The 72,089-nt window shown below is 46.2% G+C and overlaps 3 protein-coding genes across 3 annotated transcripts; 1 reads left to right on the top strand and 2 right to left on the bottom strand.

The window, feature by feature from the left end:
• Window positions 1-22,450: 22,450 nt before the first annotated feature.
• Window positions 22,451-31,357, top strand: LOC105185765 (beta-galactosidase). Its single transcript, XM_025305031.1, is given in 7 exon segments — window positions 22,451-22,471; window positions 25,950-26,116; window positions 27,811-27,961; window positions 28,356-28,419; window positions 28,636-28,730; window positions 29,191-29,421; window positions 31,184-31,357. Coding segments are annotated over 7 exon segments (903 nt in total).
• Window positions 31,358-32,332: 975 nt separating this feature from the next.
• Window positions 32,333-48,623, bottom strand: LOC105185775 (organic cation transporter protein). Its single transcript, XM_025305030.1, has 13 exons — window positions 48,532-48,623; window positions 47,886-48,327; window positions 46,823-47,260; window positions 46,429-46,587; window positions 41,688-41,854; window positions 36,534-36,876; window positions 36,061-36,164; window positions 35,697-35,851; window positions 35,187-35,497; window positions 34,725-35,037; window positions 34,400-34,581; window positions 32,709-32,845; window positions 32,333-32,608 (listed from the first exon to the last, which is right to left on the bottom strand). Exons 1-13 carry the CDS (start codon window positions 48,621-48,623, stop codon window positions 32,554-32,556), a joined length of 2,898 nt encoding a protein of 965 aa, XP_025160815.1. The 3' UTR covers window positions 32,333-32,553.
• A 1,431-nt stretch (window positions 48,624-50,054) lies between these two features.
• LOC105185783 (uncharacterized) lies at window positions 50,055-53,298 on the bottom strand. The gene is made up of 3 exons (XM_025305029.1): window positions 51,613-53,298; window positions 51,334-51,532; window positions 50,055-50,656 (listed from the first exon to the last, which is right to left on the bottom strand). The coding sequence occupies exons 1-3, from the start codon at window positions 53,296-53,298 to the stop codon at window positions 50,055-50,057; spliced, it is 2,487 nt and encodes an 828-aa protein (XP_025160814.1).
• Between the last annotated feature and the right edge of the window lie 18,791 nt (window positions 53,299-72,089).

Raw genomic sequence — 72,089 nt, 5'->3', positions numbered from 1 at the left:
ACAGAGCAATTCGGTAACTATATTTAAATCACATATAACATAACAATGTCAGAGAATCCTTCAACAAGCAAAATAGTTGATGTAGAATCGCTAGAAGAAAGATCTTTTGAAAATGAAGATTTTAAAGGTGAATTCACTAATGCTCTCGTATATGCGAATTCTATTTACGAGAATAATGAATTATTATCGAAAAATCCTCCAGCGAAAGTATATACAATATAATATATTTTTACTCCTATTTCCATTGCAATTATTATATAAAAATTTTCTCATACACTATATATTTTATAGATAAAATTTACGGTTTTTTTGCAATTTAAATTATTAATAGTATATTTAACAAACACTAATATATTTAAGAAACGCAGTATTATTACTTATTAATGTTTTCTGTTTCATTTTTATGCTTACAGAATAAAAAAAACCATACAGCAGGGATCGAACTTCAACCGTCAGCTCGGTAGTCCGTTACCTTCGCTGCTGCACTACACCGCTTCATAGAATACTCTTCTTACTAACTCGTACATGTACATTTGTTGGCTCTTTTCTTTAGACCGTTTTTTCTTAAAAACGAAGAAGTATTGCGCCGTATGCTATTACCATGAGTTATTAGTAGTCAAGTACTATTAACTCCGTAAGTTTCGTTCCAAACCGTTTCCCGGTCGATGCGTCCTGCCCTTGTGAGACTGATGAAGCATTCGAACTTCGTTGCTTCTACTCGCTGCATAGCTAGTTCTCATGTGAGTTATTTACAAATTCTGGCAAGAAAAATGTCCATCGCTAACGTGAACGCTGATCTTAAGAAGACGTTGAACAGCCTCTCTACAGAAGTAAGAAACGAGCGCAACATGCTTCTATGCACAATTTACGCTCTTAATAATTCGGACACTAAGAGGATGCAAGTTGGGTTGTGCACCATGTACGACGTGGAAAGTGAGACGTGGGAACATTCGAGCCAGCGAAGGTAATGGGAAACACGTCCTCAGGAATTCTCCTTGATTTAAATATGTGGGAGAAATTTAAAGACATTATACCCTCTGCAAATTCTTATTTGTGCGGGGAAAATAAGAATATGTCAACCCCTATCATCATTAACAACATTGAAACCATCAGCTTTACCTCTGCGTACGGTCGGGCTATAATGGTGAGCCAATGAGGGAAAATGGAGGACAAAAGCGGGTCTGTGAAGAAGGCATCGGAGGACTCTACACATTTGAAGCAGCCGCCGTTGAAGGAGCGTAAACTATACACGGTGAATATTGTAATGCAGAAGACTTCTTTCGATGATCTAGAATCTATCGCGAAATGTATCGACGCTAGATACGAACACTTACAATCGGTTGCAGTTCCTGTAAATAATTGTAAGTGTATTTTAATATCCGAAATAGAGCTTAATCACACGAAGAAAGGCATAAACGAAGATTTCGTGAAACAGACACTCGCTGTTAAATATCGAGAAATCGAAGAAAACGTACGACGTCAAATAAAAAATTTACCATTTTTAGACTGGTACTTTAATATTGTATTCAATGAATTAACCACGATTCATTTAAATGAAATTATACGCAAAATTGTAACGAATGTAGAATACTACGAATGTTTGTAAAACTACGAATGTAATTTCAAAAATAAAATGTGAATTTATTTTATAAAAATGTTGTATATTCCTTTCTCTCCATCTCTTTTCTCTTTCCTGCGATCTCCAATTCGTTGTAACAAAACCCATTGTTAATTTTTCGAGTTCGAAAGCGATGGGGACGCACAGGTAAAATTATTCGGGTAGATATAGACTGGAGGCATCGTCTTCCAACAATATTTTTATCTTCGAAATTATCCTTATCTGCTCGAATATGTGCACACACGCTCATGCGCCTCAAGAGCAGGGGCTCCAGAGATTCGAGTCCGTAGGACCTAGAATTTTCGAAATTTTCCACGCGTGACGTCAATACTCTACGTAAGTATACAATATAGCTAGATTCCATCAGAGTATAGCAATAGCGTAGCGTATAAGACACTTGACTCAAGAGCCAACGGACCCTGATTTTCGAATCCGAGGAGGACCTACAGGATTTTTCCAGAGACACACATGTGGGGATGACCACACACACACACACACACGCACATCTCACCCGATTATACGATTACGTCGTAAAGACAGTTTCTACCAGAGAGCAGCAGTAGTACGGTGGTAAGGCGGTTTAACTCAAGAGCCAAAAGGACCTCAGTTCGAATCCGAGTAGGACCACAGAGATTTTCAAAACTTGTGACGTCGATACTTTCCATATGTAGACGATATAGCTAGTTTCCATCAGGGTATTAGCGATAGCGCGATGATAAGACGGTTTGACTCGAGAGCCAGAAGTCTCCCGGTTTGAATCCAGCAGGACCTACTTTACAGGATTTTTCCAAATACTTGTGATGTAGATACTTTCCATATGTAGGCTTTTATAACTAGTTTCCATCAGGGTATAGTAGTAGCGTAGTGGTAAGATGCGTGAACTCAAGAACCAGAGGTCCCAGGTTCAAATCAAACAGGGCCTTACATAGTTTTTCCAAAACCTGTGACATCGATACTTTCCGTATGTAGGCTATATAACTAGTTTCCATCAGGGTATAGCAGTAGCGTAGTGGTAAGAGACGCGTGGCTCAAAAACTAGAGGTCCCAGGTTCAAATCCAGCAGAGCTCACAGAGTTTTTCCGCAAATGCAATATGCAAATTAAGTAGCTGATCAAGAGCCAGAATTGCTAACTCCCTAATAATGTCGGCCATAATTTGCTTATTTCAAAAGTCGATTAGTTTTTGCCTGTGGGAAGGTATGGCCCGTCAAAACATTCCCCTTCACTCGACCCACCGGCGCAGGTAGGCGTGGTTTAGTGGCGAGGAAAGGGAATATTTTGACGGGCCATACCTTCCTACATATTACTGTCATTCCCACCGGGAGTATCAAAGGGACGTTTCTTGCTTCTATTGTAAAGAGAAGGGCCATCACTAGTACGAATGTCCAGCCTTGCAGAGGAGGAACGGCAGAACGCAGACAGCAGTTAGACCACCATCGAATACTACTACAAGCAACGTACGTGATGTCGGGACCAGCCCACAGGGATGCAGTTGCCGTCGTCGAGGAAGAGGGAGGCCGGTTAGTCATCAGCAACCCATTTGTTAAGGTTGACAAGCTTGGCGGTAAGCAGTGCAAATTATTAGCGCTAATCGATACAGGAAGCCCCGTGTCGTTCATAAAATTAGAGGCGTATTTGCGTTTCATAAAGTCGTCGAATTTAGAATTAAAACCGTCGAGTCGATCACTTAGAAATTTAAGCAATCAAATCATAGATATTGCCGGAGTCGCAAAGACAAGAATAGTAATTCAATCGTTGTCGGATACAGAATTTAAAATTGATTTATCCGTGTTATCGGATGATACATTTGAAGATGATATTATAATAGGTCGCGAATCGAAGTCGAAAGAAAATTTGACTTTGGTATATCGACCAGAGGCCGAAGTAGAAAACCGTGTAACGTAATTTACATTGTTGCCTTTGTGTATTGAGGAAACAATAAAATAAAAATCGCTAGAAGAAATTCTTGACGAGCACGCGGTAGATTTCGGATATAATTCGAAAGAAACGTTGAAATCGATGCTAACAGATGTAGAAAAACAAGATATTACGCCGGTAGATGATGGTTACTCAGTGCGAGTACATTTGAAGGATCCGTCTGTTTACGCTTACGCGCCGCGACGCTTAGCATATTCCGAACGCTTACAAATTCGAAAAATCGTCGATGACCTACAAAGAAGTATAATACAATCAAGCGTGTCGCCGTATTGTGCTAGAATCGTTCCAGTAAGAAAACGTTCCGGTAAACTAAGATTATGTGTAGATCTTAGGCCGTTAAACCAAAGAATTGAGAAGCAAAAATATCCGTTTCCGCTCGTGGAAGACTGTCTAACAAGACTTGCGAACAAATCAGTTTTCACATTATTAGATTTGCGGGACAGTTTTCACCAGATCAAGGTACACAAGGAAGACACGAAGTATTTTGCTTTCTCAACGCCGGATGGGCAATATGAATACCGATATTTACCTTTCGGGTATAGCGAAGCGCCTGCAGAATTTCAGAAACGGTTAATTCAAATCTTGAATGCGCTGATACGTGAGGATAAAATATTATTATATATCGACGATACCCTTATTCCGTCCGAAACTGTCGAGGGAAACCTAGAAACAATAAGAGAGGTCTTAATTTTTCTGCGAAAACATCGATTTGAGCTAAATTATAAAAAATGTAAGTTTTTACGTCGCGAAATAGAATTTTGGGGATATGTAATTTTAACGAACGGAATTACTCTCAGTCCTCGATACACTGAAGCCGTAAGAAATTTTAAATATCCACGCACAGTAACGCAGATGCAGCAATTCTTGGGTTTGATTATTTTCGTCGATTCATTAAAACTTATTCGTTGATAGCAAAACCATTGCAAGAATTATGCCTCGGTTGTCTCGTCCGGATGGATAATGTAGTCGTGCTCCCTCGCACGCTTGCACCAACAGTTTAAATTTCGCTCTCAAGCGACCCGCGTTTTAGGAGGTGCGCCCTGTTCCGCTCGAGCCTCGCTCGCTGCGCTGCGCGCGCAGCCCCGTCATAAGACGGATGAGCAGACGGTTCTTCAGAACCGGGGCGGCGAACCAGGTATGTTCGCTCTCTCGCGAGGAGTACAGAGAGAACATAACCGATTGCTCATCCGCGAATTTTTTCTTTCTTTCTTTTACTAGCCGTGGAGGAGGAAGGTTCGATGTTTGAACAACGGGTGGTATTCTCCGATTCCCACCAGGAGTGAGAGCACAGTGCTCGAAGGGGAGAGATCGAGGTCGACATGCATGGCAGGGGAACCGCTCATCCTTTCGGCAACGAGATCGGAGATTCGGTTAGGCCTTAAGGGGGACCAACGGCAGAACTTGCTCGCCAAATATGAGCCCCTTGGTTCCGAACGGTCTTGCCTGCATCCTCCAAGACTCAATAAGGAGCTTCAGACAGCTCTCTCCAAACGCCCGAGTGTCCTGAAGCGGGATGAATGCCAAATTAAATCGCAGGCACAGGTTTCGGCTTGTCTGAATACTCTTGGATCAGGGATCACAGAACTATTACGGTGGCATCAGGCTCAGCCTACGGATGGCAAGGTAAAATCTATACTAAAAACATTTGCGGAAGCCATGCATTTGCTTGCGGACCACCATCACCAGTGGTCGCTTGCCAGACAAGCTTTTGTGAAACCATGTCTAACGTTCATGGGGAAATCGGCGGCAGACACTTCATCGGTTGACGATTGGCTTTTTGGAGAAAGCTTTGCCGAAGAGCTAAAATCGGCATAAGCCTGCGAAAAGATGGGCCGCGAACTATCGAGGCAACCGGCAGCGCCGACACCCTTCCAGCGTTTACCTCAAACCCGCCAATCCTCACAACGACCTCTTCCTCAACGGTCGGGAAACTTCCGGGCCCCGGAGCGGGTATTGGCGGCGACGCAGTGTCAACCGGGGTCCAGGCAGAGAATGAGCCGTCGTCAAGGATTTCGCCCCCGATCCCAGTCTTGATTACGCAGATAGAAACCATAAGACCAAGGGGCCGCTTAACATTATTTTATGCAAATTGGGAAAACTTACGGAAAATCAATTAGTACTTGAGGCAATCAAGGGCTATTGTATCCTATTTACCTCAGTACCCCCCTCCCCCGCAACCTTGTTGGAAGGAACAGACCTTTTCTTCATCAAAAGTAAAGGCCTACGATTAGGAGATACACCGTCTACTATCCAAAGAAACTATAAGCTCGGTGTCTCCTTCGGAACACCATTTTCTATCCTACTTCTTCCTCGCTCCGAAGTCTTCGGGCGGAATGCGATTCGTTTTAAACCTGAAGGAGTTGAATTGTTATCTTTCTCCTCCTGATTTCCAGCTTGAGGACTGGCGCATGGTGGTTCAACTCTTAACACCAAACGTATAGATGACCATGGTCGACCTAGATGAAGCCTATTTTCTCGTCCCGGTAGCTCATGAGTATCGTCACTACCTGAAGTTCTAATGGCGAGGGGTCACATACGAATTTACGGTATTACCATTTGGCCTTTCGACAACACCATACATCTTTTCCAAAATTACCCGCGCGGTGGTCGCCAGATTACGGAGAAAAGAATACCTTTTCAGTGAGTCGCTCGGATTTCGGATCAATACGGCAAAGTCTCAGCTTACGCCGACTCAAGGATGTACCTATCTAGGATTTGTTTTCGATTCGGTACATCAATCCAGCGCAATCCCCCCCATACATAGAGATAAACTTCTCCACATGATTTCTATATTTGCAGGGAAATCCGATTGTCGCATCCGCGAGCTTGAAAGGATCATTGGTTCTCTTATCTCTGTTTGTCCGGCAGTAGAATATGGCATATTATACACAAAGAATTTGGAACGCACGAAGCTTCTCGCCCTAGAGCAGTCCTCCCACAATCATTAAGCTCGGTTGGAACTTCCGCCACAGCTCGAGGATGACTTTCGAGGGTGGATGACAATTGTCTCGGATCCCGGCCAAGCAAAAACGCTCAGAACAGGATCAGTAACTCGGGAGAATTTTTCAGATGCTTCACTCTCGGGATGGGGCGCAGCTTGTGGGAAACGCAAGACTCACGGATGGTGGTCGGCAGACGAAGGGGAAAAAAAAAAAAGGCATCACATTAATTACCTAAAGCTAAGCGGCTTTATTTGGTTTGCAATGCTTTGCAGCAGATCTCAGAGATAGTTATATAATACTTCGCATTGATAATGCATCGGCTATAGCTTGTGAATCGCTTCGGATCTGTCAGGTACCCACAGGTAGATGGTGTAGCAAAACAGATCTTTAGATGGTATGAAGAACGCAATAAGGTTATATTTGCGTCATATAGAGCGTTAATACGATCGCGGACTTCGAGTTGAGGAAAATTAGTATAGATACTAAATGGTCCGTAAACCAGGAGGCGTTCGCATACCTGTCGTTCACACTGGGTCGGCCGGAGATTGACCTTTTCACATTAATCATTAATGCGAAATGTGCCGCCTATGTTTCGTGGATCCCGGATCCGGGTTCTATAGCAATTGATGCCTTCTCGTTAGATTGGTCGGAAGTATATTTTTACGCTTTCCCCCCATTCATCCTTTTACCGCGAGTTCACCGAAAAATTATTATATAAATGATAAGGCGAGGGAGGTCCTCTTGGTGCCCTGGTGGCCCTCACAAGCGTGGTTGCCCCTATTTCGAAGCCTCCTGATCGGAAAGTTTATAATTTTTCCTCCGTCTCACAATTTATTATCATCCCCTTTCAGGGATTGTCACCCGGAGTGGAGGACTCTTTCCCTGACGGCAGGGCTATTATCAGGCAGAGATTTATAGAACGTGGAGTTCCATTGGAAGCCCTTGAAGCTATAATAGCATCCCTAGCAAACACCACTGTTGCACAATATACAAGACCGCAGCACCGATGGTGGATCTTCGGTGGCACTTTAGCAGTTCTGGTATATTCGCCAAGTTCTGCGCAAGTCCTCACCTTTCTCGCTCAACAACTTGTGGAGTCACACTCATTCTCTTCCATTAATACAATGCGTTGGGCAGTCTCACTGGTCTCACGTAACGAAATTGGGAACCATCCATTCATCCATCGATTCTGTCAGGGTGTTGAGACCCTTAAACCACCTCGTCCAAGATGCGATACGTCCAAGATAAGATAAGAGTATGTTTGAGATCCCGCACCAGGAATTTCACATCTTACGCAGTTATACCCTCATGAATCGCTATCGTTAGGAAATATTACTAAGAAACTGGCTCTACTACTGGCGTTGGGGACGGGCCAAAGATCTCAAACATTAGCAGCTATGAAACTTTCGCAAACTGAGCTTCAAGATAAGCTCCTTATTAAAATAGCGGAGAAGCTAAAAACATCAGCTCCGGGACACTCACAAACTTGCTTTTCCTTTTCGCCATTTGAAGGCAATGACAACCTATGTATATATAGCCTTACACGACATTACTTAAACCGCACTGAAAAATTACGGTCACCGGAGGGCGACTCTTTCTTTATATCGTTTGTCCGTCTTCATAGGGCAGTGGGATCATAAACAATTAGTCGATGGTTGCGATCCAGCCTAGAAGATTGCGGAGCAAAATCAGATTTCTTTGCTTCGCATAGCACCCGTCATGCATCGACTTCGCGAGCAGCGCAAAAGGGTATCTCGGTCGACATCATAAAGCGGTCCGCAGGGTGATCGGGGCAGTCTCGCGTCTTTGCGACATTTTATAACACACCGATTATCGACCCCGAAGCATTTAGCACAGCCGTCCTTAGACCCTAAGATTAAAGATACCGCAGAGAGGTTTGGACAGAAAGTTGAATCTGGGGGATCGTCGACTGTTCTAGAGTGACTAAGTAAGGTATAGAGTTATTCATGCGTATTATATTCTCAAACTTTGTTCAGCAACCTTCCAAGGGCAGGTTGGGGATATCGAGGCCTTATCTACGTTGCCTTTGTTCTCTCTCTTTTCGGGTCGTAATCCCGAGATGGGTTTGATATTATTTGTTCTCTTTCCCTTCTAAAAAAGCATGTATTTTCTACAACAGAGGACCTCACGTGTTCATCTCTTCCTCCTTCAGTTAGTTGGAGGTGGCAAATCGCCATCTGAACAACTACATTATCCATCCGAACGAGACAACCGAGGCATAATTATAAAATCAAACGAACTTACAGTGAAGTTCGATTTGAATTATGCTCGGTGTCTCTCCGGATGGATACTCCCCACCCACAACAAAAGTTGTATTCCCTCCCTTTCGCGGAAAATTGTTCAGCGATTTGCGTTCGACTTCTAAACTAATGACGGGGCTGCGCGCGCAGAGCAGCGAGCGAGGCTCGAGCGGAACAGGGCGCGCCTCCTAAAACGCGGGTCGCTTGAGAGCGAAATTTAAACTGTTGGTGCAAGCGTGCGAGGGAGCACGACTACATTATCCATCCGGAGAGACACCGAGCATAATTCAAATCGAACTCCACTGTAAGTTCGTTTGATTTTATAATTATTAAAGAAGGATTCTACTTTTGATTTCAATGCAAATTGTATGGAAGCATTCGAATCGTTAAAAAAGAGAACTTACCGTTTTTCCGATTCTTCGCTTATATGATCCAACTGCAGATACTGAGTTGCATACAGATGCATGCGCTTTGGGTCTTGGTGCAATTCTTTTGCAGCGACAAAAGGGTGTTGGTCGCCTATCGTGTACTTTAGTCAGTCTACAAATGAAGCGGAAAAGAAATATCACAGTTTTGAACTGGAAATGTTTGCCATCGTAAGAACCGTTGAAAGATTTCATTTATAATTATACGGTATACAGTTTAAAATAGTTACAGATTGCAATGTGTTGGTGTATGCAATCAAGAAAACAAATTTGAATCCGAGAATCGCGAGATAGACACTTGTTTTAAAAAATTACCTGTTCGATGTTGCTCATCGTCCTGGTAAGCATATGACACACGTCGATGCTCTAAGTCGAAATGTCGCTTATGTTAATGAACTGCCGATAGAGAGACAACTGGAATATCGTCAGCTCTCCGATTCTAAAATTTTAGAAATTAGCCAACAGTTAGAATTTACTTGGTGCGCAACTAAGTTTCCGGGTTTCACACATGGATGGCGCTAACGACACATGTAGTCGACATACATGTCTGAAGTTGTGTTTTTTTATAGCTTGGACATCTGTTAACAATAACCAGTCGTAATACCAACACATATCGCAACGCAAAAATATTTTTTCTAACAACGAAGATGTCGAGTTTTGTGCCAAATAAACAGCATTTGCGGAAAGCTTTGCTTTTCTGCTTTAACTTGAAAAAAAGTGTAGCTGAAGCACGTCGTTTGCTTGAGGAGGCCTACGGCGAACATGCACCATCGAAAACTACCTGTGAAGATTAAATGCTTCAGAAGTGGCGATTTCGACACTGAGGACAAGGAGCGCTCCGGAAGACCAAAAACAATTGAGGACGCCGATCTGCAAGCGTTATTGGATGAAGATGATACGCAAACACAAGATCAACTTGCGGAGGCATTAAACATGACTCGCCAAGGTATTTCCAAATGTTTACATGCCATGAGAATAATTCAAAAGGAAGGAAAAGTGTGCCGCATGAGTTGACTGAGAGACAGATGGAAAATCGAAGAGCCACTTCCGAAATTTTGCTTTTGCGGCATGAAAAAAAGAGTTTCCTGCATCGAATTGTTACTGACGATGAGAAGTGGATATATTTCGAGAATCCCAAACGCAAAAAATCGTGACTTTCACCTGGCGAAGCATCAACATCGACGGCACGGTCAAATCGCTTCGGAAAGAAGACAATGCTCTGCGTTTGGTGGGACCAGAAAGGAATCGTGTACTATGAGCTGCTGAAACCGGCCGAAACTGTGAATGGGCATCGCTACCGACAACAACTGATCAATTTGAACCATGCATTGCTCGAAAAACGGCCAAAATGGAACACGAGACATGGGAATGCAAGAGATGGGGAACGAGTGATATTGCAGCACGACAACGCTCCGTGCCATTGCACTTCCATCGTCCAGGACACCATCGAAACGCTGAAATGGGATCTGCTACCGCACCCGCCGTATTCGCCAGACCTGGCCCCTTCCGATTATCACTGGTTCCGGTCAGTGGCGCATGGCTTGGCTGGGCAACACTTGGCCAATTTCGAAAAGTGCAAAATTGATTGGATGAATGGTTTCGGTCCAAAAACGCGTCGTTTTATCGTCGCGGTATTAATGTATTGCCAGAGAGATGGCAAAAATGTATAGCTAGCGAGGGACAATACTTTGAATAAACCATTTTTTGTATTTCTCTTAAAATTTTCTATTTTTCATTAATCAAAAAACCCGGAAACTTAATTGCGCACTTAGTATATATATATGATAAGTATTAATAAGCGTTTATTGTCGAAATGTTAAAAGAAATAAAAATAATCTAGTTATAGGTTAGAAAATATAAGAGATATAGATATACAGTAAGTATCAATGTAAGCCGTTTATTATTAAGTATACCATCGAATTAGGGAAATTAGAGATGCCGATCATTGCTGAGCCAAAAAAAACTGTCGTCGTACCTCCCGTGTTAACTTCGGGACGAAGTTAGTGTTAGAATGGTCGAGTTGTAAGATGTAGACATGTAACTGCACTGTATGTAGAGCTGATAATTGGCTGTAAGCGTTAGAATCGTGATACTGCGCATGTCGATCTTCGTAAGAGAACGAGCTTGTCGAAAAGAGGAGAATTAAAAGGACTCATTCTCTGTCGAGCGTCGAAAGGGTTAAGTCTTGTCGACAAGCGAAATATAGTCTTGTCGAGAAAAGCTGATAAAGCTAGTCGAATTAACAAATCCGTTGAGGTCGTGATTAGGTATAAGTTTAATCGTGTTCATATTTAAATACATTTTATTGGTGAGAAGCTGTGCTGTATAATATATTTCCTTTCTGGTCTCCTTTCGTCGTACGATACATCCTGCTACGTCTTATCTATAAGAGAATCCTGATATCGATCCTTGCACATATCTCTAGTTCAACTAGGTCTATCTCACTCCTCTTTTCCCGTCTCTGTCTCGCGACGTACATCTCTATAGCCTCTTTCGGCGGCGCGTCTTTCTCCTCCATAGCGAATATTAGCTATTTTGCTCGCTCCCACCCACCATCGCACGCGCGCTTTCGGTCTTACGCAAATGTCGTAAGCCTCGTTATCGTTGCATCTTAGCGACGTATACCAGGTATGTCGGTAATTACTTTCCGGTTTTTGTAACAGATGTCACTAGCCATAAGTATGCAATGTTATGATTTGATACATATGTCATTTTATTCTACTGACATTAACCTCAAAACTACACAAGTTACGTTCCGCCAAAATAACAACGTTATAGATTAATAATTTTTTGAAAATGTCGAGTTTTGTGCCTGAAAATGTGCATTTGCGGCACGCATTACTTTTCTTGTTTAATCAAAAGAAAAAAGCCGCTGAAAGTCATCGTTTGCTGGTAGAGACTTACGGTGAGCATGCTCCAACCATAAGAACATGTGAAACGTGGTTTCGACAATTCAAATGTGGTGATTTCAACGTTCAAGACAAAAAACGTCCTGGTAGGCCGAAAACGTTTGAAGATGCGGAATTGCAGGAGTTATTGGATGAAGACCCAACACAAACTCAAAAACAATTGGCAGAAAAGTTGAATGTGAGCCGAGTAGCAATTTGTGAACGATTACAAGCGATGGGAAATATCCAAAAGATGGGAAGATGGGTGCCACATGAATTGAATGACAGGCAATTGGAAAATCGAAAAATCGTCAGTGAAATGCTGCTTCAAAGGTATGAAAGGAAGTCATTTCTGTATCGAATAGTAACGGGTGATGAAAAATGGATTTATTTCGAAAATCCCAAGCGAAAAAAATCATGGTTATCACCTGGCGAAGGCGACCCATCGACTGCAAAGCCAAATCGCTTTGGTCGCAAGACCATGCTCTGTGTCTGGTGGGACCAAGTTGGTGTCGTATATTATGAACTGTTGAAACCTGGAGAAACAGTTAATACTGATCGCTACCAACAACAAATGATCAATTTGAACTGTGCATTGATCGAAAAACGTCCACAATACGCTCAAAGACATGATAAGGTGATTTTGCAGCATGACAATGCGCTGTCTCATACAGCAAAACCAGTCAAAGAAGTGTTGAAATCACTTGGATGGGAAGTTTTATCGCACCCGTCGTACTCTCCAGACCTGGCTCCATCCGACTACCACCTTTTCGCATCGATGGGGCTCGCGCTTGCAGAGCAGTACTTCGCCGATTTCGAAGAAGTTAAAAAATGGCTCGATGAATGGTTTAGCAAAGGAGAAACAGTTCTTTTGGAATGGCATCCATAAATTGCCTGAGAGATGGGCAAAATGTATAGAATCAAATGGCCAATACTCTGAATAAATATATTTTAACTATCCATTGTAAATAACGTGTTTTCTTTAGCGAAAAACCGGAAAGGAATTACCGACACACCTGGTAAATACTTGTGCACGTGCTATGCGCGATCTTTCTCGCCGGGATAACGAATCCCGATCTTACTCTCCTCTCTCTTTCTCTCTTCCCCCCCCCCACCGTCCTGCCTCGCCCGTTTCCTCCTGCCCTCCTGCCGGTGCGTAGGCCACGCTCTTTTGGCGCCCTTTGGTCCCCGTCTCAATCTATTTCTCCACCATCGCTGCACACCAGCTCTCATCGCTGCGGCGGAGTCGTTCGAACTTCATCCCCGTGTGTTTCGCCGTCGAGCGCGCGCGCGTCCGCGTTCACCGAGAAAGCGGCATGGGGTTGTTGTTTTTCGTTCAACTTGCTTCTCGTACTTCGCACCCCCTCCCTCGCCCCTTGGGCCCCCGTCCTTGTTGGCTCAAGCGAGCAAGTGCCGCTGTCACGGCGCCTTCGGTTGCTGACGAATCGCCAAGTCTACTTTATACTCACCCGGTTCTATGCGCTCGCTCTTTTCAGCCCGCCGCGCCGCGGCCCGAGGAGAAGAAGACGCGCCTCGAATCTGACGTTATCTGTCGGCTGGGATGAACGATAGGCATACGATCAACATGTGGGAGGATCGCGTGCGCGCGAAATCTGCCGGGGAACTCTGACCGACGAAAAGTGATGATTGATGCTCATTAATCCGTATTAATGCGGCGCTCGTGTCGATCCTTCCGAGGATCAACCGAGCGGCGGCGATCTTTCGTTCGTCTCGCCTTCGCGGCGGCCGCTGGCGAAGTGAAAAGCGCAGCGCTTTTTCGCGCTGCGCTCGACCGTTACTCTTCGAGGAGTGATGTTGTTTACGAGTCCTCCGGCCTCGTTATTAATGCGCCTACTGCTACAACGTGTCATCAGAGCGCGCCATAAAGGAGCGGATAATGCATCAATAAATGGCACGGGCCGTGTAATAATTTAATAATGATCTGTGCATATACGCAGAATTGTAGCGAGTTTCTAGCGGTGCAAGGGAAACATTATTTAATATTATCGTTATACATAACGTGTGCCGATATTTAAAGTGGAAGCGCCGTTACCGTGCGAAGGGGCGCGCGCGATTCTTGATCGATTCTTATCTACGCCCGCGGACGAGCGGAGCGTTAACGTGTATGACGTCAGTGCCGGCGATATGGATGGAGCCTGGTATATAGCGGTTCTGCGCGAATAAAAACAACGGAAAAATTCGCACCAGCCTCGCGCGAATCAATGTTAAGCCAGCCTCGTGCGAATCAATGTTAAGCCAGCCTCGCGCAGATGGTTGCGGCGAGACGAGCGAGCGAGCGAGCGACGCTAGAAAAGCAGCGTAACAAACGTGCGACAAAGCTACTAATTACGTTAAAAATAGCTATCCCGTATGCAGTTGGTATTATAATTGTGCGTTATACGTTCGATTCGTCCGGCCCTTCGAGGTACTCAAGTCACGCACGAGCATTGCACTGTCATTAAAGCAGCCTTCACACATGTTGTACTTGAAACTGCAATTAAAAGGCGCTAAAACTAGTTTCTTCGACAGATACTTCTGCGATAGGACTCGGGGGTTTATTAGTTCTTTGAGGTGAATCGGTTATACCAAATGCGCTAAAAGAGAGTGGGCTATCACTCAAAATTTTTCGGATGGTTGGAGTATCGATATCAGATGTAGGCGCAGGAAATGTTTCAGGAGTATTAGAGGTAGTTTGTTGGTTGTGTGGCACGAATGGTGTAGATGTATGTTGGAGTTGTTCCGATGGTTCTAACTCGCGAGGACGACAAAGTGGTGTGTTCCCAACAGCTCCGCGGAAAGTTTTTTCCACCTCGTCTTTATTAGATTTAGACTGCGTATTCATACCCTTTTCCAACAGTCACTCTTATCATCCCGGAGGAGCCCCCAAAATTTCGTATGTTACGTCCTAGAGGAGGAGTGCAACTTCTCCGTTCGCCGGAAAGGCGAGCCTCGATCGTACACGCGTGCCAGGGAACGGGTCAGGAACCCGACGGGTCCTTTTACTCGGTCTCCGATGTACGACGAGCGGTCCGTTTTTCGGTCAGGGACGCGAATCCCTTTAGCGGGGATAGGACCATGAGCGACAGTTGAGGAAAATAGAGTAGGCAGGTGATTTTAAAATCAATTAGGTGAGAAAAATAAGTCGAACAAACAAATTTATTAAGCTAACAAACAGTACGGTAAATTTTAATGATAACGAATTACAATTACGAGGTTGCGACGTGATTTTCGCTCGCCGTCGGCAAACGGCCGTCGGTCCACGCGCCTCGGTCGTCCGCGCTCGCACCAAAGAGTTGGGCGCCAGGTGCAGCGGGCTGCACCGTTCACCAACACGAAACGGTACACCACCCAAGGCCGAGACACGCGGATTCGACGGGACCGGTAGCTCCGCAGTATTTTATTGTCGGTAGACGGGAGGGTTCGATCGGGAGTCCGGGATTTAGTCGGGAAGACACAAGAATCGAGACGCGCTTCGCTTATCTCAGTCTTTATTCTTTCGGGGATCGGCACGATCCGACCCCTCGATACGGTACACTCCGCGAGACGCTCTCGCGAATTCGAAATTTGTTCCACGCCGCTAACTAATACGAGACTCAATACGTGGGTGACACCGATACTATAAGGCAAGTGGACGGTCTTACAAATGCGGGGACCTCCCGGCGGCGTGAACTCTCCGTCTCCTTCCTTGGGGCGCCCCTTCCGAAATTCTGCCACCAGCGGTAATCCTCCGGCACAGGGAAATCCACCAACTCCGTCGTTCCCCTGATTCCAGCACTTCACCCCGGCACACGGTATCCTTTCTCACTTCGCTCAAGCTTGTCACCCGTCTCGTCCACGATAATTCTCTTGCTCTCGTTTTCGGTAACCGACTCTCTGAGTAAAACGGTAAGAGGAAGCAAAAGAAACGGGAGTGTCCTCTTTTATTTCGTTGGTGTTTGTCGCGCTACCCGTCTTTCCCCGTTCCTCGTCGTATCTCCCGATACGGGAATCCTTCCACGGATCTTTGTTTTCGATCCGCGGGACGGGTGCTTGGTCTCACTCTTGCTCGTTCTCTCTCTCTCTCTCTCTCTCGCACTCCCGCTGTCTTTTTGTCTAGACCGGCTTTGTCTAGCCGGCGTTCACGCTTCGAGCACGGGAACGCCGGCCGTTTGGCGCGATATCCCGGCGGGCCTGTGGACAACGGAATCGGCAGCGAGAATCTTTCACTACGATACGGAATCGATAATAGTATTCGTAAAGAAGTGCATTCACCTGGGGTGGCGGTCTGGCCGAGGGGTGTCGTCCTCTTCCTTCCTCCACGGGTCCCTCCGGTCTTGATGGGCGGCGCAGGAGGTCCAGGGGCACAGAGCTCGGGGACGCGGGACCGTTCCACCCGCACGCTCCTATCGCTAACACTAATTAATGCGGGGGAGTGCAAGGCGGCGCCCCCCCCCGTAATTCTCGCGCGATGTACCGCCCCCCTCCCCCGCACCCTCGCATAAGGGCCGAAGGTTCGGCCTGGGACGGGCGCCTTTCCGGCTGCCACGTCACAAGGTATATATATATATATACAGGGTGTTTGATAGCTGATCATGCAGACGAAAGTTGGAGATAGATTGGGTGTAGCCGAGAAGAAAAGTCATGTACCATAATGTCAAATTGCCAATACTTATCGAGTTATTAATTAAAACATGTGAGCCAACGAGCGCGTAGAGAGCGGAGGGCGACCGCAGTAAGCACGTAGATATTTGATACAGGCGGAGTCAGCGAGTGACGGTAGGCGAGCGCGCGCGGCGAGGGGCAACGTAAACAACAAGAGGCGAACGCGCGCGACGAAGAGCGAGCGAGCGCGAACGACGAGGAGTGAGCGAGCGTAAGCGACAAGAGGCGAGCGAGCGCGACGAAGAGCGAGCGAGCGCGAACGACGAGAAGCGAGCGAGCTATAAGGAAAAAGCTATAAAGAAAAAGCTCTCGCTCGCTCCTCGTCGCGCGCGATCGCCTCTTGTCGCTTACGTTGCCCCTCCCCGCGCGCGCTCGCCTACCGTCACTCGCTGACTCCGCCTGTATCAAATGTCTACGTGCTTACTGCGGCCGCCCTCCGCTCCCTACGCGCTCGTTGGCTCACATGTTTTAATTAATAACTCGGTAACTATTGCCAATTTGACATTATGGTACATGACTTTTCTTCTCGGCTACACCCAATCTATCTCCATCTTTCGTCTGCATGATCAGCTATCAAACACCCTGTATATATATATATATACAGGGTGCACGATTTATCTGAAGACATTGAAATATCTCGAGAACTATGCATTGGATAAAAAAAAGTGGTTAATGAAAGTTGTTAGCCTCGAAGGGGGACATCCAATAATACCAAACTCGACCTCCCACCCCACCCCCTGGGGGTGGGGGTTGGGGTAACTTTGAAATCTTAAATGGAAACCCCCATTTTTTATCGCAGATACAGATTCTACGCCATAAAATACGTAAATTTTGTCCCAAACTTTTTTTCTGATTCGTGATAGATGGCGCTGTAATCGCAAAAAATTATATTTTCCGCAATTCTCCAGAAATGATCATTGGATTGAGAAATAAAAAATACCTGTTCAATATTTTTAAAGAACATAATAAAAGTTATTCCCCCCCCATCCTCTCGGGGTAGGGTGGGTGATAACGTTCAAATCTCAAATGGGGACTCACATTTTTCATTGCAGAATTAGATTGTACGTGAAATTTTTATTGAAACAATTTTTTTCATTCGTGACAGATAGCGTTGAATTTTTCCGAGAAACTACTTTTAGCGTTACACAGGAACAACGACGAGGACGTAGTAGTTTTATGTTCCCTTCGGGTGCTTCTTTAATGTGAGTCCCCTTGCCTCTCACAGATCGGGGTGCTTTTTTAATGTGAGTCCCCTTGCCTCTCACTGTTCAATTAATTAGAGTAAGTGTTCGAAATTTTTACCTTCAACTTCAATACACTTATTGATCCTTTTTTCAAATGACTGTACACAGGATAGAAGCATATCTGTGGGAATTTCAGCGCAAACGTTTCTTATGCGTCCTACCATGTTTTCACAAGTTGTTGGCACTTGTTGATAAACCTTATCTTTTAGGTAACCCCACAGAAAGAAATCCGGCGATGTCAAATCAGGCGACCTAGCAGGCCAATTAATCGAGCCACCTCTGCCAATCCACCGTAACCATTGTAATCACGGTCTAATACTTTCCGTGCTGCTATTGAGTTATGCGCTGGGCAACCGTCATGTAGATTTGAACATTACCACCCACCCTACCCCGAGAGGATGGGGGGGAATAACTTTTATTATGTTCTTTAAAAATATTGAACAGGTATTTTTTATTTCTCAATCCAATGATCATTTCTGGAGAATTGCGGAAAATATAATTTTTTGCGATCGCAGCGCCATCTATCACGAATCAAAAAAAAAGTTTCGAACAAAATTTACGTATTTTGTGGCGTAGAATCCGTATCTGCAATAAAAATGGGGGTTTCCATTTAAGATTTCAAAGTTGCCCCCAATCCCCACCCCCAGGGGGTGGGGTAAGAGGTCGAGTTTGGTATCATTGGATGTCCCCCTTCGAGACTAACAACTTTCATTAACCACTTTTTTTATCCAATGCATAATTCTCGAGATATTTTAATGTCTTCAGATAAATCGTGCACCCTGTATATAAGCGAGCTTTTTCTTTATAGCTTTTTCCTTATAGCTCGCTCGCTCCTCGTCGTTCGCGCTCGCTCGCTCTTCATCGCGCTCGCTCGCCTCTTGTCGCTTGCGCTCACTCGCTCCTCGTCGTTCGCGCTCGCTCGCTCCTCGTCGCGCGCGCTCGCCTCTTGTTGTTTACGTTGCTCCTCGCCGCGCGCGCTCGCCTACCGTTACTCGCAAACACCCTGTATATATATATATGTGTGTGTGTATGTGCGTGTGTGTGTTTTGGGGGGAATGGGGAAAGGAAGGAAGACGAACGTAAAGGATCAGTCGGGTGAAAGGGAACGAGAGTGGTCAGGTGAATTTTGAGGAGTGAGTTGTTCGGAGAAAGAAACGGGGGAATAGGATATCGAAAGGATTGAAGGCGTAGACGCGCGTGTAGGAGAAGAAGGCGGAGTACCAAGGGGAAAATGAGGGAGAAGGTAAGGGGGTAGGAGCGTAAGGCCTGGGTAGTAGTCGGTTCTTAGCGCCACGTTAATTATCGCGCGGATATAGTGGTCCTGAGATGCTAGTTGGTCGGGATCTCTGGAGTCAAAAACCGACTCGAGTGTTTGGAAAATGCTCTTGATAGTTATTCCAACGTTGTGATAATGACCCACTAAAACCGAGTTTCCATAATAACGGGAATTAATAAAATGGTTATAGGAAGGGTAGATAATAAAGAAAGTAAAACTTACTGCTGGTCCCAAGCAGAGAGAGAGAGAGAGTGAGAGCAACCAAAGGAAAATGTTGCTGATCTGTGTAGGTGTACAACGTTGGCTCTGAGCTTTCGGATTTCCAATTCGGCACCGGTTATGTTACACACAACTATGTGTTTTTTTTCTTAGGCAGTAGACAATAATTAAAACTGAGTGTAAACTTTCAAAATCAAACGACAAAAAAGAGAAGTATCAGAATGCCGAACTTATCGTTCTAATTCGTGTGCTGGTCAAGCGAATAATGTGCTAGCCTTTTCGTTTTTTTTAAAACGTCACCTCGGTTGAGAGGATGGGGTTGTGGAAATTGTGAACTTTGTTGTTAACATTTTCGGAGGTGGGAGTTTAAAATTGAGTCAGGGTCTAAGGGTCTATGTCCATCTATTAGATCTTTGTTGTTAACATTTTCGGAGGTGGAAGTTTAGAATGAGTCAGGGTCTAAGTGTCTATGTCCATCTATTAGATCTTTGTTGTTAACATTTTCGGAGGTGGGAGTTTAGAATTGAGTCAGGGTCTAAAGTTTATTAGAACTTTTCCAGAGGCGGGATTTTGGAGTTGCGTTACATTGTTATAAAGAATGGAGTATCTAGAGCGATAAAAGATTTCGTCATCCCGTTAAGTTTAGTGAGAATTATTGGGTAATATGACAGGACGTGGAAAAGTTGTGAGTTCGTGAGGATGTGACTCAATGGATTTTCCTGACAAACAACTAGAGGACTTTGGTCCAGGGGGAGATAAAGAAAAAAGAGAAATCGGTGTGTGATGATCGGTGATGTCATCGTGTTCGAAGGGTCGCGAAACATGTTTCTTGAATCTATCGTTTAAAGTGTCAATTCGCTCTATTTATAAAAGATCTAGAATACGCGGAGACCGCAAGATGTAACAATTAGGAAAAAATCCAAATTTTTCAGTTCTTTTACAATAAAAAAATTAATATCCCGAAATGAAATATTTTGACGTAATTGTCCATGGTTCATCTGAGAGTCAGAAGAACATATATTATTGCTTTAAAATTTCAAATCGATACGAAGCTCAGTTTCGGAGAAATCATTGCAAAAAGTTAAACAATAAAATTTCGAGAAAAACGCGTTCAAAATTTAAGTGGACGTATACTTATATGAATAATTGTTAATAAAAAAAATTGTTCTACTCTTCATATGTTATATAAATATATCTCAAATTTTCATTCTTGCACATTATTTATTCAGTTCATCACAAAATATTATCAAAAACAAGCACGATTTTTCAGAGTAATCTGACTCTCCAGTTCCCTTAATTAGCAGAAACCGGAAAGTTCAGTCTTAGGCTTCAAGAATATGCGTGATATCATCGCGTTGGTCGACCTGTCATCTGCTACAGCTGATGTTTATCAAATGCAGATATGTGTATATGTGTGGATGAAGAAGTAAGCGTTCCCAAGTTTAGGAGAGAAATAATTCCGGAGGTGCTTTCTGGATTTCATGTAATTATGAAACTGTACACGCAAGAGTATTTTGGACTTTCGTAGCGGCCACAAGTGTCTTACAGCTCATCAGTTTTTTATGGAGATACCTACAGGATGCACGATTTATCTGAAGGCATTGAAATATCTCGAGAACTATGCATTGGATAAAAAAAAGTGGTTAATGAAAGTTGTTAGTCTCGAAGAGGGACATCCAATGATACCAAACTCGACCTCCCACCTCATCCCCTGGGGGTGGGGGTTGGGGTAACTTTGAAATCTTAAATGGAAACCCCCATTTTTTATTGCAGATACGGATTCTACGCCACAAAATACGTAAATTTTGTCCGAAACTTTTTTTTTTATTCGTGATAGATGGCGCTGTAATCGCAAAAAATTATATTTTCCGCAATTCTCCAGAAATGATCATTGGATTGAGAAATTAAAAATACCTGTTCAATATTTTTAAAGAACATAATAAACGTTATCCCTCCCCCATCCTCTCGGGGTAGGGTGGGTGATAACGTTCAAATCTCAAATGGGAACCCGAATCGAAGAGGGAACCGCTCGACGCGCCACTGTAGGTGTATAGCGAACTACGGCTTATTATAAAAGGCAGTGCAATGCGGTCAGAGCTCACTTTTCTTTCAGAATTAGAACTGAAAGCATCTCTAACAATTTCATTTTACTTGACTAGTTTTTATTACCTGCATATCTACCCTTCATTCTTTGAACAGAATTGCAAGTGGAAAATGAATTCTGCAACCGTAGAAGAAAAAATTGAAATGATTCTGATTTATGATGAATATAGGAGGAATGTTGACGATGCTGTTGTCTTGTATGCTGAACGTTTTCCAGACAATGTTCGCTCACGTTCTTTTTTTTTACAAAGTTGTGACTTCCTTTATCTCGTATGGCAGCGTACAAACTAAAAAAAGAAAACGAAGAACAACTGTTACAGGAGAAGTTAATGAAATAGCTGTGCTAGCAGCTGTTCACCACAACCCACAGGTAAGTACTCGGCAATTACATCGCGATTTCGGAATTTCCGGAGATAGTATTCGCAGAATATTGCATCGTCATAAGTATCACATTTCACTGCATCAAGAACTTCATGGCGATGATTTTCATAATCGTGTGGTGTTTTGTGAATGGGCACTTCAACAAATGCAAACGAACCCCAATTTCATTGCTAATGTACTATTTTCAGATGAATCTACATTCACAAACCATGGTGGCGTTAATCGACATAACATGCATTACTGGAGTGTAGAAAATCCCCACTGGTTACGACAAGTTGAACATCAACGTCCTTGGTCGGTTAACGTTTGGTGTGGAATCATAGGGAACAGACTCATTGGTCCTTATTTTATTGAAGGTAATTTGAATGGAATCAAATATCGAAATTTCCTGGAACAGGAACTACCACCACTACTTGATGATGCCTTGAACGTTCGACAAAGTATGTGGTTTCAGCATGACGGTTGCCCAGCGCATAACTCAATAGCAGCACGGGAAGTATTAGACCGTGATTACAATGGTCGGTGGATTGGCAGAGGTAGCCCGATTAAAATTGGCCTGCTAGGTCGCCTGATTTGACATCGCCGGATTTCATTCTGTGGGGTTACCTAAAAGATAAGGTTTGTCAACAAGTGCCAACAACTCGTGAAAACATGGTAGAACGCATAAGAAACGTTTGCGCTGAAACTCCCGCAGATATGCTTCTATCCTGTGTACAGTCATTTGAAAAAAGGATCAATAAGTGTATTGAAGTTGAAGGTAAAAATTTCGAACACTTACTCTAATTAATTGAACAGTGAGAGGCAAGGGGACTCACATTAAAAAAGCACCCCGATCTGTGAGAGGCAAGGCGACTCACATTAAAAAAGCACCCGAAGGGAACATAAAACTACTACGTCCTCGTCGTTGTTCCTGTGTAACGCTAAAAGTAGTTTCTTGGAAAAATTCAACGCTATCTATCACGAATGAAAAAAATTGTTTCAATAAAAATTTCACGTACAATCTAATTCTGCAATGAAAAATGTGGGTCCCCATTTGAGATTTGAACGTTATCACCCACCCTACCCCGACAGGATGGGGGGGGAATAACTTTTATTATGTTTTTTAAAAATCTTTAACAGGTATTTTTTATTTCTCAATCCAATGATCATTTCTGGAGAATTGCGGAAAATATAATTTTTTGCGATTACAGCGCCATCTATCACGAATAAAAAAAAAAGTTTCGGACAAAATTTATGTATTTTGTGGCGTAGAATCCGTATCTGCAATAAAAAATGGGGGTTTCCATTTAAGATTTCAAAGTTACCCCAACCCCCACCCCCAGGGGGTGGGGTGGGAGGTCGAGTTTGGTATTATTGGATGTCCCCCTTCGAGGCTAACAACTTTCATTAACCACTTTTTTTTATCCAATGCATAGTTCTCGAGATATTTCAATGTCTTCAGATAAATCGTGCACCCTGTATAAGACGCGCAAGAAAGTTGCGTTTGCGGCAGAACATTGGTCGTTTATTGAAAATTTTTGAAATTTTTAGAAAAACAGAGAATGAGACGACAGGAGAGGGGAAATACTGCATCAGTCACGCGCTGGAGAATTACGCGTTTTCGACATCCCGCAAATATATCAATTTACTTCTTCAGGGAGAGGAGCAAGTTCAATCAGATGTTGCTAACAGAGATCCTGCAAATTTTCTTGCAACTCGTACAATTAAGAAGAGAAGAATTGACTCGACGTTTCTATTTCGATAACGCATTTTACCGTGTTACATCGGTATATTGGACCAGAATATTATGATTTAACCAAACTCACGCGCGTGGCAAACAAATATTTCTCGAATTCGGTGAAAAAATTTTGCAGCGAGCGAGTTGTGCAGACGCAACGTCATATTATTGTATCTGTGCAAAGTTTTGTCTTATCATTCTACTAGACAACATCCGCTTTTAGCTACAAGCAAAGTTAATTTTTCACCGCGTGATACTTTTCGTAGGCACATAGACGAAGGCGTATCAGTCATTTTGATAAATGACCAATCTGTGCTCTGCGAAAATGCAACTCATTGCCCATACTACGCATTAGCTCGGGTCTTGTTAATGAAACGCGATGAGCGTGTCAGACTTGTCGCGGCTTAATGTATTGTAATTATAGAGAGGAAATAGAAAATATTTCTTGCGTATATACGAGGGCGGTCCGATAAGTACTTAGCCTCACCGCCCGATGGCGCCACTATCGCAAGAGAAATTTACTATGGTGTAGTACATTCTCGTAGACGGCTACTGTCGAAATTTCAGCCGAATCGGACTCGTAGTTTTGTTTTGACCGCGTGTGGAAGCGAGCGTGTCCGCGGATTTTAGAAAAATGGAAAAAGAGCAATATCAGTCGGTGATTCGATTCTTGTTTTTGGAAAGGAAATCGCGCAGCGAAATCAAAGAGCGCTTGGATGCTGTGTACGGTGACTCTTCTCCTTCGATGGCGACCGTCCAAAATTGGTTTAACGAGTTTCAACGTGGTCGCACGTTGGTTTTTGATGAGCCACGCCCAGGTGTCCCGAAAACGGCTACCACGGAGGATAACATGACAAAAATCCACGATCTCGTATTGGTAGACCGCCGATTGAAGGTGCGCGAGATAGCTGAGACAGTAGGCATCTCAAAAGACCGCGTGGGTCATATCCTGCATGAAATTTTGGGCATGAGAAAGCTGTCGGCGCGATGGGTGCCGCGTTTGCTCACTCCGGACAACAAGCGCAACCGTAAGACCACTTCAGAGCAGTGTTTGACGCTGTTTAAGCGCAATCCGAAGGAGTTTCTGCGTCATTTCGTGACCGTCGACGAAACATGGATCCACTGGTACACACCAGAGACCAAGAAACAGTCGAAACAGTGGACTTCACCCGGCGAACGTTCTCCGAAGAAGGCGAAGACTATCCTATCGACCGGAAAGGTGATGGCCACCGTTTTCTGGGATTCATAAGGTGTGATCTACATTGACTACCTGGAGAAGGGCAAAACGGTCACAGGGCTGTACTATGCCGAATTATTGGACCGATTCGACGCCGAATTGCAGAAAAAACGGCCCCATTTGGCGAAGAAAAAAGTGCTCTTCCACCATGACAACGCACCGGCTCACACCTCCGCCCTCGCCACGGTCAAATTGGTCGAATTGGGCTACGAACTGCTGCCCCATCTACCGTATTCTCTAGATTTGGCCCCGTGCGACTTCTTTTTGTTTCCAAACTTGAAAAAGTCACTCGCCGGGCAGAAATTTGAGTCGAATGAGGAGGTCATCGCCGCCACGGAGGCCTACTTTGCAGACCTCGAGAAAACGTATTTTTCAGACGGGTTAAAGAAGTTGGAGCATCGCTAGGTCAAGTGTATCGAGCTAAAAGGAGACTATGTTGAGAAATAAATCGCCACTTTTCCAAAATTCTCGTTTTTCTTTTGTAGGCTAAGTACTTATCAGACTACCCTCGTATGTGAATCATTTATTTTCTCTAAGCATAAAAACAACTACATTTCACCTCGCGCGTATCTGAGTCCCACGCGAGAAGTGAACATTTCCGACAGGTTGCTCGGCAGAATGAGGCCGGTGTTGAGAAAACAAATAACACCTGAAAGCCTAAAGATCACCCTTCCGTCTCCTAAAGTTTAACGAACCTCCCGTCTCGAGTCCAATAAAAAACCAGCAAAACTGCCGTAAAACGTTTTACGATGCACAGCGCGCACGTTCGCGCATAGATCATGAGATCTGAGTGCAAGCTCATAAAGCGGCAAATTGCTTCTGCCGATTGATCATTGTTCTTGACTTCGTAGTCCAGATAGGAGTGTCACTGATCGAATGGAAAGCTGAACACGTTGCTTGAATTCAAAGTCGCCTCTCTCGCGCGCGCGACGCAGCTCCGAAACTCAATTGAAGTTCCGAAGCGCGCGAGAGAGAGAGAGAGAGAGAGAGAGAGAGAGAGGCGTCGGGAGGGCAACGCGTCGCCTCTTAAATAAATCATTCCGATGGCAAATGATTGCAGGACACGCAACATAGTTTCGCGGTCGACTACGACAACAATCAGTTCCTGCTGGACGGGAAACCCTTCCGCTACGTTTCCGGTAGTTTCCATTACTTCCGCACTCCCAGGCAGTACTGAAGGAACCGTCCAAGAAAAATGAGCGCCGCGGAACTCAACGCGGTCTCCACGTAAGTCGGAGCCCCGGCTTATCGGTCCTCCACGAAGACTAATTGTCAGCTACTTTATTGTTCACCTGTCACTTGATTGTTCACTTGTCATTATCCATTTTGCGTCATCAGTACCGTAACGGTACCATCACTTTTAACAATGCGCACCATTTTTAACAACGCACGAACGTCCCGATCTGCTCTAGATCCGTTGTACTTCCTTGTAACGACATAAAAATCCTTATGTCGTTACGCTGACTGCCGCCTAACATCACAGTCAGCTGAGCGCACACCCCCCGACCCGCGCCGTCGCCACGCCTCACGCCGCGCTCAGCCGAGCCTGCCCGAATACCCGGCAGCGACGCTCGGGAACGATCGGCCGCCGAGCCGAGCTCGCGGCACCGCCGAAGAAATCTTCGGCAAGTGCCGCATAACCACGATTAATTCCGATTAAAATTCGGAATTATCACCGATTAAGGGCCGGAGGAAACCGAAGTTAAGAAATCCCGGGTATATAATCCCGGCAGATTTCTGACAAGGGAGAGTCTCCAGAGTTTCGCCTCAGCAGATAGTTCCTAGAGAGGATCAACCGAGAAGCTCCTGCAGAATACGTAAGTCATTTACCAGGCCGTCCACGGCGGCGATTACGATTACCTCTTTTGCGATTTAGAGATCGAACGGCGAGTTTGCCGTCACTTCGGTGTGTTTTCCGGAACGATCTCCCGTTCTTGTGCCGTCTTTGCGATATAGTGATCGGACGGCGAGTTTGCCGTTGCTCCGGTGTGTTTTCCGGAACGATTCTCGTTTGTGCCGTCTTTGCGATATAGAGATCGAACGGCGAGTTTGCCGTTGCTCCGGTGTGTTTTCCGGAACGATCTGCCGGTCTTGTGCCGTCTTTGCGCTATAGAGATCGCACGGCGAGTTTGCCGTTACTCCGGTGGGTTCTCCGGAACGTTCTCGTAATTTCTTTTTTTTTTCCCATTTCATCATATAGGACCCCGGGGAAGCAAGGACCCGACGGCGTAGGATCTCACCCACCGACCAAGCGTGAAAGGAACACGCGTGTCGTCCTCGCCCCTCGCCCACCAACGCAAGCCGACATTTAGGCGACGTATAAGAAAGAGCACGACGTGCCGCGACGCGTTTTTGTAATTATTTTTGCGTCCCATCGTCGAGTTGCGTGCCGAAACACGGCCTTTAAAATCTCGGCGAAAACGCCCAGCAACGCACACTGTGGATTCCTTGGCGCACATCGCGCTACCGCTAGTTGGTGGCCACGTAATCATTTTATGTATAAATATTGCGATGTACGTAATATTCGTTAATTGGACGACGAGCGAATCGCGCGCCTGCGACTGCGACCACGCGTAGATCCCAGCGACAGCGAGACAAAGTCGCGCGATAATCGAACACCCAAACATTGGGACGTCGCGCCGAAACACGCGGTCGTAGCGTGCGACAAATAAAGACTTATTGTGTTATACATACTCGCCTACTATTATTGTCACGCACACACCTTCGCCCAAAAATCTTTCCTGTGGTCGGATCGCAGACGACGATCCGACCCGAAAAGAACCGAGCCCGGAGGCACGACCGTTACATCCTTCCTTCCTTCCCCCTGTAATGCAACATATCTACCTAATAGAAGTTTGTTAAATGAAGAAATGATAAGAGGGTAACAGATGTTGCGTCTGCCACTTTGTTTCCGCACGCAGCTACATCGAATGGAGCCTTCACGAGCCAGAATGAGGCCAGTTTAATTGGTCCGGTGACGCGGATATAGTAGAATTCTTAAGCATCGCCGAGCAGGAAGATCTGCTCGTGTTGTTGCGGCCGGAGCCTTACATCTGCGCGGAAAGGGACTTGGTAATTATGTCTCATCGTTTACTCGTCGGCGTGAACAGCGACGTCGAACGAAAATACAATATCCTGAGGCGATATCCCGCTTTCCGTTGACACAACAAAGTTTGGTACAGCGGAGAGATAAGTGCAAAGAGAGTCGTTCCTTTCTCTCTCTCTCTCTCTCTCTCTCTCTCTCTCTCTCTCTCTCTCTCTCTCTTTCAGCGCCATACCTGACGAGAGAGATTTTTGTCGGATTCATGCACCGCGTTTTATCTAGCGACGGAAATGTCGGGACTCGCGCTCGGAGTTTCGAGCTCTCGCGCTCGTCACGCCGCGCTCGCTACGGCACTGAGCGAACGCGAGGGAGCCGGCAAAATGCGATTATAAATCTACGATCTTCTTGTGTATTTGGCTGCAGGATAGTTTGACGTACTGGATGCTTCGGGACGCGCCGGATATAAAATTGCGCACGAAGGACGCACGTAAGACACATTTCTTTCCACTTTCCACGCGGCTAGAGAGAGGAAAGAAAAAGAGATCATGGGGAGATACTTTTGCACCCTGCTGCAGCCATCCCCTCCCACTCGTTCGTTATTGTTCGGACAAAATTGATGAATAGAATATCGAGACGATATATCGTGACGCTAGCCGCGATTAAACCCAATCCCAGCGACTCATCAATTGCCCGGTTCTTGCAGATTTCGTGAGGAGCGCTGCGCTTTACTTGACTAAACTGCTAGACAAGATAGAGCCATTTCTCCGAGGCAGCGGAGGACCTATCATCATGGTTCCGGTAATATGAGACTGATAAAAAATGCAGTGGAAGAATATATTTATCGCCGCTTGCTCAGCGTCAAAGGTTATCTCGCAAAATGATGACTGCGTTCTGCGGATGTGTTCTGCGGTGATGTATTGTCCGAGAGTTATCATCCTCCGATTAAGATAACAGAGCTAAAACTCCGGCTAATGCCGTAAACAAAAATAGAGATAAAAATAACTCTTATTGAAACATGCTCGCAGCAGGAGTATCAAATTGTGCATCGATTGCGCAACGAATTTTTAATTCCAACGATAAGAACGACGACGGTCCTTCGTGTAAGCGGAGATTTGGAAAAAAATTATAAATATAATATAATAATTATAAAATTATGAAATATTTTATACAATGCCGCGCGACGCTGGCGGCGTACGGCGAACGGCGATTAATCGCAGAAACGCGCGAGTGTGCTGCGCTCACCTCCGCGTTCCCGCAGGTGGAGAACGAGTACGGGAACTTTAACGCCTGCAACGCGGAGTACCTGAGGATCCTGAAAAGGCTCTTCCTCGACAAGATCGGCGACAAAGCTCTTCTGTACACGACCGACGGCACGTCCGAGTCAATGCTTCGTTGCGGTACTATACCAGGCGTATTCGCCACCGCCGACTTCGGCTCGGGTGCTAACGTCACCAAGGCTTTCGAGGCTTTGCGAACCAAGCAGCCGAAAGTAAGTGACACGAGGAGAAAGTGACACGACGGTAGAAATTACTACGGAGCTTCGTGGCGAAAAGAAAGGAACGTTCTGCCGTTAGTTATTTCACAGTCGGCTATCTTGCCTGTAATATAAAAAACCTATTAGGTGTGAATTAATTCTGTCCGGTTTTTCCTCCCAAAGAAAGACATTAGTATGAAAAAACATGAAAAAATACACTAATTAAAGTATTTGCCATCGCTTGCTATTATTTTTTACCATCTGGCTGTTGTTGCATTCCGTGACGGAAAAACGACTCGTCTTTCGAAGCGATCCATTCATTGAGCCATTTCTCTATTTCTTCATAATTGTTGAAGTGCTGGTCCGAAAGCCCGTGTGCCATCGATCTGAACAAGTGATAATCGGATCAATATCTGGTGAATACGGCGGGTGAGGTAAAACGCCCCAGCCAAATGTTTCCAAGGTGGCTTTCACAATCTTTCCAACATGTGGCCGAGCATTATCGTGCTGGAAGATCACTTTGTCATGTCTCTTTGCATATTCCGGCCGCTTATTCTTCAATGCGTTGTTTAAACGGATCAATTGTTGTTGGTAAAGTTTGGCAGTGATGGTTTGGCTCTGTCTTAATAGTTCATAATACTGTTACTCTCTCGTATATACGTCTTGCCGAACGTGGAATCTGTCGGCACTCATCTTAGCAACCGTTGTTACGGTTGTTGTTGTTGTTGACAGCAAGAGTAACTTTCTGTGGAGCGATCGAGCAGTTCGGTCGAATTACGTTCAGAGTTTCCTCTGAATAATTGTTCTCGTTTGCAAGCCTTGTACAAAGCTTTGTTTATATTAATGAGTTCTTGTTATTTGTTCACGGGAGTGTTGCTTACTATTTACGCGGTTGATCGTGAGTGAGAGGAAAACGATGCTTGAGCTTAACAATACATTACACCCTTCTGGTCCCACCATATACAGAGCATTACCTTCTTGCTTTGGAATATTCCGCTCTGGTATCGATGTGGATGGTTTTCCTGGGTCGCTAATGGATTTCCTTCGTTTGGGATTATCGAAATATATCCGCTTTTCGTCTCCAGTCACAATATGATGCAAAAAACATTTTCTTTTTGCCTGGCAAGCAAGATTTCAGACATGGCGTTTCGCCTCTCGGTGTCTCTTTTTTGCAGTTAGTATGGCACTCATCTTCCTTCTTTATCAATCTTTCCCATGGCTGCCAAACGCACAAAAATTGTTGATCGATCAACATTCAATAATTGCGCGAGCTCATGTTGCGATTGACACGGATCTTCATCGATTAGCGCCTGCAATTCCTCGAATTTTTCGGCTGACCTGAACGAGGTTTGTCATCGACACTGAAATCATCACTTTTGAAACGTCGAAACCATTCTCTGCATGATTTATCGGTGGGAGCACTTTCACCATAAGCTTCTACGAGCATTCGATGAGCTTCAGCGGTTGTTTTCTTCAAATGAAAACAGAAAATGAGAACTTTCCGGAAATGATGCTTTTTTGGCTCGAATTTCGACATTTTCGACATTAGATAAACACGATGTTATTGTTACAAATCCAAACGTTTATCAACTGAATATTATTGCCAGATATCAAAACTAAAAAATAAAGCGTTTCGCAGATATTAGAGGTTAGAAAATTACGTAGTACAGCAATTGACCGCCAGATGGACCGAATTAATTCACACACCTAATAATATAAAAACCGGTAATTGCGTTCTTTCAGCGGGATAAGCCTCACTTTGCTTCTGCACGCGCAGGATCCTCTGGTGAACTCCGAGTTCTATCCGGGATGGCTGATATACACAAGAGGAAGAGGATATATCCCAAAAAATTATTTCTCAAAAATTAGCCGAGTTCTGCTTACTACTATTACTCTGTCTATCGCAGAAACGATCGGCTATTATTTAATTCTCTTCTTTCTTAGCAGCTGAGTCACTCATTTCTTCAATCGCGATAGTAGAAACTCGTACAAAGCGAAAGATAAGCCTTTATGTAACTACAGTGTTAGGTATTTATATGTACGTTGGTAATGTTAATTGCTCCATCATCGATAATTATGCGATTGTCTGTCTCGTGCCCAAAGACTATATTTAATTCCCGGATCAAAAGATTATATAGACATGATTTGCGCAACAAGCGTGACAATCGTAAATTATTTATTAACAGCTCGTTCATATGAACTTACACACACACACACATCGGTGATGGTCGTCTCGCTGCTTAGCAATGCCAGATCGAATCGCAGGACAAACGCCTAAGCAGGACAAACGCGTAAGCAGCACTTCTGAGAATTACATATGTATGTCATCTCTGAGATTTGTTTTTCGGAAAAGTGCGAAAGACAAATCTCCTTGTAGCAATTACTACCTGTAAAGCAACGTGTGAAGCAACTCGCGACAACTGCGCGACATGCTTCACGTCATATGTAAAATGTTCAATCGCTGCTTATCATTGGCGTGGTTGTCACACAAAGCAATATTATAATATTTGTAAGTAAAATTGCGCGTGTCGAAAACCAATTCGTGGGATCACGTCGAGTGTGTTGAATTTGTAAAGCAAAGAAAAAAGTATTTTTTTTCTTTTACAGAAAGACGTTCTATATTCGTACACCTCCAGTTGAGTTTTACAAAGTAGTATTTTTGTAACTTGGCAGTATGAAAAATATTTTTCCTAAAAACTCCTCGATGTTTCGATTAGTACTTTTCAAACATATCTGTGTGTATCTCAGAAAACACCAATACACACAGTCTTATAATGTATAACAACCTACAACTTCTTTTGCTTCTCTAAATGTCATCTTTCAATGATGATGTTGTGGGAAACACGTGTGGCAAACGTGAGGAGGTGATATTAGCCGCGCTATCTTGCTCTCCTTGTGTTACGGAATTGTAGTGCGATTCTTTAACTCGTTATTGGAGTTAACGAAAGTGTCGTTAACTCCAATAACGAGTTACAGAATCGTACCATTAATACGATAAATACAATCGCTCCATAACCACTGCGAGATTGAACGTCGCTCGTCTTTATGTTAGCCCGTCAACGATAACACTTGCGCCACGCGGTCATGGTTTGTGACTGCTCGGAGATAAAAAGTGAAGAAGCGGTCGTGGCGGCGGGCGTTCAACGTTCAGAACGTCGCTTCCGCTTCGGCGTCTGCGTCTCTCCCCTTCACCTTGCATTTCCTGCGAACGAAGAAAGGTCGCGACATGATTCTCATGAATCACGTGGTATATCCCAATGCCCGCGTCCGTAAAACTCTAGCCCGCGGTTCATTTCACTCACTTGCCAATCTCCTCTCCGTCCTGAAGCGTCTCCGGCAGGGTGCATCCGGCAGTTTCGGGTAATAACAGACACAGCGCGGCTCCAATTAGCGGCAAGAGGCCGAATACGACCAGCGGCAGCCACGCTTTAATGCTGCTCTGAAATGCAACGTCCGAAGTAATAATCTGGAAAAGGAGATCGGCAGTTTGCGCAAGTCTCCGCGATGACGATATCTATATATGTACATTCGACGGTCACTTTTTTCTTTTTTTCACGAAAGACGGTTAATACAGGTTGCGTAAAAAGTTCGCAGAGCGAAACTGAAATAAAGAATACCAAATTCTAAAAATGATGTTATTCGTCAATATAGTTTCCATGAACTTCAATAAACTTGGCTTAATGGCTCTCCAATAATTTTATTCCATTGCGGAAGTGTGTTTTTGGAAGGTCTGCGAAATATGCTTCTATGGCTGCTATAGCTTCTTCATTCGACAAGAAATGCTTTCCACGGGGGAATTGTTTCAGGTTTCGGAAAAGATAGAAGTCGCTGGGTGCCAAATCTGGCGAATACGATGGATGATCAAGCAATTTATACTTCAATTCATTGAATTTAGACATTGACAAAACACTTATGTGAGTAGGTGCGTAGTCTTGGTGAAAAATGATTTGTTTGTGCTGCAAACCAGGTCTTTTCTCACGAATTTTTGCATTCAATTGATCCAAAAGGTTACAAAAATATTCAGAGTTAATTGTTTTACCTTTTTCCAGATAGTCAATTAACAAAATCTCTTTAACATCCCAAAAAACTGATGCCAGAGACTTTTCTGCCGATCTTTTATGCTTTGTTTGCTTTGGAGCTGATCATCCAGCTTCAGTCCACTGTAAACGCTCTTGCTTCAATTTAGGATCGTGGTGACAGATCCAAGTCTCATCCATAGTTATAAAACGACGCACAAAATTGGTTTTATCCTTCTTAAGACAACTCAAATGACGCTGTGAAATTTGCTTTCGAGCGAGTTTTTTTTAATTGTTAACGTATGCGGCACCACTTTTCCTAACACCCTTTTCATTTGTAATTCTTTAGGCAAAATATGCCGTTTATCTGAAATGCATATGGTATCAGCAATTTCACGCGTATTCACACTTGGATCTTCAGAAACAATTACATGTATTTGCTCAATGATTCTGGTGCTGATGCGCTTTTTGGACGTACATTGCGTGGATCATCTTCAGTGCTTGTACGACCACGTTGAAACTCAAATGCCCATTATAAACCATTGTTTACGAAGGAGCAGATTCCCCTAACACATTTACTATCTCGGAATGAATTTCTATTGCCTTTAAACCTTTTTTAACAAAGAATTCAACTGCACGCTGTTTCAAATTTTCCATTCCAAACAAATATACTGACACCTCAATTGGCTTGTAAACACAGAAAGAATTGACAGATAGAAATGAAACCTAACCTAGGTCCATGTGAAGAGTGATTCTATATAACCGACTACAATTTATAATTTTACCGTTTATTTATAGATGCCACTCCGCGAACTTTTCACGCAACCTGTAATAATAAACAACCTGTTCATGCGACACTGACGACGACGGCTCAATTTCATGCTGAACGTACGTGAGCAGAAGTCCGAACAGCATCTCGTCCCTGGTCTCTATAAATTTGCGATCGTGGACGATAATCAATTAATACGGCAACTCACCAAGGACACCACGAAGGGCGCCACGATGGAGCCTAGCCGAGCGAACATGCTGCTCGCGCCGACTCCGATGTTTCTCACGACTGTGGGGAACAGTTCTCCGGAGAAAAGGTAGACCGTCATAAACGATACCGACGTACCGACGATACTGAAACTCGCCAATAGCACCCTCACCCACGCGCTACCTGCGGCAAAGGTGCGATTGGTAAATTCAGGTTGTCTTGGTTGACAATCCGTCCAATTTGAAAGGTCCCGTTGTAAGTCGCATATTTTAACATGGCGATCGTTTACGACACACACACACATACACAACGCGCTGGTCTCTCACCGTTTAGCATGGCGATCAAGAGGAGACAGGAGACGCCGGCGATGAGGTTGTTGTAAATCAGGGTGACCCGCCGACCGAATTTGTTTATCGCCCACCAGCCGACGAAGTAGCCGGGGAGCTGTATGACACCGGACACTGCGAAGTTGATGAAAATATCGCCGCCGACCTGACCGATGTATTGCGACATGCCGAACAGGACCACTCCGCAAACGATCCAGTTGAAGAAGATCGACAGTGACTTGACGCGCATGTTCGACGTACGAAACAGATCCAGAAACGAGGGCTTGTGGTCCAGCGCGGATTTCTTGAAATTCTGGAATTCAAGCGAATTGGGGCGAATTAACATGGACTGTAACGCGCTCATGCTTGACTGAACTGATTAACCGACCGGTGTGTTGGCAGCGATTCAATGAAACAGCTCGACGGGACAGGGAGGGAATAATCGTCGCGCTTTTCTTTCACCTGCTGCAAACAATATTTCCTGACCACTTCGGGGATGTCGACGTTCTCCACTTTGTTGATATTGGCCGCCTTCTGCAGGATTTTGCAGGCCGCTCTCTGGTTTCCTATGGTTATCAACCACCTAGGCGACTCGGGCATCAACCACAAGTAACTTAAACAGACAATAGACGGAAGGGTGATGGCGACCTGCAGATATCGCCAGTGTCGAAGCCAGAACGCGAGTCCCGCCAGCACCATACAGCCCAGGCAGTAGGGAATTTGGTAAAAGGCGTTGATGGCGGCTCGCCACTCTGTGCCTACTATTTCCATACCTGAAAAGATACGCGATTAAAGCAGGTACACCGACATGAGCCGAAGCATCGAGTACTGGTAAGTCGCCGTAGCAAAATCTACATCGTACGCTGAGGAAGGAAATTGCGTCACTCTTACGGACATTACGATCTTGCGAAATAATTGATCGTAGCCTTTCATCTTGGGCAACTCGAGCGATGATTGATATCGTAGACTTACAATTAACGAAACTAATTACTATCGTGCCTCCAGTGGCCAAGGCACTCAGGAACTTCATCAGCAAGAGCACTTGAAACCAAGGAACTATGGCGCATCCGATCCCCGACAGCAGTTGAAGAACCACGGAAGCCATCAACGGCATTTTCCTGCCGTACCTGCAAATTATCACCTGTACTTTTTAATCTTCTCCTCCTCCTCCACCTCCTCCGCCATCTTATCCTTCCCCTCCCAGCCCCTTAATAACCGTGCGTTTATTCATTCAAGGCTTTTTAATTAATTCAAGGGTTATTAATTGTACATGCGTCCTCGCAAGCGGTTATTATTAATTCAATATGCGTCTAACTGACGTGACCGATGCACTTGCCTGTCCGCCAAACTGCCGAAGATTATGTTACCGAGCAGCGTGCCGAACATGAAAATCGACTGCTGTATGTTCGCGTAGTGTGTCCGGTCACAGACTAAATTCCACTGCAACGAAAATAAACCTCGCAATAACGACAATGCTCGCCGTCGTTCTTACGATAATTCTTCGTAATTGTTTTGTCAGCGAAATGTGCTAATAGCGCCCGCAGCAATTTCTTCGCTACAAAGCGCGGCAACGTCCGTTAATTACGTTACCGTGTGATGCAAATACAGCTCGCGACGCGCACAGAGAGAGAGAGAGAGAGAGAGAGAGAGAGAGAGAGAGTGCGAACTCTGCGAGCGAACTCTGCGAGCGCGTGCAAGCACGCGTGTGGATATTTTTCCCCCTTTTTTTCCCCTTACTTCGGAAATCGAGCGCTCGTCTCCGAGCAGTTTCCCGACTTGCGATGCGCAAGCATCGTCCTTCACGCTCACCTGCGAGATGATGGTCTCGGAAAAGATACTTCGGTCATACGTCCATTCCGTGCACTTGACCAGCGTGCCGTTAATATCGACCGCGCACTGGTCTTCGGAGTCCGTTGTGGCGGGCACCGTGCAATTATAATCCTGCGGCGGCGCTATGAAGACGATCGCCAATTGGTGCCAGGATACCGGAAATTTCACCAGGGACATCGCCAGGCAGACGAAGATCTGCCACCTGCCGATGTCGCCGATTGCGGTCTGTACAGCGTCGAAGTTCCCGTCAGCGTCGACATGTTCGTCTTTAACGTTGGACACTCGTTTGACGTTCACGTTCGCTGCAACCCAAAGGGACGTCCTTTTCGCATCAGCCGGATAATAAATTAGACATATTGGACCCTGTTCATTAGGAGCCCTTGGATCTGTTATGTCTCTGCGTCTCTGCCGTGATGTCGATCTCCATCGACACCGCTCCATCGACACCGGAGCAAAAGCGAGAACACGTCTCGGCTTCGCTTGAATCGGGAAAATCGCGCCAAGTCAGCTAGCGGCTTGTCGTGAAGAGCGTAAATGTCAAAGCAACACTTATCCCGTGAATATTATAACGAGTGGTTAGTGCTGAACGAAGCGGCATTTCGCGTTCTTTTATCACGTCTTCTGTGCGTTACGATCACGTTACGCGATCACCTATCGATGACTTAATTTCGACTTTCTCGCATGACACCGCCGAGGAAAACGGCGACCTTAGTAGTTTCCGCTCGTTCAACGGCAAACTTCCTCGCTTTTGTTACTTTCGTTTCCCTTTTCCACGCGCGCGTTGTCGACTTCGCGGCAATTACGCGTGTGTGAATTAGCAATTGCGCAAGCGCGAACATCGGCTAGCGGATGTACCTGGAAAGCCCTGCCCTGTCGCGACTACGACTTTTTACCCCAGTTTTTTGTGAAATTAAGAGAGTCGAGAATCCGCGGCCGGCGGCGACTCCCAGCGCTTGCGAGTGTTTCATCGCCGAGATGAGTCCTCGATCGCGCTGCGGATGACATTTCGACGACAAGAGCGACGCTTGAAGAGACGCAGGCGTTTGCCAAAGGTAAATGACGATGAAACTAGTTCGTGGGAGAAGAAATGTTAGATAGTGCACGGAGATAAAACGGGGGCGCGCTAACCTCGAAACATCGAGAAAACAACCTTTGGCTGCACGCTCGAGTGTTCCAATTTACATCGGCATTCTTCTCCGCGATGCCGCGGAAAGTTCAGTGTTGCGACTTTCATGCGCCTCTTTCGCACTTGACGCTGTAATTTATTCACCGGCCATTGTTATACGTACGTGCGCCGACGGAAGTGAAGGTTTTTTCACGGATTTCGCGCCGATTGTCCGCCAAGCCCGAGCGCGGACGAACACGCGCGGGTAGATCGTTATTCGTCGCGGCTTGCCGAATTTGCATATTGCACTCGCGCGCTCGAAAGTTCTCGACGCGAAGCGCCGTTAATTTCGCAACGAACGAATGTTCGTCTCAATCGCCGTACACGATCGCGACATCGCAAAACGTACCGTACTTATAGATTCTCGTATTCTTCATAGTCTCTCGCTCGCTTCCGCTTCCGTTTTCTCCCGCACTCTATACAGGAAGATCTGCAACACGGATGGTGATAGATGTAGACCGCTGACGACATGGAATAATAATGAATCGCATCACGAACGTATCGATGAGAGACGAGCGTTTGGCAATTGAATGCGCGCGGCGGATTATTCGCTCCGTTCAGAGAAAAGCCAAAGTCGCAACTCGAATATACTCGATAAAGCAACCCCCTATGACCTTTCTTTTTTCTCTCTCTTTAGCGCCGATCGACACATGACTTCCGACACACCTATGAGCTCGCCTTTATCCGCGCGGACGTGCTCGCGCGTAGCGTCGATAAAACTCTACTCTCCACTCCGGAGAAAATGGCTCTCCATTTTCGCCATTTCTCGCGGTTATCATTTACGACGCGACACACTGTTACCGCGTACTATTGAACTTATCTATAACTCCGCCGAAACTTCACTCCGCCGGACATTTCCCATTTTTTCTTCCCGCCAAGTGTCAGGATGATCCTCTGGAAATCGCGTTCTGTCTGCACACGTGCAGTTTTTATCCGCGCATTCCCTAACAGAACAGAGCGGGGAACGACCGGCCGCCGATGACTTCGCCTCGAGGGTTAAATAGCGTGTTGATTAACGAGAATCTATATCGAATTCGCGCTTACGGAAATCAAACTCGGATATCCGGCCGGCTTGAGAGAGGAATCTCATTCCTCCTTTTCCTCTTTCTTCCTATCCCCTGTCTCTCTCTCTCTCTCTCTCTCTTTCTCTCTCTCTCTCTCTCTCTCTCTATCTCTCTGTCTCTCCCGCTTTTGGCGTAGCGTCACATACGCGTTGCGAGTTATGATCTGGGAAATGCATTTGTTCGCACTCTCGCGTTTAGCTCGTGCCAGAAACTGACAAGTAAAGAGTCTTTCGAACAGTGTTCTCCGAGCCGCGGCCACCATGCATCGCACCGCACCAGAGGAGGGATGCTGGCGCCAAACATCGCTCGTCGAGACGCGCCTCTACATAGGACTGTAGAAAAACATATACCTGGGAAGGGACCCTACTGCAACCTGCAACCTGCAATTTAACGGCTAAGACGACGAGAGGCAATGTTTTCCGAGAACGGGTCGGCCATGAAGACCGTCGAGATACGGGTCGAATTTTTTCTCGGTGAAATTTGCGCTTAAATGGAACGAGCTCGGCGGTGCTCCAGTTGCTCGAAGTGCGAAATGACGAAAAGTATACGGAGCGATGGAAAAGATATTCTCTCTGTCTGCTCGAGTGAAATCGTCATCTCTGACGAGGATGATTGAAGAATGCATGCTCGCGAATGGTTCCTCGAGGATATTAACTCGATCGGCCGATTCCGGGAAGGCCGATTGCGCTCATCGTCGTAAAAGAGAAACACGGCGATGGGATGGACGTGACTCGAGGATCGAAAGATCGGAAAAAGCATTCGACGTAGGAACTGAAGTACGAGCGCGCGACGGTTTCCAACGTGGATTCCGCCGAATATTCAATTCTTCCGACGGTTCCGCGCCGCCCGGAAGCGGGGTTGCTGCGCCACTGCGCCTCATCTTGGGCTCCATGTCGGAGCATCGCGCGCGCCACTTTATTGTTGCACATGTAAATGCGCCGCTGCAACGCAGTAGTGCATTTCTCCATTAACCCCAATTAAGTCAGTCGCTTAAAAATATACACTGCCGCACGTCGAGCGCTAGCGATGCGCATCAGCGCATCCACGTATGCATCGAGTGGCTTGATTGCGTAAAAGAAGAGAGTCCCTAAGGCCTGTTTTCAGCACCCTTCAAAATTGGACCAAAATGGCTGGAGTCACTTCCTTGTACCCTTGGAAGTAATATTTAGTCAATTCCAGCCTAAACGGAAGTATTTAGAGTGTATACTTCAAGTATACATGGTGCAAGTATACAGCGCGCCCGTATCAAGCATTTCTTTGGAAAGCTAAGCGTTTCTGAGAAAAATGTTTCAGATAAAAGTTGTATGGTTTCAAGGGGAACATAAGATGGTGTCATTGGTTTGACCTTGGATAGTCATTTAAAGGTTACGTGAGTGTCGATTTCAATATTTTATATAGAACCTCCTATTTTTACATACCTTGTAGCTTATCTCGAGAGCTTTCCAAAACACTTATAACTAAGTCATTTTTCATTAAGTACTTTGCGAGTTATGAGGCTTCTTACAGATAGATTTGTAGAAACGTTACTTAAGGAGATCCGAGATTGAAATCATATTATTTATTCTTGTTGATTCTCCACATATGAACAGTAAAATCGTAAACATAATCTTCCTTTAAGAAGCCATGTAGATTGGGGTGTTGGATTTACGTGAGTCCCCTTGCCTGTCACTTTTTATCAATTATCAATCCACGCTTAACAAAACCCCGAAGTTTAGCCATGGAAGGTACAACAACAAGCGGCGACTTTGCAAATAATGCATTTATGTGGCATAGATGGTCTATTAAAAAGAATAGTTATTGTTTCGTTTGCAGGAACATTAATATTTTCTGCCATATTGGAAACGCCTAATCATAAATTGCAATTCACTGTAGAACAAATCTGAATAATTATGCAAGATTAAAAACTAAAGAAGGAGAAAAAATAAAGAAGAAAAACTCAAGAATAACAAGATATCTTTTTGCGTAATAAAAAAATCTCGAGAAGCAGCTCTGACAAGAACTAGTTTTATTTTTATCGTAACCAGGTCTCTGGGTACGCGCATACACGCATTTTGTGTATCTCTGACATTAAGATATGAGATCGGGTCCGATATAAGACCATGGACATAAGAAGATCTTGGTCTATTGAATTAAAAGCTTAAGGGATCGTAGTTGCTCAAAAAGGTGCATACAGTTCTTAAAACAGTTATTTTCAAAACTTCGTACTTATCCTTGCGGCAGAAAATACGTCAGTCTTTTCTTTCAGAAGTATTAGGTTGGTGCATATGAAAAAATGGTGCATATGAAATGTCGGATTTTCTTTACATGTGAACGTTTGTCTCCCTGTTTTCGTTATGCTTTTGTTTTTGGCATAACCTCATTTATAGTCGTACTGTCCATTACCAGAGTCACATTTCAACAAAGAAGATTTTGACAAAAGTGTTACATTATGTTATTTGCTTTGAATTTCGTAAGGATATGAATTCAATCGATATTCGTGTAATTTTTTTCATATGAATATAAACTTGGTAATAATGCTGCAAAAGCTACACGCAATATAAACCAGGCGTTTGGGGAGAATATTGTTAACGATCGAAAAGTGCAGTATTGGTTTGAAAAATTTCGGTCTGGTGATTTTTCCCTACAAAATGAACCGCGTGGAAGACCCAAAACGTCTGTGAAAAGTGATGCTCTGAAAACATTGGTGGAAACGAATCCAACAGTATCTACAAGGGTACTTGCTACCAGAATGAAAGTTGACCATACAACAATATTGCGACACCTTTCTGAAATTGGCAAGGTGAAAAAAATGGATAAGTAGGTACTGCACGAACTAACCGAGCGAAATAAGCTGGATCGGTTTAACGTATGCTAATCATTACTAACCCGATTTCATCGAGAGCCATTTTTCGATCGGATTATTACTTGTGATGAAAGATGGGTTCTTTACGACAATAGGAAAAGGTGTGCTCGGTGGCTTGATAGGAATGAGGCTTGTGCTCATACTTCAAGGCTATCACTTCATCCACGGAAAATTTTAATAACAGTTTGGTGGAATGTGACTGGAGTAATTCATTACTCATTCCTTCGAACTGGGGAGACAATTACAGCCGAAAAGTACTGCCAGTACATTGATGAAATGCATGAAAAATTGAAAATTATACGCCCATCACTTGTTAATCGGCATGGCCCAATACTTCTCCACGACAACGCTCGGCCGCATATATCGTACAAAACAAAATTGCGAAATTAAATGAATTATAAATAAAATATGAAATTTTGCAGCACCCAGCTTATTCACCGGATCTTTCGCCAACCGATTTTCATTTTTGTTAACATTTAGAACAGTTTTTACGGGCTAAACAATATGAAAATGACAGTATAACAGTCTGAAAAATTCCATATCAGAGTTTATTGATTCTAAAGATCAGAATTTCTTTAAGATAGGCATCTATGCATTAAAATCTCGTTGGGAAAAGTGTATTGAAGCAAATGGAGTATATTTTGTTAAATAAACAGCTTTTGAAAAAAGATATACAGTTTTATATATTCACTTAAAAATCCGACATTTCATACGCACCAACCTAATATTTGTAATAAGTGTTTTTACGTGATCTACGATATTGTTTTGGAAAGCTCTCGAGATAAGCTACAAGATATGTAAAAATAGGGGGTTCTATATAAAATATTGAAATCGACATTCACGTGACCTTCAAATGACTATCCAAGGTCAAACCAATGACACCATCTTATGTCCCCCTTGAAACCATACAACTTTTATCTGAAACATTTTTCTCAGAAACGCTTAGTTTTCCAAAGAAATGCTTGATACGGGCGCGCTGTATACTTGCACCATGTATACTTGAAGTATACACTCTAAATACTTCCGTTTAGGCTGGAATTGACTAAATATTACTTCCAAGGGTACAAGGAAGTGACTCCAGCCATTTTGATCCAATTTTGAAGGGTGCCGAAAACAGGCCTCCTCCTTTGTTGACTCGGGGCATATTAGTTATTAGGAGGAACGACTCAACCAACATGCTCATTTCTCGTCTCTCTCGAGCGGCCACGATTCAATTAATCAGCCGACCTCCGCGCGAGCCGCTCGGGTCTCGCGATCGCTTCCGAAGCACGTTCGGTCTCGCTTCCGTTCGATTGTCGCACCAACTTCACTTCTGCCCTGACGACGACGACGACGACGATCGCCGTCCGCGCGCGCGAGTACGAACCGTGCGCAAAACACTTTGCGAGTGCGAGACTTCGAAAGTTTGCATTTCGCCGTAAACGGGCTCATTTAGCCGAGTAATTACCTTTATCCTTATCTTTATCCTTATCGGTCAGCATTCGAATACAATTCGAATACAACTGAAATAGACACGCCGTTGCAACTTTACGTTACTTACACGTGCGCTATTTTCTATGCTCGCTTCGACTGCGGAATCGACTCCACGTGCCTTGCGCGGCACACTCGCAAAAATGTCATTGCGATCGCGTCGATGCGTACACATCCGTCGACGGTGTTATCTTCCTGCCTTTCTTCGTTTCTTTTTTCTCCCTTTTTCCGTGAAAACGCCGTCGTACCTCACAGAGACCGCCCGCGCCGCCGAGACTCCAAATCCACGCGAGATCATCTAGATAAGATACGTGGTCTTTGTCATGTTTATAATTTACATAAACATGACAGATGCCTTGCGTCTCTTCTTCTTTATCGCCGTCATATATTATTCATGGACGAGATACAGATTCGTATCAGATGTCTCTATTAATCCAGCAAGAAGCAAGCTTCGCCGCGGTAATTGTCGCTTAATCAGCAGTGCAATTGACGCATTTGCATGTTTCCCGCGCGTATTCGCACGATGGAAAACCGAGGTTTCGTTTCCCTCCGCGAGTTATCGCGTATCGTGAATCATGCGAACGAGGAAAACGAGGGAGAAAGAAGCGCCGAGTAAACGAAAATTGCCGAATACGGTATATATTGTATATACAGAGTCATCGAAAAGTATCGGACCCGCCTAATATCTTCAGTTAGAATGCATTTTGGAGAAAATGTCCAATAGCAAAGTTTTATGGTTTCAAGCGGGGAGTAAGACGATGACCTCGACTTTGACCCTGATCATGTCCTTCAAGGTCATTTCAAGGTCAACCTTATTTTTCTTAATGGAACTCTCAACATTTTATTGCACATTCTTATAGCTTATCTCGAGGGCTTTCCAAAACACTATAATGAAACATTTTTTCATTAAGTACTTTTTGAGTTATAAAGGTTTGAAGTTAAAAATTTTTGACACAAAATGTAAAATATCTTGTAAAATATTATTTAATTTTCAGTAATCATAACCTTAATACTTTTGTGCGCGAAATAATGAGACCAATTAATTGGTTTAAAGAAAATACATTAATCGAAAAGTATCGGCTCCCCCTAATATTTTCAGTAAGAATGCATTTTGGAAAAATGCAATCCAATAGCAAAGTTGTACGGCTTCAAGCGGTTATGCTAGTAGGCTATGGCTGAAAACTGCCCGAAGGTGATCGCGAGAAGCTGCTCGAATGCGTGATGTCCGAAGGCGTTAGCGGGAATCTGTCCGAAAGCGTTGGCGGGGCCGATCTTTATTGTCTCACTCTCGCAGGCACGAATAGCAATACAAGCTCTTGAGCAAACAATGCGGATCACTGATTTGAATCTTTGTGCTGTCTTCTTCTTAGCGAGCAGCAGTCACCTCGTGGACGAAAACGAACAGTCCCAAAAATTGTTTCTGTAACAAAAGAAAGCCATTGCGCTTCAATTGATTGTCCCAAACATCTTCATTTTGTTTCCAATAGCCCAGAAATTTTTCGTAAATATTATTAATTGATCTATTAGATTTTCAGTTGTTCAACGAGCTTTTTGCTAGTGCTGGTTGAAATAAACAAATCGATAGTTGGACCAACACTTAATAATTAGTATTTCTCTCTACTTAATTATTTAGATTAATTTCCTATCACTTACCTGATTAATTCTTCTTTACTCTAATTAAGAATGGCGGGGCTTTCTGAAAGAGATCGAATAACACTGTTAATGATGCGAGGATGGGGAGATCAACAAAGAGGTCAAACAATAACGCGATTATTTAATGAAAATTTTCGGAATGAAAATAATAGGATCTCCAAAAGTACTGTAATTCGTACTATTCAACGTTTCGAGGAAATTGGTAGCGTTAAAGCCGCCCAAGATCTGGTAGACGTAAAACAGCAAGAAATAATGATAAGGCATTAGATGTTTTACAGTCTTTCGTTGAAAGTCCCCACATTTCCATCAATCGCATTGCACAAGAACACGAAATCGGTCATTCATCTGTCAGTAAAATTCTGAAATTGAATAAATGGCATCCATACAAACTCCATTTGGTTCAAAAGTTGTTCGAAGACGATTTTGATAGACGCATCGAATTTTGTGATCTTATGATGGAGATGATTGTCGACGATCCTCTATTACTTAATAATATTGTTTTCTCTGATGAGACAACACTTGAACTGACTGAAAATATAAATAGACACAATTGTAGTTACTGGAGTGACGTTAATCCTCACTGGAAAAGAGACAATCATACCTAATATCCACAAAAAGTTAACGTATAGGCTGTTCTTAATGGTAGACCAGTTGGCCCTTTGTTCATTGAAAGCAATTTGACAGCAGAAGTATACACAGTCATACTTCGCGAACAAATTGTTCCAGCTGTTCGAGACATAGCTGGTGGAAATATGGATGAAATTTATTTCCAACAGGATGAAGCTCCACCTCATTATGGTGTCATTGTCCGTCAATATTTGAATGAGGTCTTTCAGGACAGGTGGATAGGGCGAGTGGCCACCTCGGTCTCCGGACTTGACCCCACTTGACTTTTTTTTGTGGGGTTACTTGAGAAGTAAAGTTTATGTCACCATTTCTTTTTTGGTAACGCAGGGGAAATCCATCATGGATACCCCCGACCCTTTTGGAGGATCAGGGGTTATGTCAGACTCCTACTGACTAAAACCCCTAGGGGATGTCTACCAACCGGACCGTGGTGAGGGAGTCAGGGGACTACTCCCGTATTCCCTCCCCGACACCCTGGCCCCAGGGCTCTCCGGGAGCCCCACAGCCTCGAATACTACGTCCTATCCCGCTGAGAGAGTCCAGGACGCGGTCCCCCGACTGGTTTCCCAGCCGAGTTGGCCTTCTGGTGATTACTTGGAGGGAGGGGGCATCCACCCTCCCTCCGCGTCCCCCATTACTCCCTTCCATAGGGGGGGGGAGTGGAGCCCAGTCCCAAACCCGAGCTTCTACTCCCCCCTCTGCCTATCCTATCTGACGCCTAGAGGGGAGCGGGTGGGTCGACACACCCTTCATCTCCCTATCCCTCCGCGTCCAAAGTCGAGTCCGAGGTGGCCGAGGAGGCGGCCTCCGACGGACCGGAGGCCTGTCTTTCTCCTCGGCCGGCGCCCCTTCGGGCCCGCTGCTTAACCCCGGGAAGCGCCGCCCTCCCCGCTACTGTCTGCGGCGGTCTCCGGGGCTACGCTCCCACTCGGCGGCCTCTTTCCGCGACAGCACGCTGCAGCAGAAGGAGGCCGCCTCTCCCCAAACCTCCTCGCTCCCGCACATGGCCCTTGCCATGCGCGGGAGCGAGAGTTCAGACTCCCTACTCCTCACTGCCCGGGCTAGGACATCGCGCTCCCTGTCCCATGCAGGGCATTCGGCCAGGATGTGGTGCACGGTATCGTCCAGTTCCGGGCAGTGATGGCACCTGGTGGTGGGCTCTTTCCTAGTCCGGTGCAGGTAATGACCGAAGCATCCATGTCCGGTCATCACCTGCACCAGATGAAACGTGAGTCCGCGCCCCCTCCTGCCTGCGAACTCCGCCAGGCAGGGGCGGACGGCCGTCGTCATTAATCGCCCGAACTCCCGCGGGGCGAACATCGCGTCCTCCCACCGCTGCAGAGCCCGGGCAACCACCTAAGACCGCAGGGCCCTCAGCTGCCCGGTCGTTGCCTCCCCCCTTTCGCAGAACTTCTTGGTTCTCCAGTACAAGATGCACCTTTCTTACGCAAGAAGCTCCACCGGGGGAGGAGCCGACCAGGGTCGTCGCCGCCATGTACGCCACGGAGCGGAACCATCGGATCGCCCTCACGGCCACTGCCCTCAGCGCCTGGCGCATGAGATTTTTGCCTTGGGCGGTGGCCAACAGCTGGGGCGCCCATATTGGCGCCCCATAGAGGGCGATCGACAGTACCACTCCGACGTACAGGCGGCGAGCATGCCAACCCGGTCCCTCCTGGGTCTGCATCAGCCTGACGAGTGCCAGGCCTGCCTTCCTGACCCGAGGGGCCAGGTCCCTAAAGTGGGCCCTGAAGTCCCACCGGCCGTCCAACGTCAGGCCCAGATACTTTATCGTGGGCCCGACGTGGACGCGGACTCCGTCCACCATAACCCGGGTCTCCGGTGGCGCCCCGCGGCTGCCGTCGTGGAAGTAGACGGCCTCCGTCTTGTGGGGCACAACCTTGAGACCTAGGTCACTAATAGTGCCCACCACCGTCGCCAGGACCACCTCCGCGTTGAGGCGGGCCTCCCCCTAGCTACCCCCCCCCGGCTACCACCAGAGTATCATCCGCGTAGCAGATGACGTGGCATTCGGGGGGGAGGGGCGAGCGCAACACCCTGTCGAACGCGATGTCCCATAGCAGGGAGCCCAAAACGAACCCCTGCGGGACATCAACCGCCGGCCCTGGACCCCGCCTTGAACCGGATAGGCGAGGTCCCTGCCCTCAAAATAGGCCGCGAGGATGCGCCGGAGATAGGCAGGCACTCGATGGTGCTCGAGCGCCCGTCCAATCTCCGGCCACGGCAAGGTGTTGAAGGCATTGGTGATATCCAACGATACCGCCAACAACACCCCGCCTTTCTCCTCCACGACGGACCCGGACGTGCTGGATCGCGTCCAGCATCGATCGTCCGGGCCTGAACCCGTATTACCTGTCGTGGAGGTCCGGCCCACTTGAGGACAGATGCTGGACAAAGCGGTCAGCAACGATATGCTCGAGCATCTTGCCCGCCTCGTCCAGCAGGCAAATCGGCCTATAGGCCGGCAGTCCATCGGGTGTCTTGCTCACCTTCGGGAGGAGGACCAATTTGGCCCTCCTCCACTCTGGGGGGAAGACCCCGTCCCTGAGGCACCCGTTCATAACACCCCTTGTGACTTCGGACATGCTCCGATCGCCGAGGGCGAGAGCCCAGGCGCAGCCAGGAATGCCGTCGGGGCCAAGGGCTTTGCCCCTGCCCCCCAGCCTCTTCCTGGCGCTAGCGAGCTCCTCCGGGTTGACCCCCAGGTCCTCGGTCCACTCCCCATCTTCTAGGGCATGGATCCGCGGAGGGGCTCCCTCCACCCTCGGGAAGAGGGTGTTAAGGAGCCCTTCAGGTCCTGGGGGTCCAAGGACTCCGTTGGCGGAGGCGCCCACGGACGGATCTTCCCGACCGTCCGCTTGTAGGGGCGCCCCTACTGGTCTGCGTCCAGGGAGCTCACCAATTGCTCCCAGGCTCCCGCCTTCGCCTCTGCTATAGCGGCCTTGAGGGCATCTCGCGCTTGGCGATAGCCCTCCTTCTTCCTCGTGGCCTCCCTGTACTTCCGCCGGGCCCGGGTGTACATCCGCCTAGCCTGGGTAGCGGCCTCTCGCAAATCAGCGCTGGCCGCCGTCCACCAATAGGCGGCTCGGCGCCGATGGGGGTGGAACCGGGGCATCGCGACGTCACGATACCCACCAGTTGCGTAGCCCCTTCCTGGGAGCTGGCGTCCCACTTCCTGGCATCTCATCAAGATGCCAGGCGGCCGCGAGGATAGCCGCCCGGAACATGTCCGAGTCCAGCTGACTGAGGGCCCATCTAGGGGGAAGGGGAGCCCGGTCCCCCCCTTGGGCAGCAGTCTAGCACCTGCGGAGGGGCTTGGGGACCGAGGGCCCAGACAATGTATCTGTGATCTGACAGATTGTCGCCCTCGGTCACCACCGCCCACTCCCGGAAGATCCGGGCGGCCGAAGGGGAGCCTCAGGTCAGATCAATGACCGACTCCCCGTTCGGCCACACACAGGTGCTGGTCGACCCCCTGTTCATCAACAGGAGGCCGAGCCCCACCGCCCAGCCGATCACGGCGTTGCCCCTCTGGAGATCCCCCTGCCGGGGGCCGCAACCCCACACTGTGGAGTGGGCGTTGAAGTCCCCGGCAACCACGACGGGTCGGGGGTGGCGCACCTCCCCGACCTTGTCAAGGATCTCCATTACGTGGAGCAATTTGCCAAGACCGACCTCGTTTTTGCGAGGGTGCAAATACATCCACACAATCGTGACGGGCCCCCAGTCAACCGCCACGTACGAGTTCCCCTTCTTCCTGCATTTGCAGGGGGGGGACCCGTAGCGGGGTGTGCCACCATGACCACTTTGCCGTCCGGGCTCCCGAACCAGTCGGGACTGGATAACGGGATCCAGAACGGCTCGGTGACCAACCCCAGCCCAGCCTCCAGTTCTCTCAACCCGTGGGCGAAGAGATCCTGGGCGCGTCGGCTGTGGTTGAGGTTGGCCTGCAGGACCCGGAGAAGGGGCGTGAAGGCTAAGCTTTCGGCCCCTCCTCCGGGCTACCCACCTCTGCCCTCACAGGAGGAGCTCCAGACGATAGAGTTGTCACCCCGGCTCCATCCGTGGGGGTTTTGGCCATGACGGCTTTATCCACAGGTACCTCCAAGACGGACCCCTCCGCGGAGGTGCAGGGAGTCCCTACCTGTATGTCCCCTTCCTCTGGAGAGTATAAGGAAGGGTCCATAACATGGGGAGCTAAAGAGGGCGCATCCTCCAACTCCCCCTTTACTAGAATCGTTGGGGGTGAGCCTTCCAGCATCACCCTCCTCACCTTCTCGGCCTCCAAAGGTCCAGCCTGTTCCTCCTCCTCCAGGTCCGCTGGTTCCGCGGTGTCATCCTTGATGGCCCCCCGTTTCCTCGTGGTCCTCTGCTGGAGGGGCTCCTCCGGCTCCGAATCCCTATGGATCACGGCGTGGACTACCTCCGTCCATGGCTCTAGCTCCATGGGAGAGGGTGTGAGGGCCTGTCTCCCCTCCCCTTGGTCCTGCGCCGAATTCCTCGATGAGTGGGAGGAGGTAGGGGCATGCCTCCTCCTCTCCTCCCTCAGTTCCTGCACCGGGTCCTTCGATGAGGGGTGGGCCGGCTTGGTCCCCCTTCTTCTCCCCTGGGGATCCTCTCGAGTGGCCGGGGTGGGGACTCCTACCCCTTCCCCTGCTCTATCCTCCCCGGCGGTCCTCCTCTTCGCTCTCCTCCCGATTCCTCGGGGGTTTGCATGCTGGCTCGCCGACCCCGTGGTCGGACGGGCCTCTCCTCTCGGCACACACCACACATTTTTCTGAGGCCGCCCTGCAGTCCCTGGCGCGGTGACCGGGGTTACCGCAGCGATAACAAGTATCGCTGCGGTCGGCGGTGTTTCCGCACCGCCCGCGCACATGGCCCCGCTCCAGACACCTGAAGCATAGGGCCGCGCGGACGGGCAGCACCACCATCCTGGCGAGGGTCCAGCCCACCTGGACCCGCTCCGCAGTGGCGACCTTAGAGGCCGCCGCCTGCGGACACCGCACCAGGGCCGTCGCCATCCCTCGCTGAGGTACACGGATCCCGCCCACGGACACCTCCGTGGGCAGGCATCCCCCAGCGAGGGCTACCGCCTCCGTCACCTTCTGGACCCTGAGCGTCAGGTCCAGGCCGGTGAGCCGCAGTGTCGCGATCCTCACCGGTCTCTGGACCCGATACTCGGGGCCCTCTTCAGTCGCCAGCTTGCGGAGCTCCTCCGCAAGCCGGTCGGCTGGAGCCCCGGCGTTGAGGCCAGGCACCTCTACAAGCAAGGCCCCCGTAAGGGCCCGGCGGACTCTTAGGGATCCCGGGATCCTCAGGTCCGCCAACCTGATTCGGCGCCTGGCCTCAGCCATGAACCGGCTGTATTCGCCGTCGGGACACGTGAGGGTGACGGCGGCCGACCTTGGCGGCCTCAGCCTGGTCTTACTCCCCTTCTTCGACCCCGAGGTGGGCCGAGGAGGAGGGTCGCTGGGAGAGAGATTACCCCTCTTCTCCTCTCTCTTCCTCCTCTCCCTCTCCCTTCGGCTGAACACCGTGGTCCACCCTTTTTCTCCTTGTGACTCCTTGGGCTAAGCCCTGTTGGTGGTGGTGGGGATGCCCTTCCAAATCCCTCCTTTCTTTCCTCTCCTTTGGCCACCTGCGCATACGATATCTTTTTCTGGAGGGGGGGCGAGATCCCCGGTCCCCGTTTCACGGGGCCCGGAGCGATCCCCTCCTCCCCACGGATGGCGGCCACCTGCCTCCTCCTCTCCTTTTGTCTTCTCCTCTGCTCCTTCTTCTTCTGCGTCTTGGTCCTCGGGATTCCGGGTGTCGGCCCTACAGACCCCTTCCCCCCACTCTCAACCGGGTCGGCTATTGCCTTCCCCGCCGGGAGGGGGGCAGGGTCGAGATCCCCATGCCGCACCGCATGTCCCAGGACCAATTCCCCACACTTGCCCTTCGTCAAGTCCCCCCTCATTAACGTGAGCCGGACAAGCTCCTCCGACAGGAACTCGTACGCCCTGCTTTCTGGAACCAGGCCTTCCCTCTCGTCGATGCACTCTCCTATCCTTTTTGATAGTTTGTCGTACAACTCCCTGCTCGCAGCATTCAGTCTGCTGATCCGCAGGGAGTCGCCGAGTTCCACTCTCCGCCCCTGCACCTCCGATCTATACACCTTTGGTATCGGGGCCGTGGCCTCCTCTCTCCTGAAAGGTCCAAGTTATCATTATATACTATGGATCTACCCTCCTCCACCTCCATGTCCTCTGTGGAGCTGACCTGCTCCAGGACGGAGGACTTCACCACCTTCCTCTTCTTCAGCCGCTTCACCTTCTTCCGGTACGACAGTCCTCCTCTCTCCCGATCCGTCTCCGAGGGGTCGCTGCCGGATACCACATCGGCATATTTTCTTCTCCCGGCTGTTATTGGGGGAGCGGGAGCAGGAGTAGTACCGTTGGCAGTCAACCTGGCCGCACCGAGCTCCTCCTCGAGTTCACGGTTCCGCACCCTCACCCCCCTTAGCTCCTCTCTCAGTGCCGACATTTCCTTCCACGCTTCTGCGGCAGCGTCCTCTTCCCCATCGTATGCCGCAACCCTCGCGATAAGGGTCGACAGGACGGCCTCGAAGGTGACCACAGCACGGTTCAGCAGTGCCTGATAAGTCCTCTTCAGGGTTCTGGACCTATGAGACAAAAGCCGAACCGCGCCAAGAGCACGGCCCACCTCCGAGGCCAGTTCTGCCGACCCGGCCTCCTTTAGTAATGCCCTCGTGGCAGGGTCTTTGAAGACCTCCTCAGCGGGGCGCGTGTCCTTCAGAGTGCGGCACATCCCCCCGCTGAGGAGGTCCTCCACCTCCTTCTGCAGATCCCTACGGGCCACCACCTTCTTCCTGATGAACCCCATCTCCCTCTTATGCCGGAGACCAACTCCGACACCCGTGGTGGCCTTTCTCCCCCTGGTATCCTTCTCCTGAACAATCCCCCGCGCGAGCTCCTCTACCTGCTTCTCTACGCCTGTTGTGCTGGCTGCGGTCACGTCCCCGACGGTCATCTGGTTGGTGGTCGCCAGGCTGTTCGCCTTGCTCTCTGCAGCCGTTGCACCTACTGGGCAGAATTCTCCTGTCTTGGGGTCTCTAGGTCTCACTCTAGATCTCTGGGACAGGATTACATCCGAAATGACCACTGGTTTCCCAGTGGTCCTTCCTCCCGCCCTCACATCCGCGTGACCCCCCATCGCTCGCGGGGCCCCCATCTTACTGCAAAGGGAGTCAGGTCGATTCACGCCCAGCGTCGTAGCAAGAGTTCTGGCGACCGATCCCCGGGCCGCTGTTCCTCCCATGTTGGGTGGCCGCTTTGCTTCCCCCGAAGAACTCACCACACCACCCTCACGGTTGAGGGGGTGCTTCCCATCCAAAGACGGGGGACTACTTCCCACGTCGCGTGGCCGCCCCTCATCTCTTGCGCGGGGGCTCACGTGGCGAGCCTCTCGGTGGAGGCCGCCCTTCTGACTGATGGTAGCCAGGGTTGTTCCCGCGTTGGACGGCCGCCTTTTCTTCAGATCACGAAGGTTCGCCCTGCCAACTCCCTGAGAGCGGCCTTCCTGGTCGCAAGCGGCCGAGGTCAGAGACCGATTATGGTCTCCTCTGTCGGAGGTAGGAGAATGAGAGGAGGACACTCCTCCACTACTCCTACTTCTGTAGGAGGGGTTTCCCCCCTCTAACGGCCTGTAGTCGGTTGCCGACGTGACAGGGATCGGGACCATGTCCCCGCCAGGACGCTCCGCAGTAGCAAATTCTACCTTGGGGCCCGCGGTACACCCCAAGGTTAGCCCATCGCTGGTTGACGACGTGGGGGAAACTGGGACGACATTCCCACCAGCATGCCGGTTCCTGGTTCCGAGACCCAGGACGTCCTTTGCCATTGTAGTCATAGTATAATCCATCCGAGTGTCGGATTGTTACGAGCCCGACCCACTCGGGTTTGAATTCGGGGTTTTTCTTAGCCTAGACCGGCTGCTTACACAAGGCTAACGAGCCCGCTCTGCCCACACTGTAGGAACCTTTGGGCCGTAGGAGTGCAACCCTCCAGTTCCTGGGTAAAACCTGGAGGCAGCTGCCCCTCCAAGAGTATGGACGCTCTTAGTCTGGTCCCTCCATATAGACCACCTCGGCATGGTAGAACCTGCCAGGGGCCGAAACCCCCGCCGGTACAGCTCTGTACGTCATTGGGACACGCAAGCTCCCACACTACGGCAAGATGGCGTTCACGGGGGAGAGTTTATGTCACCAAGCCTCAAGATTTAGATGATTTAAGAGGGAGAATAACTCGAGAGATAGAACTAATACCGCCAGAAGTGCTATAAACATTTCTCTCCCGGACGTGTCGAAGAATATTTCACCATGGATGTGCCGACTTTTGTGGATCTACAAGGGTACATGATTGGAAAGAGTTTTATTGTAAAAGAAGCGGCGATACTGAAGAATAGAACTATTCTTTCACACTACATCTTCACGAGTCCGATGCCATGGCATCTGCTCACAAAATCAGACAAATCGAAAGCCTATTGGTTAACGACTAATCATCATGGATTACGATGGGAAGATGGAACCGTCAAATACTGCAGAGCTGAACATTTTATTACTACAGCTGTGGTGGGTGATATGTATGGCGAGCTTGAAGATGTCACATCTCAACTTGTGTATGTAAAGGGGCATGAGAAGCGGGAATGGTTGTTATACCTTCTGGATGACAATGTGAGAAGCAACGTGATCATTAGGACCGTGGACACCGATTACGATGACATGCCTTCTCTGCAAAAATTGAATAATACTTTTCGATGTAATAATCATATGAAAAATTGTGCCTTACAGAACGTACTAAACATTTTCAATTGGTGGTCTTGGAGAGAATTGTACGACGCTTAATAAAACATTATTTCAAATGTACAGATGTTTCTTCCAACACGCTTATCCCTTTTCACCTCTTAGGATTTTATATGATAATTGTTTGGTAAAAATACAGTTCTTTATTTGCGGTATGGTGATTATTAGACATTCGATAGACGTTCGATAGACGTCCGATAGACGTTCGAGAGACGTTCGAGAGACGTCCGATAGACGTTCGAGAGACGTCCGATAGATGTTCGAGAGACGTCCGATAGACGTTCGATAGTAATCGCGGGGTCCAGGTTCGATAGTAATCGCGGGGCCCAGGTTCGACCTTATCTATACCGCCGCCATGTTTTTCTTTTGACGTATGTGTGACGTCACGGTCGCCATCTTACCCGTAAACGTGACGTCTACTAGCAATAGGCGACGGTGGTCTAGGAGGTTGGAGCGTTCGATAGTAGCCGCAGGACCCAGGTTTCGAGTCTAGCAACACCCGGCCTGTTTTTCTCTGAACATGTGCGTGACGTCACAGCCACCATCTTACTCGTAAACGTAATGTTTACTAGCAATAGGCGACCGTGGTCTAGAAGGTTTGAGCATTCGGATAGCAACCGCGGGGCCCAGGTTTGAGCCTACCTACATCCCGGCATGTTTTTCTCCAGACATGTGCGTGATGTCACAGCCGCCATCTCTTACCCGTAAACGTGACGTCTACTAGCAATAGGAAGCAGTGGTCTACGAGGTTCGAGCGTTCGTTGGCAACCGCGGGGCCTAGGTTCGAGTCTAGCAACACCAGGCCCGTTTTTCTCCGGACATGTGCGTGACGTCACGGCCGCCCGCCATTTTGTCCATAGAATCAAACAATTCTGGGAAGGAAGGAGGGTATTAACAAAGAGGGGGTATCAATAGGGGATATAAATAAATAGCGGGGGCATTAATTATAATATTTCATTAAAAAGTCAGGTTCGAAAAGATTTCATTAAAAAGGTCAGGTTTAAAAAGATTTCATTAAAAAAGTCAGGTTCAAAAAGATTTCATTAAAAAGATCAGATTCAAAAAGATTTCATTAAAAAGGGCAGGTTCAAAAAGATTTCATTAAAAAAGGTCCGGTTTTTGAAAATTCATTTTAAAAAGTGGGTTAGAATCCTCCTTGTTTAAGTACTCAGCGATGTTATAAAATGCCAAACAATTAGTGTAAATAGATTGTACAATTTCATTCTGACCTTCTTGATTCAATCGATCAAGAAAGTCTTGCCAAGCTTCTCCAACTATTACTCTATCAGGAAATGAACGATTACCGTGATATAATGGATTAATTGTACCGCATCCAACATAATTCAATAACGGGGCTTTTACAACATTACGAAGAAAACTTTTCAAAAGATTTTCTGCGGCCAACTGAAGCGAATGAACTCTAGTTTCTTCAGCTTGAAAATACGCGTTATACTTATTAAAAGCCTCAAGAATGTATTCCAAAAATAACAGATATGCTTGCACTTCTGGATTCTTCATTAGTGACAGTAAAGCAGCCCCCTACTTTGACTTCTCGCTCAATTGCTCTTCTTGTAAAGATTTGAGCAGTACGTCCCAGTTATTGTTGACTCTAGTCACACATACAATCTGTAAAGTAAGAGCGTGCACGGGTTATTGTGTAGAAAAAATTATTTTTAATGAATTTTAAGTACATAGATTTGTTGTACTCCATGAGAAGAAAAATATACCATTAATAATGAGTCCAGTCAACATCGACATTGATAATTGCCTGGCATCTCCGAGACATACTTTCTACTAAGTTGACTGCGTATTCGTTCGGTAAAGACCTTCAAATGAGACGAATTTGTCATGTCAACTGCTTCAAAGTGCACACTCTTTTTCCTCGAAGCTTGTGTTTGAGATATGCCCACACATTTTCAATGGGATTTGCATCTAGCGACTGCGATGGCCAATCAAGTGTGACGATATCAGACTGCTCTTTCCACTCGGTGCAGAACTTGCTCCGGTGTTTTGGGTCGTTGTCTTCCTGTAAGATCCAGTCCTTGTTTTTTTTTTTATGAAGCATTGTTCAGCAGTCGGCAACAAACACTTCTCATAAATTTTAAGCATTAAGGTCGGGTTCCGCTTAAACAAATTCACAATTTTTTTTCCATATTCGGCGTCACTTTGCCTATCGAGCCACGTTCTAGCAAGTCATCGACATTTTTTATCTTCTTATATTGCTGAACCCACTTAGCGACGAACGATTTTGACTTTCCCATGTATTTAGCAGCCACTGCATATGACATTTTTGGTCCTTTGAGGTGGGAACAAAGGAATACAGCCTCGTAGCGCGATGCGTATGCGGGACTCATGGCGATTAACGTGTTTCTCAGGTTAGAGTTCGACGCCAACTGAATCTTTTGTGACAAAGCATTCGCGACAAAGATTTCATCTATCGGCTTACAAAAAAACTAGGACGATATTTGAAACCAACTGCCATTTATGCCGTACACGCTCTTACTTTACAGACTGTACATGGCGAGAAAGCCATCGCGTCTCGGAAAATTTTAAAATTCTATTATTATTATCATTGAAACTAAAAGATTTCTGGAATTGTTGGAAAATACACGCGCGCTTGGGACTACTGGAGATGAACGATGCCACTTTTCGCAGGAATTCCTCGCTTGCTTCAGGAATTGCTGTGCAAACTGCATTTGCTACTAATGCAAATGCGTGGTAGGATGCATGGCATCTTTATCAAATTAGGACAATATTTCTCTAATTTTGTTTTGAATGATTCATATTATCCTATCATAACGGAGGCGTTGTCACAGGAAAGAGCGAGAATATTTTGAAACGGAATTTGTTCCTTCCACATTTCAGCTCTAAAAATTGTAAATAATTTGTCGGCACTGCAATCACTCGCATCTAAATGAATCAATTCTAATAATTCCGTTCGAACGTTCAAAGTCTGAGGGTCGACATACCGAACAAGAAATGTCAGCCATTTGTCATTAGTTATGCCTCTTAATGTCTCGTCCGGATAGAGAACTATGTAGTCGTGCCCCTGCACGCGCCTTGGCAACAGAATTCAAAAAACCCGCCACTCAGAAGCAAGCGTCACTCCGTGCCGTGGCGCCTGTGGCCGTGGCGCCCATGTTTCCGTGCGCTGTGCGCGCCCTCATTCTTCATTGTGTTCTGTTCGTTAGCCTTGGTAACACGTGCGTTGATTAGCTTTATCAGTTTCTTTCAGTTAATTTGTGCCAATTCTCTTTTTCAGCCATGCCTAGGCATAGAAAATCTAAAAAAGTCCTCCTCGAGACACTCGAGAGAGGAAAGGCGCGCGCATACGCACAGTTCGAAGATTTTTCGGGGGACAGGCGATCGCGGGATCATTCACGCAGTACATAGTGGAATGCACGTCCATCTTGTATTTCTCAGACGTCAGAGGATCAATGTTCTCGAAGTTCCCTCATGGAAATTCTCGATCGAATGCGTGAGATTATCACCTCCAGAGAAGTCAAGTATAACCTCCATTCTAAGGAGTGCTTAAGAGGTCATCCTCAGAACCGTTCTCAGGAGCCCCTCAAGTATTCCTCAGGGAAGTTCTGGTACTATTTCCTTCCTCACGCCACAGGTTCTAAATCAGATTGTAGAAGAGCAGTTGGTCGCATAAGCGACCGGGGCGTTGTCCCACCAGGTATGTCCTCTTGTCGACCCAGTAATATTTGATAAATTCTGGCAAAGAGAGCACATAACCGATTATCTCTTCTAGACCAGATTGTAGAAGAACAGCCGTTCGCATAAGCGACCGCGGCATGGTCCCACCAGGTAGTCCTCTTGTCGACCCAGTAATATTTAATAAATCCTGGCAAAGAGAGGACATAACCGATTGTCTCTTCTATCTGGCCACGCCGGTTTTTCGCAAGTCGATAAGGTCGAGCCTCTGGCTCCCGGCACTGTGGTTTTTGCTGACACTCTTGTCAAAGAGATCACTCGGAGGACAGACGATCGCGGGACCGTTCACGCAGTAGATAGTGGAATGCACGTCCATCTTGTATTTCTCGGACACCAGAGGATCTGTGTTCTCGAAGTTCCCTCGTGGAAATTCTCGATCGAATGCGTGAGGTTATCACCTCCAGAGAAGTCGAGTATAACCTCTATTCTAAAGAGTGCTTAGGAGGTTATGTAATCCTTAGAATCGTCCGCAGGAGCCACTCAAGTATTCCTCAAGGAGGTTTCGGTACTACCTCCATCTTCACACCACAGGTTCTAGATCAGATTGTAGAAGAGCAGCTGGTCGCACAAGCGACCGGGGCGTTGTACCAGACCAGATTGTAGAAGAGCAGCCGGTCGCACAAGTGACCAGGAGTTGTATCAGGTATGTCCTCTTGTAGACCCAATAATATTTGATAAATCTTGGCAAAGAGAGGACATAACCGATTGTCTATTCTATTTGGCTACGCCGGTTTTTTCGCAAGTCGATAAGGTCGAGCCTCTGGCTCCCGGCAGGGTGGTTTTCGCTGACACTCCTGTCACTATCCTTCCGGATTCTGAAGATCCACTGGCTGCTCCAACGTCTCATACCTCAGCCAGAGAACTGTTTGGGGAATCTGAGGTTCCCCCAACAATATTCTTCTTGAGATCCTACCATTCTAGAATCAATCCAGGCAAAATCCCAAGCAGATTTGAGTGAGGAAACTTGTAATTGTTTCCTGGCTAAATACGAAGTCAAGGACCTTGCAGCATTAGCTTCACGGAAACGCAATAACGAGATCGTAGCGACTTTAAGCTTTTCTATCTTCAAGAGAGACGAGTACTACTCACTCTTGCAAGCACAAGTAACTACCTGCCTCAATGCCTTGTGTTCATAGTGCATACGTCTGTTTTCGGACCACTATTATCGCCTCTCTCTGACAAGAAGAGCCTTTGTTAACCTTCTCTCAATATTATCGGCAAGAATGCTGCGGACACGGCGCCTTTGGACGAATTCCTTTTCGGCCACAATTTTGCCGAAACATTAAAGGCAGCTCAGGCCTGTAAGAGGATAAGTCGCGAGGTCGCCAAACTGGCAACTGTTTAGGAAGGAAGACGCTGCAACCCGTTCACCAGCAAGTGCCTCGTCCGCAAAATCAGGCATCCAGGCCACAGCTCTGGAAAACCGCAGGGCCCCTGTTCGTCTCCCGTTGGCTCGACAAACAGGAGCCTCTTACATCAGGAACCGCCGTCAAAGACCTCAGTCAGGGACCCAATCTCATTATCTACATTAACACTTAGCGCTCCGTTGGCATAATTTTTTCGTAACTCCGGTGGCTCCGCTGTGGAGACATTCTAGTATTAACATCAATACCTCCAGTTACTTTTTGAAATTACAAGCACTAGTAATTTTTTCGCAATCCACTGCCTTGCTTCGCGATTTTAAAGTAAACCGCTTACTACCTAATGGTGCTATTGAACCAGTCGAATCTTGCAAACATCAACTTTATCATTTCTGATCGATGTCATCTGGAGGGAAACGCCTTATAATAAGCCTGTGTGATCTAAGCATAATCTATATCAATCCCGCTTATCCGCGGGGGAAATATGCTACGCTTAATAACACGAATAGTTCATACCTCAAAATGCTATATTTGAAAGTCGCCAATTTTATCGGCTCGATCGTCTCAGTATGCCTAGCAGACCTATACGGGTTGCTTTATACTAAAAATTTGAGAGAGCAAAATATCTAGCCCTTCTTCACTCGGAGGGAGATTATTCAGCTTTGATGAACATCTCTTCGGATCTAATCGACGATCTCATATGGTGGATTAATATATTCTCGAATCCTCATCAGTCAAATAGAATTTGTTTAGGTAGATTTATCCGAGGAAAATTTTCGGATGCATTTTTGAACAGTTGGGGAGCTTCTTGTAGCGACTCTCGCACACACGACCGATGGTCAGCAGATGACAAAGCCCTTCATACTCGTATAAACGCAATAGAATTGAAAGCGGCGTTTAACGCTCTTCGATATTTCGCAGCAGATTTCAGTGACTATGTCATTTTACTTCGCATCGATAATACCACTGCACTTGCCTACATTATCAAGTTTGGTTCCGTTTAATATCCCCGTCTCCCTGCAATCTCAGGGGAAATCGGGTGCTGATGCGAGGAGAGGAATATTTTCATTTTCACCTCGAACATTTCATCAATGGAAAATTCTATTGCTGATTACGAATCTCGATGCAGAGATCCCGGCACAGAATGGTGTTTGTTTGACGAGGCTTTCCAGCAAGTGTTTAAGGCCTTTAGTCCTTTTGACATAGATCTTTTCGTTTCCGATTAATAAGTGCGACGCGTGCGTCTTTTGGTTTCCGAACCCGGGTTCGCTTACAACAGACGCATTCGCTCCCGCATGGGAAGCACTTAATTTCTACGCCTTCCCACCATTTATTTTATTACGCGTATTTATTTTATTACGCGTATTACGAAAACTTATAGACGACGAAACAACGGGAACTCTGATGGTACCGTGATAGACATCATAAGCTTGGTTCTCGCTGTTTCAACGACTCCTGATATCGAAATCGTTAATTCTATCTCCCAGCCGTCTCTTACTTTCTTCACCTTTCAGGTACCATCACCCATCATGGAAGACTCTCTCCTTGGAGGTCGCGAAATTTTCAACGAGGCGTTTAAGACACGCTTAGTGCTTCCAATAGCCACTCCAGCACTACGATCCTCATTTTCGAAAGCAACCATAAAACAGTATCAGTGGTGGTACTTTCGTCGGAGGAGTAAAATACATCTATATTCCCCAACGTTTTCTCAAGCACTGGAATTTATGGCTCAGGAAGCACTCAACGTTGCTTCATACTCGAGTTTGAATAGCATGAGGTCAGCAATTTCCTTAATCTCTCACAATAAGTTTGGGAACCATCCTATAGTCAAGCGTTTTTGCAAAGATATAGCAGCACTCAAACCACCGCGGCCTCGGTAGAACTTTGTTTGGGACCTGGCCCCTGATTGTACAAAGCTTTTTACGATTTATCCGTATGATTCTCTCTTCCTGAGTATCATTACTAAGAAATTAGTCATTCTTTTTTCGCTTGCCCCACGTCAATGAGTTCAAACTCTCATCTCTTAGATTTTCGCAAATCACTATAGACGATAAGCTAATTCTGGGCTGTCAAAATCGAATCAAAACCTCAGCGCCGGGCCGTTCTCACCCTCTTTTTTCCTTTTCACGATTCGAAGACTATAAGAATCTTTGTGTCTTTCGCCTAGTACAATATTACTTGGAGAGGACTAGACCATTATGTCCTGCCGGTTACGATGCTTTCTTTATTGCACCTAAGAAACCCCTTAGGGCGGTTACAGCACAAACGAGAGGTCGCCGGATTTGATAGAGTTTAAAAGACTGCGGAGTTAAAAGTAATATGTTCTCAACTCATAATACGTGTCATACCTCTACTTCGCGGACAGCCCAAAAAGGATCTCTCTAGACCTAATTAAACGCGCAGCAGGCTGGACCGAGTCTCACATCTTTACGAATTTCTACAATTGGCCCATTATCAGTATAGAGGACTTTAGTAATGCAGTTCTTTCACTATGATATTTTACCTTCCTTTATTCTCTCTCTTGAAAAAAAACATAGGAGTCAAGTAATCCTAGTTTTCCGTTATCCCCTTCTTCCATATAATCACTACTTCTAACGAGGTTATATCATTTTAATTTTATTTAATATTTTCGGATTGGTATTTTCAAGGCAAATCGCCAGGATTTAAACACCTACAGTTCTCCATCCGGACGAGACATTAAGGGGCATAATTGTTAGATTGAACGAACTTACCAGTGAAGTTCGATCCTAATTATGCCCTTTTGTCTCGTCCGGATGGACGTCCTCCCGTTTATTTTGTATTTCTTCTAACATTCCCACCCCTATGTGCGGCAATTAGCCTCAATGCTTTAAACTTATGAAGAACGAGGGCGCGCGCAGCGCACGGAAACACGGGCGCCACGGCCATGGGCGCCACGGCACGAAGCAACGCATGCTTCTGAGTGGCGGGTTTTTTGGATTCTGTTGCCAAGGCGCGTGCAGGGGTACGACTACATAGTTCTCCATCCGGACGAGACAAAAGGGCATAATTAGGATAGAACTTCACTGGTAAGTTAGTTCAATCTAACAATTATATCGGATGTCTCATCTACAAAAATTGAAAATTTAGTATTTCGTAAAGTTTCTACCATTCGCTCCTGTTCGCGAGTATGTAAAACATTACTTATTATTGCCGGACACTTATTCCGATTCATCGTCATACTTTACAAGACTTCGGGATCTTTCCCGAGGTCTTGAAAGAAAGTCAATATTGTCTTTGCCGTTTGAAAGGCAATGTTTTTTTCGGCCACTAAAGTGGCAAACTTGAACCCCGCGGTTTTTTCCTATTTTCAAAGTACAGAAATAATTTTTCATCGGACATGTTGCAATCTACGGATAAGCTTCTTTTTTGACACTGAAAAACATGCTGTTTGGTCAGAATACCGCTTTAGCCTATTGAGACCACATAAAAAAGTTACATTGCAGAAGGAGTAAAAACAACTGTACGGATTGTCCGGAATTCTCTCCAGCTATAGCTTGAATTGTACATCTTTAAGCCATGAATGGCAAAATTTCGTACTATGAGATCCACTTCCAGTTGTTTTTGTTTCTTCAGAGCAATTTTCCAACATTTTTCTATGAGTTTCTGATTCGGCATGTCTCGAAACTCGTGATGAGCAAGAAAACGATTTGTTACAAACAATGCAAAAATACTGACTACTGTCATTCGGTACTTCTTTTATCCAAGATTTATAATTTTCATTTTCCAGCCAATCACGACAAAAAACTGCTTTATATCTTTCTGTACTGCGACGTTATTTTCTTAACGCCTGCAAATTTCCGCCGGTCCACACGTCATAGTCTCTCACACGAAAGAAAACCAGGGTGGGCGCCAGGTGCGAACAGCCGCACCACTCACCAACGCTAACTGCCAAAATGTGTGACCGCGACGCGGGATTCCGACGAGAACGGTGGCTCGTAGACGATTTTTAGTCGGTAGACAGGATGAGTTAGGCCGGAAATCGGGAAAGCGTGAAGAAAGAAAAGAACAGTGTGATTTCTCTGGAAATTCTATTTATTCGAGTCGGAAGCCGGTATACTCCGAATCCCTACCGGCCGATATAATTTGACTCCGCGCTTTTCCCGCGGGATCGGTACCGCTCTACGCAACGAAACTCTGCCGGACGAGACACGAAAATGCATGAGACACCGATAATAAGCAGATGGACGGTCTTACAGGTTCAGGAACCTCCCGGCGGCGTGGTTCTGGTCGGGCGTCGGACGGGTCGCTCTCGCCTCTCGGGTCGCGGGTCCCGGCAGCCGGTGCAGCACATAACCCTTCACTGTCCCTCGTTCGCCTGCCCGTTATCGGTACTCCGCTTGATAGGCGGTTGCGGAAACAACCAGCACACACGGACACTTATTCTTTGAGCGCGAGAGGATCGCCAAACTCTTCATTGTCGATGGTGGAACGCCAAAAGTCTCTTTCCGGCAAACGCAAGCGAATCTCGTCGGTCGAGAGCGGAGAAAAACGTTATTGTTTCAAGCGACAAACGAAAGAAAAATCTGTCTCGGCAGCGACCAAAAACCAATCCTTTTTGCGCGAGCGAAAAACGAAACTGCCTCTTTCTTTCTTTCTTTCTTTTGTCTTCCCTGTTCGGGAGGGGTTCCTCTCTTTCACCGTTTCTCGCTCTTCCAACTGGTCGGGAATCCTTCCGCAAATCGGTGTTGTCGATCCGCGTAACGGATTCTCTCTCTCTCTCTCTCTCTCTCTCTCTCCCTCTCTCTCCCTCTCTCTCCCCCTCTCTCCCCCTATCGCCCTCTCTCTCCCTCTCTCTCCCTCTCTCTCCCTCTCTATCCCTCTCTCTCCCTCTCTCTCCCTCTCTCTCCCTCTCTCTCCCTCTCTCTCCCTCTCTCTCTCCCTCTCTCTCCCTCTCTCTCCCTCTCTCTCCCTCTCTCTCCCTCTCTCTCCCTCTCTCTCCCTCTCTCTCCCGCCCTCCCTCTCTCTCTCTCTCTCTCTCTCTCTCTCTCTCTCTCTCTCTCTCTCTCTCTCTCTCTCTCCAGTTGCGAAGGTCATATTCAGTTTTTGAAGTTAAGTATTAACGTAATATAATATATGTCATATTCAGTTTTTTATGTTTTAACGTAATACAATCAAGAGACGTGGCAGCGTCTCGCGCCAAGTGCACGCGCGAAGCGAGACGGCCGTGGATCATTTACGCCGAGCAACTAGTTGAGCGCAAACAACATTTCTCGTTTGGCCATAACGGCTGAGTGGATGAAATTCTAGATAGGCTTAATCAATTCTTTAGGGTCGATTTAGTAAATGAAATTATCTTTATTTTTGTCCTACATGCTAAATGAGTGGAAATATTTAGACAGAAAGTCCGAAAAGTACCAAATTTTACGATGGGAAAAATATCCATCTCAACCTTCTTCCGTTAGATGGCACAACAATGGAAAAAATGTCCATCTCAACTTCTTCCGTTAGATGGTACTAGTGGCGCTACAGGCAGTGATTATATTAATTATATGTGATACGATAATAATATAATGACATATACAGGGTGTCCCATTTTAAGTGTCCACCTCAAATATCTCTCATTTTTTATTTTAGAGAAAAATGGTTCAGACACGTTTTGTATGGTTTCGAGGGGGCCATAAGATGGTACCATTGATTTGACCTTGAAGAGTCATTTGAAGGTCACGTGAAGATTACCTCAATTTTTTTAGATGGCACCCCCTATCTTTTTATTACATATTCTTATAGCTGACCACGAGAGCTTCCCAAAACACTATAACCAAATGTTTTTTGGTGAAGTACTTTTCGAGTTATAAAGCTCCAAATTTACAAAATTTTGATAAAAATACAAAATATTTCGTAAAACACTCACTTTCCGATAGTCTTATCTTACATGATCCAACCAGTCATGGCAAGATCCGAGCATGATCCAACCAGTCAAGGCAAGATCCGAGCATGATCCAGCCAGTCAAGGCAAGATCTGAGCATGATCCAACCAGTCAAGGCAAGATCCGAGCATAACCCAACCAGTCAAGGCAAGATCTAAGCATGATCCAGTCAGTCAAGGCAAGATCCGAGCATGATCCAGCCAGCTTGATGTAACCTTCACGTGACCTTCAAATGACTCTTCAAGGTCAAATCAATGGTACCGTCTTATGGCCCCCTCGAAACCATACAAAACGTGTCTGAACCATTTTTCTCTAAAATAAAAAATAAGAGAGATGCTTGTGGTGGACGCTTAAAATGGAACACCCTGTATTGGTATAGATGGGGATATGTTCTATTCTCTCGGATTCAGATCTCACTCGCTCTGATCTCAATATTGTAAACACCCATTATTTCAAAAGTCGAATCCGCTCCCGCCGCGCCGCGCCGTGAAAGCAGGCGCGGCGGAGATGATTGAACTTCTACTCTGGGACTGGACACATTACTATTCAACGGGTCGAAATGGAAGTAGGGATGATTAATCCGCCAAGAATCGTTCTTCTCCCAGCTGTACACCACAATCACGTACTCGCTGAAGTCGCTCATATACGCGTACGCTTTGTTGCATTGTTCGGACGGCACGTCCACCGCGAGGTCGGCGATGAAGGTGTCAGGCTTCACATCCGTGTTCTTCAAGTGGTATTTATGGATAATCTGTAACAGATGCATATGATCATTGCACCGGCGGCGGTGATCTTACTTGGCGAGCGCAGAATCATCACGAAGGTGAGAAGGTTCGAACTCGTTACCTCGTCTGTTTTCAAGTCGATCACGATAAGCCTCATCGGTCGCACAACCTTCGAGTCTCCCAGAATATCGTTCACTCCCATGTCGAGGCCCCACATGCGATCGCATGAATCAATTCTGACACGGAAGATGCTCACGAGACCATCGGGTGTATGGATGTCGTTCGTCTTAAAATCGGGGTATGGGTCTAATATCGGACTGGCTGTGTCATGTATTAAGTACGCATGAATTAATTACGCTCGCCCGGCGAGACAAGTCATATTTCCGAGTTTCTCGACAAACAACTCATATTCATGTCCGACCGTGTCGACTTGATATTTATTTTCTGTCGAAATATTAACCCTTTGAGCGCTGAGTTGCCAGACGTCAAGCGTGCGCCGTGGACCGCCCACTCCGTACGAGACAGCTCACCGTGGACTGCGTACTTTTTACGAAAGGGCGCACGTTGAGCAGACGTTGTCGGCGTTAAGCGTGCGCCGTGGACTGCCCACTCCGTACGAAAAAGACTGAATTTTAATTGCAAGGTATATTGATTGTAACTAAAATAAATTATGTGGTGACCTCAAAAGCCTTAATAACCATTTATTTCATAACATGAACAATATAACAGTAGTAAATTGCACCTTTTAAATTTTAAAATTTAATAATTTTGTATTGTGTGGTAAATCTCAAAGCAGGGTTCAATGCACAAGCCAACGTTACATTTTTTGCATTCGTAACGCGAGTCACTTCTGCGATTATTTTTAGTGCAAACAGCGCATCTGCGTCGTGAAGAATGTTTTCTATTTGCATTAGTTACGCAGGAAGTAGGGAAATGCCTCTCCGTTAACCGAAATGGAAGGTCGTCCGAATGACTTCTTCCTCCTTTAGCCTCTACTCTATCTGGTGGGTATTCTCTCAAAATATCTTTCATGAGAAGCAGATGAAATTTTTCAAATGTTACAATTTTTTCATTAGCCTCTTTATAAAGAATATACGCATTATATATAGCAAGGTCTAAGAGATGGAAGAAATATTTTTTGTACCACTTTGTGCTTTTTCGAACGCAGTGAAGTGAACTCAAAATCATATCGATTTTATCAACTGCGCCCATCAAGGCATTGTAGTCTGCTACACACTTTGGTTTTCGCTTTGGTTCGCCAGTTTGATAATTAATTTTTTTTGTTTCAACGAAATCATCAGAATGTGAGGTGAATAGCATCCATACGTCTTTTTTATCACGCCACTTTAACGCTAATAGATTGTATGTCGATCTATTTGTACATTCTCCGCCTTTTAATTTTTTTTCCATTTTTGGCATATCTTTCCTATTTTTTCTCACAGTTCCAAAGGCATTGGTTTTTTCCTTTTCGTGTAATAGATTGTATAAGTGCGGACTCGTACCAGTTGTCAGTGATAAGTGTATGCCCTTTTCCTACATATGATTTCAGGAGTGTCAAAGTAATGTTTCCAGATTGTCCAATTGATGGAACTTCCTCAGTGACATCATTATTTTTTCCAGAATAAATTATGAAGTCTAGTATATAGCCGGTTTTGCAATCGCAAATAACGAATGACTTAATGCCAAATCTACTCCTCTTTGTTGGAATATATTGTTTAAAGAATAGTCTTCCTTTATAAAGTAAAAGACTTTCGTCTATGCATAAATATTCATATGGACAAAATGATTTAAAAAATGAGTTTCTAAGTTCAGTAACCACCGGTCTTATTTTTATCAACGGATCATGCGAGCTCATATTATTGTCATCATTAAAATGTAGCATTTTCAGCAATGATTCATATCTAACTCTGCTCATTAGTTTTGAAAAAATTTCAGTTTTTGTAACTTTATCAGTAGACCAATATTCTCTTATAGATGTTTTTTTCATTCTGGACATTAGCATAGTAATAGCAATAAATAAATATATTTCCGAAGGTGAAGTATCTGTCCAGTTATTTACGCGTGAATGAACTGCATGTATTTTAGTTTGCGCCAGATTTTTATGGAAATTATTTGTTTTCTCGCAGATACCAGTAATTAATTCTTCCGAGAAAAATATTTTAAACGCATCCAAAGGAGTGAATATTTTCGATAAGTGTCCCCTTATCCCCGAATTTGATTCATCAAAATCATATAATTTTGGTTCAAAATTTTTCTTAGACCATGAATAGTTTTCTGCCGTATCATTAGATCTCGAACTAACATTTTCCTGTAGACCTTCGTCCTCTTCAGAAGATGAGCTAAATATTCGAAGACGTCTTCTGCTTTGCTTATATAATGGAACTCTCTCTTCGGTTTCCGAAGCTACAACAGAAGGTTTGATTATGTTTGTTCTAACATCCAACCTATTGTGTTGATTCTCACCGCTTGTGTCACTACTTATTTTTAATCCCTTGGTCTTCTTATAGATCTCGACGGAATCCGAAGACGAATTCCGCATCCTTTTTCTTTCAAGTGTTTTAATTTCAACTGTTTCAATGTCATGTTCATAGGCCATGTCACTATCACTGTTACCAATGTGTTCAAACTCATTCTCAGACATTTTAGGGGTAATTTAAAATGAAATTTTAAAACGCAAAGAACAGATTTTTAGAAAGTAGCAGTACTTATAACCTTTAAAAGTCTTTGGTAGTGTTCCGTACGGCACGTGATGCCGTACGGAAAGTCGGTGCGAGTCAACGCTGCAGGGCGGGCGGCCTGGTTCCCGGGGCGTTCTCGCTGGCGGCGGGGGACGCGGGTTCTCGCGAGCGAGCGCGCGGGACCCCCACTAGGTCCAACCACGGCCGCTACACGGCGCGGCTCGCGATTCCGCTGCCCGCGGGCAAGATTCGACTGCCCGGATATATAACCAGGCGCGCGATGCCTGGTCCTTGCCTTGCCTTGTCTTCTGCCTGGCCAGTTTAGGTAGCAAGTAGTGCTACGCGTTAGTGCATCGTGTACTGGTGATTACCGACGCGCTTTCTAGGCTTGCTAGGGCGATCGGTATTTCGTTTCAGATTCGAACCACTGCTCTATATACTCTGCTGAGTTGAAGGTGGCGCCGATACACCCTGCTGGGTTGAGGCTAATGGTTCGAATCTTGTTTTGTGATCTCGGGCTCACGGCGTTGCCGTGATCTTAGGAGCGACTCGACCGTCTCCTCGGAGCTTCGAGCTCCCTTATTGCCCAAGTGTCCGTAGGGGGCCTTGGCGGTTTTGGAGCGGCTCGGTCGCAGTCCTAGAGCGTTCGCGCTCCTTCGTCCAAGTGTCCATTGGGAACTTGGCTTTCTCGCAGGAGCGACTTGGTCGTCCTGCGAGCCGGAGCTCTCGGAGCTCCATTTCCACGCGTCCTCGGGACCGTGGCTGGCTATTGGCCGTTACGTCCGGAAGGGCGGGCAGGCCATCCGAAACGACGGAGATCGTTTCGTTGCATGTCCTTGGCGTGCTTCGGGTGCCGCGCACCGTTGACGTCACGGACGTGTGTCCTGCGGGACTTGCGTAAGCGACGTTGTTTCGCTTGTATATAGCTACGTTTATGTTCTTCTGCGTCGTTCTTCTGCGTTATTCTCTTCTGCGTTACTACTGCGTTTATTGCGTCCATTGCGTTTACACTGCGTGTCACTTTACGTCGGCACGTGCGCGTGCTTCTTCTCTCTTGTTCTCGCCGCCGTCCCTGGGCATGGCCCAGTCGGCGCGCGACGTTGCTTGATCAGCAGGGTCTGTGGTCGCCTTACGAGGCCCCGGCCTTTGATCAGGACGACCGGTCGGTCACCGAGCGGACTCGAGCGAGCCTAGACGCAGGCGGACGTCGCTCTGCGATCCCGTACTTCCAGCCAGCTCTCCGGAGCTATCATATGTTCGGGCTAGTTCCGAACAGGTAGCGATATGTTAGCTAATGCGCAATGAATGCACACACAAATTTAATTAACAATATTGATAAATGATTGCACAAAAGCCTTTTGTTATATCTATAAAGGCTCACAGGCACCAGTCACATATATCTGTTTATAGATTCCCTTTTCCCAGATTGAATGGTTTCGTGAGGACCCACATATGTGTTCATAACCTAAACCGAATGGTTGCGTGAGAACGCATATGTGGGTTCATAGCCAAAAACGAATGGTTATGTGAAAACGCATATGTGGGTTCATAGCCAAAAACGAATGGTTATGTGAAAACGCATATGTGGGTTCATAGCCAAAAACGAATGGTTGTGTGAGAACCCATATATGGGTTCATAGCGCTCAAAAGGTTAAGGGCGAACTCGATAATTCGGCACGAGCGAACAAAACCACTCGAGGAAATGTCACCAAGGGTATATTTCACTCACGCAAGCTATCGAGAAGCTGTTCACGGTAGCCAAGACTCCGTTCTTCCACCGCGGCATGGTGACAAACATTTTTTTATGCCAAACTGCCAGGCCCAGTAGCATATTATTCTCTGGAACGTAATCACCCGAAGCTATAAACTCGTTTTGGATGCTGTCGTTTGGCAGTTTGTATTCGACCTGTTTCCACGAGTAAACGGTATTGAAGGTGTGGCCAGTTGTTGCCACGGCCAGAGAGACTACCAACGATAGTAAGTGAAGCATATCTGCAAGACGAAGATCGATATTCTCCGGATCGGTTAGACAACAGATGATCAATGTTGCGACAATTCTGTATTGTAAAATGTTATCGCGTGAAACGCGTCACACACAGTGCATAATATTATATCAAATATATTTTAAGAAAGAATGAAAAGAAACAGAGTTGCGTCCAACAATCGAAATTGAGAAGACTCGATCCACTCAAGGAAAATTATTATACGGAAGACACTTGAACTCGATTGCTACATTATATAAGCAGAGAAATATCTTTAGCAAATGTTTAAGCGAGACCTCTTTATGGTCGAAAAATTACACAAACCTGCAACATTGGTGTTCGCGCAAAGGCGAAATTGCAACTCGAAATTGCGACTCGAGCGGATCGTGATTAGCACGTGAACCCGGCGCGACATTGGTCGTATCGATGCAAACTCCGATACGTTTTTCTTGCTGTTCGCTCCAATCAGATATAAGTTCTAGAGTTCGCAATCCTTTATAAAAAGAGTTCCGTCATTTAAAGTAGAGAAAATACTATTTTAAAAATCGGAGGGCCAACTTAACGAAGCCCCTCATTATGTAAAAAATGCAAATTTTTTTAGAGTTCTAGACAGATTTTTAGTAGTTCTATAGTTCTAAATAAGTTTTAAAAATAGTTCTGTTTAAAACAGTAAGAAAAATTATATTTAAAATTCTCTAATTAGAAAACGAAAAATGGCAAGAACTCTACCAATTTTGGTTTTAGCGCGTCGAGTGTTAATAATAATATTTAGGACTCGTAAGGGACTAACCAGAACTCTGAATTAAACATCGCATTTTCAAAAAAATTGATTGTTTATTAAACACGTAAAATTTCTTTTCGGAAATCCGACGTTTCATTCAGAGTTCTGGTTAGCCCCTCACGAGTTCTGAAGATTATTATTCACACTCGGTGCGCTAAAACGAAAATTGAAAGAGTTCTTGCCGATTTTCGTCCCTCGAGTCGAATATTCCCATGTCCCTCGGATCAAAAAATTTTTTCGGAAATTCGACGTTTCATTCAGAGTTCTGGTTAGCCCCTCACGAGTTCTGAAGATTATTATTCACACTCGGTGCGCTAAAACCAAAATTGAAAGAGTTCTTGCCGATTTTCGTCCCTCGAGTCGAATATTTCCATGTCCCTCAGATCAAAAAATTTTTTCAGAAATCCAACGTTTCATTCAGAGTTCTGGTTAGCCCCTCACGAGTTCTGAAGATTATTATTCACACTCGGTGCGCTAAAACCAAAATTGAAAGAGTTCTCGCCGATTTTCGTCCCCCGAGTCGAATATTTCCATGTCCCTCGGATCGAAAATTTTTCGGAAATCCGACGTTTCATTCAAAGTTCTGGTTAGCTCCTCACGAGCTCTAAAAATTATTATTAACACTCGGAGTGCTAAAACCAAAATTGAAATGTTCTCGTCGATTTTCGTCCCTCGAGTCCAATATTTCCATGTCC

The sequence above is a fragment of the Harpegnathos saltator genome, unplaced genomic scaffold, assembly GCF_003227715.2.
Source record: "Harpegnathos saltator strain DR-91 unplaced genomic scaffold, Hsal_v8.6 scaffold668, whole genome shotgun sequence".
Classification (NCBI taxonomy): domain Eukaryota; kingdom Metazoa; phylum Arthropoda; class Insecta; order Hymenoptera; family Formicidae; genus Harpegnathos; species Harpegnathos saltator.
This window is presented reverse-complemented; position numbering and strand designations above follow the sequence as displayed.

Coding starts and splice junctions, on each gene's coding strand:
- LOC105185775 (XM_025305030.1), bottom strand. CDS start 48,623: ATGTTCCGGGCGGCTATCCTCGCGGCCGCCTGGCATCTTGATGAGATG. Junction 41,855..46,428: donor GCGATGTCCTAGCCCGGGCA/GTGAGGAGTAGG, acceptor TTGTCTCCCCAG/TTCGAAGGAATGAGTAATGA. Junction 32,609..32,708: donor GACGGAGAGGAGATTGGCAA/GTGAGTGAAATG, acceptor CTTCGTTCGCAG/GAAATGCAAGGTGAAGGGGA.
- LOC105185783 (XM_025305029.1), bottom strand. CDS start 53,298: ATGGCAAAGGACGTCCTGGGTCTCGGAACCAGGAACCGGCATGCTGGT. Junction 51,533..51,612: donor TGGAGGAGGGTAGATCCATA/GTATATAATGAT, acceptor TCGGAGGTGCAG/GGGCGGAGAGTGGAACTCGG. Junction 50,657..51,333: donor GAGGGGGGACTTGACGAAGG/GCAAGTGTGGGG, acceptor CCTTGCTTGTAG/AGGTGCCTGGCCTCAACGCC.